The sequence below is a fragment of the Schistocerca nitens genome, chromosome 7, assembly GCF_023898315.1.
Source record: "Schistocerca nitens isolate TAMUIC-IGC-003100 chromosome 7, iqSchNite1.1, whole genome shotgun sequence".
Taxonomy (NCBI): domain Eukaryota; kingdom Metazoa; phylum Arthropoda; class Insecta; order Orthoptera; family Acrididae; genus Schistocerca; species Schistocerca nitens.
The window spans coordinates 454,590,037-454,662,125 of record NC_064620.1 but is presented as its reverse complement, the minus strand read 5'-3'; positions in this window follow the sequence as shown (position 1 = coordinate 454,662,125).

Sequence of the window (72,089 nt, the reverse complement as noted above, 5' to 3'; positions counted from 1 at the left end):
CCAGCTCTTACCAACTGAAATCGGGACTGGCCAGGCCACAGTTTTCCGCCAGTCTACAGTCGAACCGATATGGTTATGAATCCACGAGAGGCGCTGCAGGCTATGTCGTGTCGGTCGTCTGCTGTCACAGCCCGTTAACGCCAAATTTCGCCGCACTTTCCTAACGAATACCTTCGTCGTAGGTCCCACATTTATTTCTGCAGTTATTTCACACAGTGTTGCCTGTCTGTTACCACTACCCTATGCAAATACCGGTCGTTAAGTGAAGGCCTTCGGTCACTCCATTGTCCGTGACAGGAGGTAATGCTTGAAATTTCATATTCTCGGCACAGTCTTGACACTGTGAATCTTGGAATACTGAATTCCCTGACGAGGTTCGAAATGGAATGCCCCATGCGTCTAGCTGCAACTATTTTCGGCGTTCAAAGTCTTAATTCCCGTCTTGCGGCCGTAATCAGGTCTGAAACCTTTTCATGTGAATCACCTGAGTACAAATGACAGCTCCGCCATTGACTGCCCTTTTATATCTTGTGTGGCCATACTACCGCCGTCTGTAACGTGCATATCGCTATCCCATGACTTTCTCACCTCAGTGTATGGTCCTATCACTTCCACATCCATGCAAAGCTGTCAAGGATACACAGCAGCGAGAAGATGACTCATAGAGAACCTGCACTCGTTGTATGCAATTCCGCAGCTTCCACCTCGTTATCATAGACCATACACCCAGTGAAAAATGGCAGACACACAGCCTATTTTCGTTACCGGTGTTTGAGCTCCATCCGTATGGACGCCCCACTACATACACGGCGGTGAACAGATAACAGTCGCCCTGCCCCCATTGATAGTGGCTCAGCACTCCGACGTATATCAGCGAGCGCACCTCAGTGGATCCGTACACGGGCTGGTTGCTCCCCATCGTAGCCAAGCTGAGAATGTGTTGTCTTGAAGCCTACTGTGATTCAGACCCTACACTAGCCAACGCTGCTCCACTTCCGACTCGGCCGCAGGTAGTAGTCACCACCTAGCAGTCACAGCAAGTCCCTATGATGTCAATGGCAGAGGAGTTCCTGGAACGGCCCTCCGTCATTTACCGAAGATGTTTACTCAGTTTGTTATGAAGGAAAAGGAATACTTAAAGGAATAAAGAAAAAATATTATTTCAAGTAACATCGAAACTAAATACAGCAAAAAAGAGTCAGTTGATGTTGAATGTATGGAAAATACAATACGAAAAAGATAATCTCCAGAAAAACACACACTTATGAAGTCTACGTTCCTATTGATTTTTATGGGTGTGGTAACGAATCAGTAAAGTGTACCATGTGTCGAAGTTATTGTGATTTTAAGCAAATATCCCTCGGTGGAATTGGCTTAAGGTTTACGTAATACGTGGTGGTTGCTCAAAGCATTTACTGGTATGTTTCCAATGCGAAAGCCGAGCAAGTAACGAAAGTTCGTAACAGAATCCTATATTTCTGAATGAATTGAAAAAAATTCATGTTATTTTTCAATTTGTGCGGGCTATAGCCTGAATGCATTTCGAAGGTAGAAAAGCTGTGCATGTAGCTTATAGTTAAAGATGACATCGACATTGGGGGGAGAGAAATGTGGCATGTGGCTTGTAGAACAATTCATTTCCGCTTTTCGACTGCAACAACTGACATCAAACATTGAAATCCTCTTTGGTGATATGGTGATTTAAAGTCCCTTCATTCTTGTCATAATGTCTTTTCAGGTTTACAAACAATGTATAATTTGCTTAGGAAAATGACAATCAAAATGAATAATGGTAGAGATATGGCATTCTTGTTTCAGTCAATCGTTGCCTATGCTCCGTTCGAAACTTTTCAAGAACCCCTGTTTTCTTCAACTTATCCAGGTTCCTTCTCATTAGTTTCTGCAATTTTTTTAGTTTTAATTTGTACTTCATTGTCGTCGGAATCTAAGTCTACCCGGCAAATATTCTGCATTTTAAAAACTGTCTTCGAAATCTGTCTTATCATCATTTTGAAATACTTGAAATTTACCCATGTCTGAAGGTCTCTTCCACACACACAAACTTCTTTCATGAATTTCGAACCAAGTATTAAATAATGCAACGTGCAAAACTGTACCAGGTGGCTTCCTGTTACATTAATTTCTCCCAGTCCATCTTCTCCTTCTAGCTCTTCAATGCAGCTGGATATTCTTCTTAAATGCTTTAGATGACAATGCAGAAGTGATGGCAGCAAAAATGGCTCTGAGGACTATGGGACTCAATATCTAAGGTCATCAGTCCCCTAGAACTTAGAACTGCTTAAACCTAACTAACCTAAGGGCATCACACACATCCATGCCCGAGGCAGGATTCGAACCTGCGACCGTAGCGGTCGCGCGGTTCCAGACTGAAGTGCCTAAAACCGCTCGGCCACACCGGCCGGCTTAATGGCAGCAAACTCAAGTGATTAACACTCCTGTTTCACCTGTTTATCCAGCTTCAGGAAGAAAAGGAAAACAGTAAATGGAGACTCCTTACCATATAAATTAAAATAATATTTGATTACAAATTCTGCTTCTGCATCTAAAACTAGTAGCAGCTATTGCTGGTGAAATTTAATTTCAAAAAGTAATGATGATGATGATCGTATGGCATTGTTGGCCGGGAGGCCCCATGCGGGGAAGTTCGGCCGCCGTATTGCAAGTCCTTTTTAGTTGACGCCACTTCGGCGACTTGCGAGTCAATGATGATGAAATGATGATGAAGAACACACAATACCCAGTCATCACGAGGCAGAGAATTATTTTGTTGGACTATGGAGATTCCTGACCTACATTTTTCAGGAGATATGCATTAGAAACAGAAATGATAGAGACTGACGTATGCCACGGAGTCCGCCTGTAAATGTAGCGTTAAGGTCAAGATTCAGCATCTCCTGTGTATGGCTATTCGTATGTGGTATTTGAGTGCGGATGAGACATTTGAGTAATTGTCATTGACTCAGTTTTCTTTCAAACGAGACAGTAATTCAGGGTGCTATGACCACTGCTTCACCCTCTGCTTATGACGTCAGTACTCGTCATTATTGCAAGCGGGTGTCTTTGACACACAGCTTTTCTGACTGACGATGCCTACCTTCACACCTGGAGCCACCAATCCTCCTTGAAGTAGCTGCTTAATTGTCATTACGAAGTTAAATGTAATCTGTTTCAGTCTTTCAATAAAGTCCTGAAACTTCCTCACAGATTAAAATCGTGCACCATGGCTGGACTCGAACCCTAAACGTTGCCTTATGTGGGTACTGCTCTTACCAAATTGTCTAAGCAGACGACACCCACAATACGCCCTCAGAGTTTCAATATGTCAGTACCTCTCATTCTGGAAAGAAGTCGTTGGTGTTGCCCATTGGTGTATTTAGCTGTTTCTTTATGGCAAAGCTTATAAACGCCGGTAAGTAACGAAGGTAGACAACTCGATACTTTGGGTTAATTTGTCGATTTCGAAGACACTGCTTACTACTGTCTTGAAATAATCGTCCCAGAATGGTGAAAAAAAACACAATATGATTTCCGTTAAAAACATATTGTTGGTGAACTCGGAGACTCAACTCTGAACTTTACTCACTGCTTGTGGTAAACGGAGAAGAGAGAGAGAGAGAGAGAGAGAGAGAGAGAGAGAGAGAGAGAGACAAAATTATTGGGCTCAGTGCAGATGGAAGGGCTTTAGAAAGAGGCGACTGCAAAATTAGTATCATATTCTCCTAAAGAGCAGTTCGAGACAGGCTAAAAAAATTCCAAAATCGCGTAGAAAGTCTAACAAATACGATTATTTTCTTGCTTCGTGCTCCAAAGGTGTTAGGTATTGCGTAAGTGGCATAGTTATAGCCATCACAGCTATAGCTGAAATTTCCGCAACCATTTTCAATCTCTAATAGTCCTTATCACCTCGCGATACCTCTAGTTGGTACAAGCAGTGGAAAGACAGAACAGTTTCAGTAGCAAATGTAGTGGTTATAATGATGCCAGTCATGAAACGTATATGGTAGATAAAACTTATCACTCGAGAACGGGTGTGTGTGTATCAAAACACTTACTTTGAAGTGTTCCCAAATTAAACCAATAATATTTACATTCAGCGATTCTCAGTTACGCAAATGATTGATTAAATACTATGCAGATATAAGAAAATGACACCAGGAAAAAAATAATTGATTGAGAGTGCAACACTGTCAAAATACGAAGAGTAAACGGCGTATGTAGTGAATGTCGTTGCCGACTGAGCAGAAGCAGCCAGAGTTCTGTTTTCCTCTGGGCGGGACGTGGGTTGTTTTTGCGCCTGTGACGGAGAGCTCCGAGCACCCTAATTTCACACTGCGTCGGTTTTGTCCCTTCTCGACAAACGATCCAATGAATTACAAATGCAAAAGCAGGATGCAGTTGTCTGCAAGCGTCGTGAATTTCCCGAGCGCATTCGAGTCTGCAGTTCCATACAACAGAATGTGAAACAAAGGATTCATCACACTTGCTAAGCTGACAGGTCTCCTGATTCTCATATACTTGTAATTGCGCAGCAGCGAAATAATTCGTGTTATTTCAATTGTATTTTGAAATGTACTCCTTTTTTGGATGATCAGTCTTCGGAGTGGTTGGATGCGGTCCACCACGAATTGCTCCTCTGCGCCAAACTTCTCATCTCATAATAGGACTCGCTCCCAACGTCCTCAGTTATTTTGTGTTTATATTCAAATAGCTGTCTTGCCCTTCACTTTTTACCCTCTACAGCTCAAGTACAATAGAAGTCATTACGTGATGACTTAACACACACCCTATCACCTTGTCCCTTCTTCTTGTCATTGTTTTCCACATGTTTCACTCATCGCCGATTCTGCTGAGAATCTCCTCTTTTTTATCATTCTAGTATCGTGGAAGGTATTTTTGTTGATTTATTTAATATGGTCTGATTAGGGTCATAATGCCCTCTCTTACATCGGGCCCGAATTTCACACTTACGATTACAGTACCTCTTTTACACCATAGTTTTTTAAGAAATAACAATTTTAATACGACAAATGGTAATAAAATGGTATTGAGTACCCGACGTGACAATGAGCAAGTTGACACTGGCAATACCTGTGCCGTTGCAGCTGCTGCTACTAATAATAATAACAGTAATAATAATAATAATAACGACAGTAATAACTACAACGACAGTGGCAGATATAAAAAGAATTTATAGGTGCACAAGATAGATGTTTTCTGAGTCGCGAGTTCTGAGGAAAGGAAGTTTAACTACACTTCACCATCTAAGAATAACGGCAAAAGACGGAGATCTGCTTGGAAAGAAGGCTGTGCAAGGACAACGAGTACGTACAGGGACAATGGGAATCCTCAGCATGCTTTAATGGATATGTGATCAACTGTTTTCTGAAGTTGGAGATGTTATCGAGTCCTCTAATATAATGCGGGAGGTTATTCCAGAGTCGATTTCCTGCCATTGAGGAGAAGGAAGTGGCTGAACGATGGAATGGGACAAAAAGGATTTTTATCTCATGGGAACGAGTGTTTCTGCCATGTTGTTCAGACAAGAACGTTAAGGTCGAGGAGAGATATGAGGGACAGTGTTTGTTGAGAAGACAGTTCAGGGGAGATAGAGGGTACGGAAATCTCTGCGCTTGTCTGCACACAGCTAGGATAGCTTAGTATACGACGGTGCAATATGATGAGAGAGTAGAACATGACATTGGTAACGAACACAGGCATTCATAACTAGTTCCAGGTGCGTCAGCTTTCGTGAGAAAGGCCTTGCAGGATGACATCGCTGTAATAAATAAGTATAAGAGTTTGTACAAGCTTCTGTCTCAGATCAAGAGGGAAGAGCTTTTTATTTGTTTTTGGGGGATGAAGAGATGCTGATGCCTTCTTGCACATTGCAGTTACATTCTCAATCCAGACTTTCATCAATTAATACTTCTAGACTCTTTGCTGATGGAGATAAGTTGACATTTCCTGGCAAGTATATCCTATCTTGCTGTCTCGTCTCCTTGTCAGTGTTTTCCATACGTTCCTTTCTTTGCCGACTCTGCAAAGAATGTGATCATTCCTTATCAGCCCACCTAATTTTCCAATCTCAAACACTTCGATTCTTCTTTTCAGGTTTCTCCGCAGTCCACACAATGCTTTGTTCCTAACATACACTCTAAGAAACGTCTATCTCAAACTAAGGTCAATGTTTGATATTAGTAGATCTATTTTGATCGGGAAGGCCGTCTTTGCCTACGCCGGTCTGCTTTTTGTGTCATCCTTGACTTGCCTGTAATCTGTTATTTTGATCCCCAGGTAGCAGAATTTCTTAACGTCTTGATTTCCAGTACTACTGTTTCTTGCTATTCTCATCCCTACTACATTTTATTACCTTTGTTTTTTTTCCAGATCAGTCTTAATCCCAATTCTGTACTCATTAGACTGTTCATTCCTTCCGGTAGATCCGGTTTTTCTTCATAGTTTTCAATGATGATTGCAATGTTATCAGCGAATCTTATCATTTATATCCTCTCACCCTGAATTTTAGTCCCGCTCTTGAACCTTTCTTGTATTTCCGACAGTGCTTCCTCGGCGTAGAGACTGAACAGGTTGGAGCGGAAGAATAAACACTTTCTAAGCCGACCACTTCTTTCTGATTCTCTCCTTATAGCGGCTAAAAGAGCAGTACTTTCATTATTCTCTTATATTAGACAGTACAAATCACTCAAATATTTAAATGGGATGCAAGTATTAGTATGCAACGTTCACATTTGTTCCCCTTCTAGGAACAGCAAATTATAGAGTGTAGAGCTACGAAACGTTCCAAGCGTATAGAGAAAGGCGCAAGTAATTCACGTTTTCCCTCCGAAGGGTCATTGCAGAGCGTAGCTGTAGGGCTGTATATCTGTCAATATGTTGCATACTTATGAAACTCTTTTAATGTTAGCGTATTACGACATTTCTGGAGACCAAGAGTGTTTCTCTGATGCAACATTACTCTCGTTGTTCGCCTGTGAGATCCAAAAGGCAATAAATGACCACGACCAATTTGGTGCCATGCTCTTTGACCTTCGGAAGGTATCCGACATTTTTTAACATTGTCTCATACTGAAAAAATGTAAGCATACGGAATATAGCACAGATTTTTATTTGGTTTCAGGAGTTCGTACTCTATAAAACTTAAAGAGACGCTCCATTAAAATCTGAGCTTCCTTGAGGTTGTTTGCAGAGGATGATGCTGTACACAGAGAAGCCACAACGCTGGAAAACTGTAGTGAAATGCGGGAAGTGCTGCGATGGAGCAACACTTGGTGCAATGCTTGTCCGTTGAACTTCGACGGATGAACAGGCTCTAAATAACTCATTTTCCAAGCAAAAGTCTATAGCAAGGAAGTAACCGATTAGCAATTGAGTCCTCTTTGTTACAACCAATGCACTGCGAAAACATTGTTGAAGTTGTTACGATTCTGTAGGCTCTGCAGGCTGAGCATCCAGGAAGCCCGCAAGGTCTGTTATCTGTAGTCATATGCTGTATGGATCTAACCAGCATTTTTAGGTACAGCACTAGGACTAGTCACTACCAGTTTGAAAAACAATAGTTGAAATCAACAACTATAAAGATGATGTTTGTCGTTATTTAAATCCGCGTGGGAAACAGTGCAGATTCTTCCTCATAACACTGGTAAAAAATTCATGCATATTCTGGGACAGCTTCACCTCAGAGCCTAAGGATAGTGTCTGCTACAAAGTTTAATTCACATTATAGAAACAGTGCCGTGCGCATGCGACTAATGTCGATAGTATCTACGCTAGGTATGCCTCTGGCGCGTTGCAGGGAGACCAGCGGACGCTTCGTCGCATGAGTGCGCGTGTATATAACGGCGGTCGGGATATAAGCACGTCCTTGGCGAGCTATAGAGATGACTAGTTTGCAGCAGTGGCAGTTGGAGGTCGGTACTGATTAAGGACATGTGAGTTCTACCCGACCGCTTCGGGAAGGGAGCCTGCTTGGGGAACTGTCGCCTGCCCATATTGTTGCACTGCGGTGACATAATTTGGTATTAGGATCTAAATTTGCCCTCTTTTCCAGAATCCTGGTTCTCTCCGCAACTACCTGATATTTGAGTCATTGCTCCAGTTTGGTGTTCTGAGCTACTTGGTGCTTTGATACTGGTTGTGGCGAAAGTGCATTGAGTTAAAGTTTTGTTATCCATTCACCACGTTATTGAGTAATGTTGCTGTTTTGGGGTGTGCAAGATGTACTTTCTATTATCTTATTTTGAAGACTGCTTGCCCAGTTCTTTCGTCTCATGTTTGCGGTTGGTTTGTGGGGGATGAAGGGACCAGACTGCAAAGGCCATCGGTCTTCTCATGTTTGCCAGTGTCTTAAGGAGTTTGGTACTTTCTAAGGCATCTGCAGTTTACATTACCTGTAATTTGCTTGCCTCACATTTTATCCACAATCTTGAATTTTATGAAAATAAAGATTATTTGACTTATTTTGCTAGTGCTTTCAATGCTTGGTACACTTACTTCATACGTTGGTTTTAAAACTAAATAGTGTCTAATTCTGTCTATACGTGTACTTAATGTTTTTTACTATCAGGGACGTCACTGTAAAGTCACGAAACAGATTTTTTAATGGGTCCGTCAAAACAATTGTACTCTGACAAGACAGCTGGCCAGCTAAGTATATTAAATGAATTTCATTTTCCATTTGTGTTTTCTTTAACTAGTCCTCTGTCTCCTTATTACTTCTCAGTTGTTCACTTTGTCATGCTTCCTGCTGGGTCTTGCCCACTCTTTGTATTCGATGCCTACTGCTGTTGTCTGCTACCCCTGAGATTCAGCGCAGGTCTCGCTAAGAATTTTATCACCTGTTCAATTGATATGTGGCTTGTTTTAAAAGGTATCCTTGAAACTTCAGGAAAATCAAGGAGCACCTCCTAAAGACTTCCTTTAATATAAGTTCAGGCTACTGTTTTGCTTCGCTGTTGTCCTGCAGAGACCTCTTATATAGTTACTTATCGACTTCTCGTATTTTCAGCCAAATTTGAGAGGATATCTTACGGGATCTTCGCCAGTTGTAAAGTTTGCTTCCTTGACAACCGGCAATAAAATGAGTACATGCCTTTCTCTTAAAATATTGTTAAAGGTCTTGTAAGAGAAGCTTTTAACTTTCAGTTCGGGCTATAATTTTAGTTTTCGTATGTTCATTCACAATCTGTAACTGTTCTCTGTATTCTCACTGCAACCACTCACTCATCTGTGATAATCCGTTGTTGCAGTTGCTAAGAATAATTTTGGATTATCTTTGCATCGTTACCTTTTTATCTATACTGTAGTGTATTGCACTGTACCTACTTATATTTTGGCTTCCCGATGAAATATCCCTTTAATTGGACCTTAAATCAGTTTAGCAGTTTCTTAGTTTCTCAAACTATTTAACAAGAGCTGTTGTTGAGTAATTTCGATTTGATTGGTCTTGATTGTATCTCATTTGTACGGTGACGGTGAAAGACACTTGTCATTCGCCCTTGAGCCGTTTTATTATTATTTATTTTTCTTGACTTGTTACGCTTTGACCATTAGGCCTACTTGTGCATCAAGTTTTATGAACCTTAAAATTTTTGATTCCTGTCTTGTGAATTTTTCTAATTGTAAAGATTTTGAGTGTTTTTGATAAACTATTTTGAAAATATACTTCACTTTGTGGTGTCATTACCTTTCCACAGCCAACCTCTTCTGCAAATTGGTTTCTGTTAGCTGTTACGACTGATGTTAATGTCAGAACATAGTGAGTAATTGATCTAATTTCTGCATTAAAAGCCGCCCGCCATCTTGTTATATTATTCAGTAATGACCAGTTGTAAAATTATAAATCATTAGTACAGGAGAATTGAAGAGAAAACTGATAACGTGTTAGATGACTATCAGTTTAGCTTCAGGAGAAGTAAAGGTACCACAGAGACAATTCTGACGTTGTGGTTGACAATGGAACCAAGACAAGAAAAATCAACACACGTTCATAGGAAAAAGCGTTCCCCAGTGTCAAATTGTGCAAGACGTTAGAAATTCAGAGAAAAATAGGGGTAAGCTAAAGGGAAAGATGTGTGACATACAATTTGTACAATAGCCAAGAGGCAACAGTAAGAGTGGAAGACCAAGAACGAAGTGCTCGGATTATAAATGGTGTAAGAAAGAGGTGTAGTCTTTCGCTCTACTGTTCAGTCTACACATTGAACAAGCAATGGCGGAAATAAAAGAAAGTTTCAAGATTGGGATTCAAATTAGAGGTAAAAGGATATCAATAATTACATTCGCTGATGACATTGCTACTCTCAGTGATAGTGAAAAAAATTACAGGATCCGTTGAATGGAGTGCATAGTCTAATGAGTATGGATTGAGAATAAATCGAAGAAAGACAAAGGTAATGAGAAGTAGCGGAAATAAGAACAGCGAGAAACTTAACATCAGCCTTGAGGATCACGAAGTAGATGTAGTTAAGGAATTCTTCTACCTAGGCAGCAAAATAACCCATGACGCTCAGAGCAAGGGGGAATAAAAAACAGACTATCACTGGAAAAAACGGCGCTCCTGGCCAAGAGAAGTCTATTAGTGTCAAACATAGATCGTAATTTGAGGAAGAAATCTCTGAGAATGTACGTTTGGAGCACAGCTTTCTATGGCAGTGAGACATGGACTGTGGGACACCCGGAAAAAATAAGTATCGAAGCATTTGAAATGTTGAAATTGAATCAGACTAATAAGGTAGAGAAACAGGAGGTTCCCCGTAGAAACGGCGAGGAATGGAATACACGGAAAACACTGACGAGACTAAGAGACAGTATGGCAGGAATCTGTTAAGACATCAGTCGATAACTTCCATGGTACTAGAAGGTGCTTTACGGGGCTACGCTAGCAATCACTTTATTTATGGAAATATACAACACAGTCTCCCACAAACTTTATATATTCACAACATCCTTTACCTTTAATCCAAATATATACAGATTCATTAACAGAAACCTTACGTCTACTTCTAGTGTACAGGGATAGTGAGGAAGGTGAGGTATATACAGATTTTCCAAAGTCTTTATTAGCCAATTCTCCAATATGATAGGTGCGGAAGGCGATGATATCACGATCGACGAAACTCTCCAGGCCACCAACTGCAGGAACACCAGATCCACCTCTTACGATGGCTACTGTAGAAGGAGACAGGGATTGGAAAACAGACAGCAAATAATTGAGGAGACAGGTTGCAACCGCTACACTGAGGTTAAGAGGTTGGCACAGGAGAGGAATTCGTGATGGGTCGTATCAAATCAGTCAGACGACTGGTGATTTTTTTTTAAGGCCATACATCGCTAAAAAAACGACTGAATGAATGGTGGTTGAGTTCAAATGCACCATAGCGTATTTGACATCTTATTTAATGAACAAAATGTATGCTTTACCAACCTATGAAATTCCCTTCAATACTCCACCGTCGTCAATGAACCGCTTCAGTACACAGCAAATGAATGAAGTTAGCATAAAACTTATAGTATCTAGTCGATGCTCCCACAGTAGAAAGTTATGTTCGCTTGCATCTGAGTCATCAAAAGATCTGCAATTTAGCTAACCGTTTCATTATCAACGGTTCCTTGGGAGATTCATAGGGGTGCTGGTATTGTGGACTGAAATTCAAAGGATGAAGTGCAGAGCCAAAAAACATTAAAAAACTGCATTTGAATCGTAAGAAAAAACTCGCCAGCTCAGAAATGCTCCTGTCGAAGTCCAAAAAATGGCTAATATGTTCCCCTTTATAAGTCTCTGAGTGAAAACTGATAACTGAATGCTTCTATCCTCATTCCGCCTCCTCACCAAATATTTTGGCATGCTAATATGTTAGCGCTCTTTCAACACAGAAATTTCTAGATTATTATTTTACGTCGGCAGCTCAATATTTCTTGGTGTGGGGGTGGTGGGGGTCGAACTTACTTTTTCAACTGTATTGTACATTCGTGGTCAAAATTTGTGTTGAAAATGCTCTCTCCCTTATACCTATCTATTAAAGTTGGTTGGTCTGGGGTGGTCCAGAACCCATAAGCCTACATAATGCCTCCAGTCATCTATATTTTTCATTTGCACTGCCTCCTCTCTCTTTTGCTTCAACGGCACCGATCTCCATCTGTCTCTCCCTTTTAGTACCGCTGTCCTTCACTGACCATCAATATTTCGTCTCTCTTTGGCTCCCACTGCAACTGTCTTCTTCCATACCTCTTTCTCTTTCATTGGCACTTTCTCTCTCGTGCTATCACTGTCTCCTCTTCCATCGTCACTGCCCCTCTGCTACTCTCTATCAGCACAAAAATGATCGAATATACTCGCTTACCAAAATCTTTTGGTGAGGAAGGCGGAATGAGGACTGAAACAGTTGATTCTCCAGTTTCCTGTCAGAGTCTTTTAAAGAGGGATATTTTCGTCTTTTTTGTGTTCTGACAGGAGTATTTTTCAGCTGATTCCGTTCGTATCCCTCCTAGAGCAAGGTATGTTGCTTAAAGTTTTTGGTGAGGAACGGCGATGAAAAACACAGCTTGGAGATCTCAGAACCCTTGCGGTGATTCCAAAAATCTCAGTCAAAAGAGAAATTACATCTCAGACCAGATATTATGTGCGTAACTGTGGTAACTTTTAACCTCTGAATGTTGGTAATGGGTAGCGGTATCGAAAAAGTTTCAAGGTTCCCTGAGAACATCATCTGAAGAGCACATCGCACTCCGGCTAGAAAAGTGACACAAGTCATCAAGCGGCAAATTTTACGTTATGTCACTGAAAAACAACGTGTGAAGTGCCCCAATGTGCACAAAAATGTGGTTTTTAAGTATGTTTTCCCACATACTTCATTTCTAAGTTATGTAACTGGTCTTGCTGTGGTGCGATATAGTAAAAATTTCGACGATTTGCTGTAAACGTGAATTGTAGTCTTGGCGATCCTCAGAACTGATACTTTTGGTATCCAAAAAATCATGGTTTCGAGGGTGTAAAGATTTTAGAAAACAGGAAAATGACGTTCCTAGATGAATGTCTAAGGAATCTATAGTTAAAATTTGAACTATTTGTTATGATAAGTTATTTAGATAATTACGCCCCAAGTTGAAAAAAGGCTAAAAACCGGTTTTTGTTTTTCTAAGTACGGTAACTTTGAACCTCTGTGTCTCCGTAATAGAAGATGGTGGTATCGAAAAAAGTTCAAACTTCACAGACAATAACATCAGGGTGAGTCACTAACTATTTCCACCAAGGATAACTCCGAAAGTATGGATTGGACGCGGAGGAGATGTGTCGTGGCCGGCTCGTTCGCCAGACTTGACAGCACTGGGTTTTTTCTTGTGGGGATCCGTAAAAAGCATTGAAGATATGTGCGAGAGAAGTGTCAGAGAATGTGCTTCGATAAGTGCCGATGTGATAAGGAATACCACTCAATCCATTGCAGTACTGCATTGATACAACTGGTCATCACTTCGAATACCTTCTGAAAACTGACGTTCGTGCCACCTTTGTGACTTTCGTTGACCTTCAAAGACCTTAATGTTACAGATCATCGGATTCGTCTCGATAGCCGCTATCAGAAATAAGTACTACCCCTCCTAGCTACAAATAACCAACGTCATATTATGGCCCCCGTTGTCCCATGCAACTTCTGTCCCACAAACTTTTCAGCTCCTATCGTACTTTCGGAGTTATTTTAGGTGGCAACAGTTAGTGACTCACTATATATATATAGCTGACAATCCCCAAAATTTGTATCTGTTGTACCCAAGAAGCATGGTTTTTCGGGTTTTTAAGGAACCGTTCATGAGCAACTGCTGCATTTATAAGCTGCCTAAGATCCACATGCAATAACACCTAATGCAAAAATCCAAACGAATTCCTCAATTTGCATGATCTGGAGGTGATGCGTATTGATCGGCTCAGCTGCACCAGGGAACCCAATCTATTCCACGTAAACACAGCTCACACCATTATAGAGCCACCACCATCTTGCACAATGCCTTGTTGACAACTTGGGACCATGGCTTCGTGGGGTGTGTGCCACACTCGAACCATACCACCAGCTGTTGTCAACTGAAATTAGTACTCGTCTCTTCAGGCCAGTCCTATAGGGTCCATCCGGTAAGACGACGAGGCCAGGGGAGCCGCTACAGGCTGTTTCAAAAGGCATTCGTGCCGGTCGCCTGCTGCCATAGCCCACCAAATTTCGCCTCACTGTCCTAACGGATATGTTCGTCGTGGGTCCCGTATTGATTTCTGCGGTTATTTCAAGCAATTTTGCTTGTCTGTTCTCTACTTCTACATCTACATCCATACTTCGCAATCCACTTGACGGTGTGTGGAGGAGGGTACCCTGAGTACCCCTATCGGTTCTCCCTTCTATTCCAGTCTCGTATTGTTCGTGGAAAGAAGGATTGTCGGTATGCTTCTGTGTGGGCTCTAATCTCTCAGATTTTATCCTCATGGTCTCTTCGCGAGATATGCGTAGGAGGGAGCAATATACTGCTTGACTCTTCGGTGAAGGTATGTTCTCGAAACTTTAACAAAAGTCCGTACCGAGCTACTGAGCGTCTCTCCTGCAGGGTCTTCCACTGGAGTTTATCTATCATCTCCGTAACGCTTTAGCGATTACTAAATGATCCTGTAACGAAGCGTGCTGTTCTCCGTTGGATATTCTCTATCTCTTCTATCAACCCTATCTGGTACGGATCCCACACTGCTGAGCAGTATTCAAGCAGTGGGCGAACAAGCGTACTGTAACCTACTTCCTTTGTTTTCGGATTGCATTTCCTTAGGATTCTTCCAATGAATCTCAGTCTGGCATCTGCTTTACCGACGATCAACTTTATATGATCATTCCATTTTAAATCACCCTTAATCTGTACTCCCAGATAATTTATAGAATTAACTGCTTCCAGTTGCTGACCTGCTGTTTTGTAGCTAAATGATAAGGCATCTATCTTTCTATGTATTCGCAGCACCTTACACTTGTCTACATTGAGATTCAATTGCCATTCCCTGCCCCATGCATCAATTCGCTGCAGATCCTCCTGCATTTCAGTACAATTTTCCATTGTTACAACCTCTCGATATACCACAGCATCATCTGCAAAAAGCCTCAGTGAACTTCCGATGTCATCCACAAGGTCATTTATGTATATTGTGAATAGCAACGGTCCTATGACACTCCCTTGCGGCACACCTGAAATCACTCTCACTTCGGAAGACTTCTCTCCATTGAGAATGACATGCTGCGTTCTGTTATCTAGGAACTCTTCAATCCAATCACACAATTGGTCTAATAGTCCATATGCTCTTACTTTGTTCATTAAACGACTGTGGGGAACTGTATCGAACGCCTTGCGGAAGTCAAGAAACACGGCATCTACCAGTGAACCCGTTTCTATGGCCCTCTGAGTCTCGTGGACGAATAGCGCGAGCTGGGTTTCAAATGACCGTCTTTTTCGAAACCAATGCTGATTCCTACAGAGTAGATTTCTAGTCTCCAGAAAAGTAATTATACTCGAACATAATACGTGATCCTAAATTCTGCAAGTGATTGACGTTAGAGATATAGGTGTATAGTAGTGTTAGCATTGACAGCTCTACGCAAACGCCTCTACTTTCGGTCGGCAACTGCGTTATCCATGGTGAGAAGTAACGCCTGAAATGTGATATTCTCGGCACCCTCTTGACACTATGACTAACGATTTCCGAAGTGAAATATCCCTTGCGTCCGGCTCCAATTACCATTCGGCGTTCAAAGTCTCTTAATACCCACTTTGCAACCATAATCACGCCGGAAAACATTTCACATTATTCACTTGAGTACATATGTCAGCTCCGCCAATGCACTGCCCTTTTGTATATTGTGTACGCGATACTACCGCCATATGTATATGTGCATATCGCTATCCCATGAGTTTTGTCACCTCAGTTTATCTCAGGTAGCGAACGTGAGAATAACAACAAGGTGCGAACTGATATAGTTATGTGGCTTGGCTATTGGTGACGGATGCTCGGTATTAGATTCGTCTTGAGCATCGTACAATTAGACTGCAGCCCTATGACAGAAAGTTTCTCTGAAAGCCTCTTACATGTGCTGTAATTCTACTGCGAGAGATGAGCGAGAGAAGATCAAAAGCAGCGACAGTCTCTGTAATTATACTAGTATTAATCTACAAGAAGATTACCGTGAAGAAAATAGCAAAATGACTAAACTAAACACATGTTAATTTAATGATAACTAGTGCTTGATCGTGTAATAGTAGTTTTAATGACTACGCAAACCATCCGCTAGTTGCCACTGATTCTATTCTACTCTTCATTTGGAGGAGAGTGTGGATTTACTGATTTTTTGAAATTCTTTAATTTTTACATTATGTCTACTTCATGCTGTTGTAGAACACCACCAAGACTGAATGGAAATTCTTTTCCGTTACAAGATCTTATTTACCGTTTCCACAAACTGTGCGCAGTTGGTGCATATCTGAATAGCATCAATGGAAACTATCGGCTGGTTTGCTTTGTCATTGAAACTACTATTACACGATCAAGCACTAGTTCTCATTAAATTAACAGGTGTTGAGTTTAGCCATTTTGGTATTTTCTTCACGATAATCTTCTTATAGATTAATACTACCATACTTACAGAGGCTGTCGCTGAAAGATATTTTAATCAAAATATCAAATAGAACATTGTAGCGTTGAGTGTTAGTGTTAGTGTACAGCTGCACTGTATCCTAAGCGCATGTATCAATCAGAACACACACACACCGAGGCAGCTTCCCCACGGAAGCCAGTGCAGGGCCACTGGAAATTTACGCTAACAATCTGGTCTGTTAATCACACTTAGAGCCGGCCATTTGTGGTCTCACAGACTGATGAGTCGACTGCTCACTGACACATCGGCGGCATCCCGCTGCCCGGCCGTGTAAATCTCTTCCACGTCGCCTGCGAACACTGCAGCTGGTTTGCTTGAGAGCTCCTCTGTCAGGATACCACTTTACCTCGCAGCGTGAAGTACGTATTAATATTATCAATTTGAGCCGGCCGCGGTGGTCTCGCGGTTCTAGGCGCGCAGTCAGGAACCGTGCGACTGCTACGGTCGCAGGTTCGAATCCTGCCTCGGGCATGGATGTGTGTGATGTCCTTAGGTTCGTTAGGTTTAAGTAGTTCTAAGTTCTAGGGGACTGATGACCACAGCAGTTGAGTCCCATAGTGCTCAGAGCCATTTATTATCAATTTGATTTTAGTCCTTCCGATTTTTCAGCTGGATGGTCGTGTCTGAATGGCACAATATTTCCTCGACGTATCTCACCAACTTCATCAGCATCTTCTGACGTTCATCAGAAGCCAGCGCCGGAAGAACTTGAGAAGCTACATTACAAATTCACATTTGTGTTCACAAATCTGAAGACTGGTTAGTTTGATTCCTACATCTAAATCTATCTATATCTCATAGGGTACTTTCGGTAGTAACGTCACTTGCCTCCTTTCCAGTGGTCTGCCGGAAGAATAAATGTTAGTAAGCTTCCGTGTCAAATTGAACCCCTGGAATGTTCCCTTCATGGTCTTTTCTTGAGATACACGTACAAGGACGCAATATCGGTCGACTCTTCTAAGGACCTACGCTTGTGGATGCAGAGTGTCTCTCATGTAGCTTAGTTAGCTGAGCATTTGCGTGACGCTTTCGCACATATTAAATGAATCTGTAAACAAATGTGCCGTTCCTCTTTGAATCTTTCGTATTACCTGTATCGGACCTACCTGGTATGTATCCCAGATTGACGAACAATATTCAATTGTAGGTCGAACGAGTGTTTTCTAAGCTCTTTGCAGGTGCAATGTACATCTTGAGGATTCTTCCAATGAATGTCAGTCTGGCATCGGGCTCACCTGCGACTGGTTTGTTGTGGTCGCTCTGTTTTAAATCTCTCCGGAGACATATGGATGTGATGTTTCCATTGATGTTCTGCATCTGCCGAAAGGTAAGTGATATGACATCTGCACGAATAGAAACGTCATATCCTCATCTACCACCAATTACTGATCTATTTCTAAAATTAGATTCCACAGTCGTCATTATATTGGATGGCGGAGGATACTTCTGATTGTCGTGTTCTGGTGACTTACGGTCTTGTACATTGTCAAGCTTAAAGTTGTTGGAAGCCAGCTAGGAAACTCCAAGTTAGGAAATCAGAGACATAATGCAGAAAGGAGGCAAAAGTGTTAGCGTTTACGTTATCAGAGGTAAAAGTAACGGTAGAAGTCTGCGGACTTGCACACGCTCCAGAGAGTTGCTCCAGGACAAATTTCACTTCAAACATTTAATTGGTAACTTCATACACCACCTACTCGTTGCTGTGAGGTGCCAAGTAGAGGATGATCCCAAACAGGGACGTCTTAGCACCGTCAGCAAGCCTGATACTTGCTCTTCAGGACAGCAAAGTCAGTAGATTTACACAGTTTATAGTCAGAAGGGACATGAGTTATATTGCTGGAACAGAGACCTGCCCCCCCCCCCCCCATCAGGGTGGTTACAAGTGACGTAAAACACTATCGTATCTAGGCAGAACAGGAAGCGCAGTGACTAGCGACTTTTACTTTTCGGTTGAACACTGTTCCTACCAAACGGAGTTTGTTAATGTAAAGGCCAGAAACATCCCTACCTACAGAGTAGGAAACCACCAGTTCGTAAATGAGATCCTCACGTCAAATGGCTCTGAGCACTATGGGACTTAACTTCTGAGGTCATCAGTCCTCTAGAACTTAGAACGACTTAAACCTAACTAACCTAAGGACATGACACACATCCACGCCCGAGGCAGGATTCGAACCTGCGACCGTAGCGGTCACGCGGTTCCAGACTGAAGCGCCTAGAAGCGCCTAGAAGCGCTCGGCCACTCAGGTCGGCGAGATCCCCACATCACAGAGGCCAATGTCTGTAAAGTGCCAGTGGAATGGTGGGTCGATTATAAATAGGGCGAAATAGTGTGCCCCCACAATCCCTTAAAAACCTAAATTCTTTGTATTCAGAAGTGTTCTCAGGCAGACCGTTGGGACGTCAGCCCCGTTTTCAATATCGTTTTGCTCGTTGCTCGCTTCGGGTAATCTCCTACATATCTATTTTTCTTCCCTGTAGTGCTGCTCACAATATTTCCATTTTGCAATGGTGATAATGGTTTTTACTTGATAAGCTCTCACCCCAGGGAATCACTGACTTCTGTCGTGTAACTAGTTGCATCCATTGCTTTTCTATTGCTTCGAATTAGCCTGCAAGGTAGTAGGTAGTCTTAAGGAAATAAATGAGCTTATTCATACCATTGAAATAGAAATAAGCGTTTGGCGTCATTGTCCTGGAGGCCCCTTACGGGGCAGGTCCGGGCACCTTGGTGCAGGTCTTATTACATTCGACGCTACATTGGGCGACCTGCACGCCGGATGGGGATGAAATGATGATGAAGACAACACAACACCCATTCCCTGAGCGGAGAAAATCCCCACCGGGAATCGAACCCGGGTCTCTTATGACGGCAGTCCGTCACGCTGACCACTCAGCTATCGGGGCGGACATTCAGATCATGAAACCCACTAAGTCTCCTGCGAGTACCCTTTTTTTCCTTTCCTTTTCTTTTGAGTCATCAGTCTAGTGACTGGTTTGATGCGACCCGCCACGAATTTCTCTCTTGTGCCAAACTCTTGATCTCAGAGTAGCACTTGCAACTTACGTCCTCAATTATCTGCTGGATGTATTTCACTCTCTGTCTTCCTCTACAGTTTTTGCCCTGTACAGCTCCATTTAGTACTATGGAAGTCAGTCCCTGATGTCTTAACGGATGTCCTATCATCCTGTTACTTCTCTTTGTCGCCGGCCGAAGTGGCCGAGCGGTTCTAGGCGCTACAGTCTGGAATCGCGCGACCGCTACGGTCGCAGGTTAGAATCCTGCCTCGGGCATGGATTGGATGTATGTGATGTCCTTAGGTTAGTTAGGCTTAAGTAGTTCTAAGTTCTATGGGACTGATGACCTCAGATGTTAAGTCCCATAGTGCTCAGGGCCATTTGAACCATTCTCTTTGTCAGTGTTTTCCACAAATTCCTTTCCTCTCCGATTTGATTCAGAACCTCCTCCTTACTTACCTTATCACTCCACCTAGTTTTCAACAATCGTTTGTAGCACCACATCAAAAATGCTTCGATTCTCTTCTGTTCCAGTTTTCCCACAGTCCATTTTTTACTGCTATAGAATGCTGCGCTCCAAACGTATATTTTCATAAATTTCTTCCTCAAATTAAGGGCATGTTTGATACTGGAAGACTTTTATTGGCCAGGAACGCCCTTTTTGCCAGAGCTAGTCTGCTTTTGCTGTCCTCCTTGCTCCGTCCGTCATTGGTTATTTTGTTGGCTAGGTAACAGAATTCCTTAACTTCATCTACTTCGTGACCCTCAATCTTGACGTTACGTTTCTCACCGTTCTCATTTCTGCTACTTCTCATTACTTTTGTCGTCCTTCGATTTACTCTCAATCCGTATTCTTTACTCATTAGACTGTCCACTATATTCAGCAGCTCATGTAATTGTTCTTCATTTTCATTCTGGATAGCAATGTCATCAGCGCATCGTATCATTCATATCCCTTTACCGTGAATTTAACAAAAGTAACTTCATCTATGAGAACCACAATACGCTGCAGGTAGAACCTTGAAAAGGCATAAACTTCCAGGACATATAACGTACCATATAAAGTATATTGGATGAGAATTACAAGACGATGATGTGAAAGCACCTGAAAAGTGCTCTCTGAACAGAGGTGTCACGCCATATTACAGCAGCGTTGAATTGTTATAGAAAGGTCGTTACGTCACACTGAGGCGAGATAGTCGATCATTGGGTTTTAAGTGAGATGAGTGATGGACTTAATGAACCTGATGTTAAAGCAATTACAGCTCTCGGTCACTATGCAGCCAAGTTTAAAACTGTAATGAACGTAGATTGTCGTAGTATTGCAACCAGTTTGTAATGCTACTAACTACGTATACAGATGACTGGGAGAAAGGAAAACACAGAGAAACACATGGGCACAAATATACAAAGCCACCTAACCACCCACCCCCTCACCCACACGCGCACAGACACACACACAATAACCATTGAACCTAATAGTGATAAATTCCTCTTTCGTCACAGTTTTTTAAAGCAGTTTTTAAACGAATACAATTTCCTAGCAGCCAGGTACCCTCAGTTTTATTGATGTTTCAAATATCTTGGTATCCACACATCACACATTTTAGTGTTACATTTCACTGTAACAATATATGTATTTGAGCATCTCACATCCGAATAAATTCTTGCCTTTCATTTGATTGTGCAGAGAACATACTCTATATATTCAAAATTCACATCTATGCCCGATTTGGGGCTGGAACCTACGATCTTGACATTACGGAGCAGCTACTGGTCTCTAGACAATTTGGCTGACTGACTCGGGGATCATTACCGTAATTTTTGTACACATACGGCGTCAGCATGGAAGACGCGGCACGGAACCGTATATCCTTCTGCCACAAGTGGGTCATCACTACTGCTAGTAACAAGCAGGATGGTAACAAATCCCTTCGTTGGATGAAGATATTTTCACTATAGATTATAGTAACGAGTGGACACATATGATGATGACGGAACTGAAAAATGTTTACTAAAAACCACAAGCACGACAACTCCAAAAGTCTAGAGTATTATAATGTATTATGAAGTAAGAGAAGTCTCATAGACTCAAATATAGTGGAATGCTGTATCCGACGCAGAGCTATATACCAAGGGCTCAATCACTATTCTCATGCGGCGTTTGTTGAAGAGTCGTTTTTTGTACTGCAGGTCTCCTGATTTACATAGTGTGTCACATCGCGACTTTCCAACTCTTATAGCCGGTGTTCGTAGAAGCAATACAATCTAACTATGGTCCGTTTCCTAAGCAACTTTTTCAAAAGCCTTCAGTTTCTTCACACAACAACAAAATGGTTGAAATGGCTCTAAGCACTATGTGACTTAACATCTGAGGTCATCAGTCCCCTAGACTTAGAACTACTTAAACCTAACTAACCTAAGAACATCACACACATCCATGCCCGAGGCAGGATTCGAACCTGCGACCGTAGCAGCAGCGCAGTTCCGGACTGAAGCGCCTAGAACCGCTCGGACACAGCGGCTGGCTACGAACTCCACATTTTCGTATCTCATTGCTTCGTGACATCGCTAAATATGGGTAATGGGCTTGTAATTTTTATTGCTTGTCACAATTCGTCATTCCTGTACGTATCAGCCGTACATTCTACACCTTACTTCTGACATTTAAGCCAACATAACGAGCTGTAATTTCAGGAAAACTAGCACATAAGATGCGACTTAAGAAGCTTTTCCTACAGAATGGTTTATGATGCTCTTATAGAGTTTGCAGCCAGATCTTCAAGTAGCCACAACATTTCAGCAGTGCATCTGGCCTTGATACTTTGGCGAGATGCTGCTTTTGCTGAGCGTCGTCAAATGCATATCATATGTTGTGTAAGTGCTGCTCATACCGCAGAAGTTCCTTGGGGCGCCGCCAGTATAAGGTAAACAAAACTGATGTATCGCTCTTCGCCACTTTAGTATTCCGTTGTGTGGGCGATGCACCAACTTGATGGATATGCTCAGGTAGCAAAGGACAATAGTGGTTTATCACTGATGCAGAATATACACACTGACGTTGGAGTTTGAATAGCAAAAGAACAATTTGTGAATGAATGCAACAGAAACATTTTCCTGATCTGATGAGAATTTGTTTAACACAGTATACTTCTTTAAATTACCCACTGAGTATACAGTCTGTCACAGCGGGGAAACACTGCCGTAGACGAACTCCATATACGGTGCACTAACGCGGTGTTAGATTTCGACTACGCTGTGCTGCGTTATGACGAAAGACACGCGAAACTTCCGGTTTCCCGTGATGACGTCGAGACGTCGAGATTGAAACTGGACCTCGCACTGGCTGTCAAGCTGCTGGGTGGCGTAATTTAACGAATACTGATTATGTGGGCCTCACATGAGCGAGCTAGTGCCGGCTACAGTGGCATTGTATCATGCGGCTATGGCGCCACCGCATACCGCAGCACTGACAGGCAGGATGAGCTGCAATTGAGTTGTAGGCGCATGAAATAGGGGCGGCTTGTGGCTGGAATGTAATAAGTCAGATAGGAAGCCATATGCCTCTTTCCTAAGGAGGAGATGGCAGAGCCATTTCATGGAGTAATTGGTGACTGTAACCCTTTCTCTTGTAGACAATCGGCTGCGCCGTAGAAGACGGCAGCGAATGTGGCACCTCATCGATGGAAACAAGGGCCTGTCACAAGAATGAGACTCCCTATGTGGTAAAGAGTTGAGGAGGTGATGCCGGTACAGGAGCTGCTGCAGACGTCCAATGCAGGGTCCGTAAGGCATGTGGCGTCGACGCAGGCTGACTGGGAGGACGGCGGTAGGGCAGCAGCAGTTGATGGGAGATGGCTACCAGGATGCGAGGTTGTCGATGGGGCTGGCCAGGCAACATTGGTGGAAGAGGATACAGTAGCAGCCAGTTCCAGATACTAATGTGTCAGTGGAATGCTCCAGGTGGTCATCGGACTAGGAGGCAGAAGAAGGTTGTGAGACTTGGTTCAGCCAGGCCTTGCAGCAAGACTTACACTGTGGCGAATTGGAGCGCCAGGGAAGTCCAACTGAAGACTCGCAGCAGGTGCCTCGAGCGGAAAAAGCCAGACACTGCACAGAGACAAGAAGGCTGTGGAGGATGCAGGAGGTGACCATGAGTGGAGACGTCTAAGGCCAGCAATTAGGGTGGAGTAACATGGAGGCCTGGAGCTGGAGCTTTGTGTATTAGACTTGTGGCTGTTGGGAAACCAAATGCATGAGATGAGCATGACCAATATACGTAACACAAAGAGGCGCTGGAGGTACCGACGAGGGTACCGGCAGTGCTGGAATCAGGAGAGGTGCCTGGGGCAGTGACTAGGACACTGGCAAAGCGGAAGTAGGCTGGAGAGGAGCGTTCAAATGGTTCAAATGGCTCTGAGCACTATGGAACTTAACATCTGAGGTCATCAGTCCCCTAGAACTTAGAACTACTTAAACCTAACTAACCTAAGGACATCACACACATCCATGCCCGAGGTAGGATTCGAACCTGCGACAGCAGCAGTCACGCGGTTCCGGACTGCAGCGCCTAGAACCGCGTGGCCACAGAGGTCGGCGGAGAGGAGCGTCAGGCATCGCAGGCAGTAGGTACCACTGGAGCCAGTGGCGCTTGAGCTGCTGGCGCTGGAGCTGCTGGCGCTGGAGCAGATGGTGTGTGGTAGGTCCGTTGTTGTTTTCTATCTACATAAATGATATTTTGGATAGGGTGGATAGCAATATGCGGCTGTTTGCTGATCATGCTGTTGTGTACGAGAAGGTGTCGTCGTTGAGTGACTGTAGGAGGATACAAGATGACTTGGACAGGATTTGTGATTGGTGTAAAGAATATCAGCTAACTCTAAATATAGATAAATGTAAATTAATGCAGACGAATAGGAAGAAGAATCCTGTAATGTTTGAATACTCCATTAGCAGTGTAGCGCTTGACACAGTCACGTCGATTAAATATTTGGGCGTAACATTGCAGAGCGATATGAAGTGGGACAAGCAATTAATGGCAGTTGTGGGGAAGGCGGATAGTCGTCTTCGGTTCATTGGTAGAATTTTGGGAAGACGTGGTTCATCTGTAAAGGAGACCGCTTATAAAACACTAATACGACCTATTCTTGAGTACTGCTCGAGCGTTTGGGATCCCTATCAGGTCGGATTGAGGGAGGACATAGAAGCAATTCAGAGGCGGGCTGCTAGATTTGTTACTGGTAGGTTTGATCATCACGCTTCAGGAACTCGGGTGGGAGTCTCTGGAGGAAAGAAGGCGTTCTTTTCGCGAATCGCTACTGAGGAAATTTAGAGAACCAGCATTTGAGGCTGACTGCAGTACAATTTTACTGCTGCCAACTTACATTTCGCGGAAAGACCACAAAGATAAGATAAGAGAGATTAGGGCTCGTACAGAGTCATATAGGCAGTCATTTTTCCCTCGTTCTGTTTGGAACAGGGGGAGAAGATGCTAGTTGTGGTACGAGGTACCCTCCGCCACGCACCGTATGGTGGATTGCGGAGTATGTATGTAGATGTAGATGGTGCAGGAATCATCAGGGTCCGGGGTTCAGGGTCCACCGGCTCTTTCTTGGGGGGTTCCGGGACGCCAACAGCAGTCCTGTATCTGGCAGATAGGGTGCCTCCACATACTGCAGTAGCTGTTACAGGCTAAGCTGCAGTTGAGATGCATATGCCTTAACAGGGTGGCAATCTGTAGCATTCTGTTGTGTGACTTGTGGCTGGAGCATAAGGAGGCAGTCATAAACGCCTCATCCCTCTCCTGCTGGTGAGATGGTGGTGCCATATCGCTGCGTAGTCGGAAGTTGTGACATACGTGACAGCTGAGGATGCAGCAGTCAAAATTTAATGATTGTGAGCATCATGTTATAATACCATTAGCGCAGAATTCCATGACTAGAACACAAGGCAAGTACTGAGAAGTGTCAGAAGCTATATTCGAATTTCACTACGGCAGCTATATTCGTATTTCACTGTGTGTGTCTCTGCTAAGCACTACATCATCGCAGAATTTTCCGTTTGCTGTAAGATTGTGTTGTGGCGAGAATCCAAACATCTCTCCTTAACGGTACGGTAAGTTTGGCAAATGTATGGTTCACCACAGTGGGCAGACTACCTAGTCCCAGATCAACATTAACAAAGCCCTAAAGAGCATTAATTTGGCAGACGAAACAGGGGCCATGTTTGTCCTCTGAGCAAGTCCGGCCGGCCGTTGGTGGCCGAGCGGTTCTGGCGCTACAGTCTGGAACCGCGCGACCGCTACGGTCGCAGGTTCGAATCCTGCCTCGGCATGGGTGTGTGTGTTGTCCTTAGGTTAATTAGGGGGACTTATGACCTCAGCAGTTGAGTCCCATAGTGCTCAGAGCCATTTGAACCATTTTTGGAGCAAGTCCTGGAGCCCTTCGACCACCTATTTATATCCCGACGCTCTAAATCGACAGAAGATATCGATGTATTTTTCGATCTGAGGATGATTTTTGCTGCCTGATACTGGTAATTTCTTTTGAAATTAGTTTGAATATTTTGGACAATAAGCTGTGTTCAAATATCAACAATAATGTCACGACGTTGAACACTGGCAGTGAATTGCGTGTATGTGCTTTTTATTGTGCACGACATTTACAGAACAGTAAGGAGAGGTAAGTTACAGTTTGATGAGGCAACTGATAACGTAGGAAAGCTGGACATCAGCGGAAATGATTAGTTAACGAGTTACACAACAAACAGAAGATTTACTTAACTTGTGTTTTTCCAAGCAAATGAAGATTCATTAGAATTAATGCAGCAAGAATTAGTATCCAGCTCTCAATGTCAACAAGGAGGAGACTGTCTGAACTAAAGCATGAACGATAGTGTCGCAGCCGCGACTGGGAGGCGTCTGCTTAGCGTGTCATAGCGAAGAGAACCCGGGCCCGAATGAGGTGAGTGGCTGCCGTCGATTATGCTATGTGGCGGCAGCAGTGGGCGCTCATAGTCCACAGCCGCTGGAAATGTGGATGAGCGGGTGTGCTCCATTGGATCGATCGGATCCCACACGACTTCTGTCGACGTCTGATGGAAAACTGCAGTCCGTCGCCAACTTAAAGACGTCAGTAACAGAAAACGTGCTGCCACCGATCAGGCGACGCGTTTCGTTGATCCACGGTCTAATCTCTGTAATGAGTGTTCTTTACAATCGTAACTGACGACGTCGTTGGATCAGCTGGAAATATGTAAGTGTCGTCTGCTGCGATGTTCCAAAACTGTGCGGTAAACTGTTTGCACTGAAACACTTGTACCTGCGCAGGCATTGTTCTCAGTCATCAGAGTACCCAGAGAGCGTCCCTTATCCCACTTTACAGAGCAGACTAGCCTTCGGCTCCATGTTCTATGATGAGGCGACTTATAACACTTGTCATTTGCTCGTGGTTTCACTATCGTTAAACCACTTTCCATAGATGCTCATGACTGCAGCGCATGAACAGCCGACACGATCGTCATTTCTGTGTAAGTTGTTTCCAGATGGCAAGGACCGAGCGAGGTGGCGCAGTGGTAAGACACTGGACTCGCATTCGGGAGGACGACGGTTCAATCCCACGTCCGGCCATTCTGATTTAGGTTTTCCGTGATTTCCCTAAATCACTCCAGGCAAATGCCGGGATGGTTCCTCTGAAAGGGCACGGCCGACTTCCTTCCCCATCCTTCCCTAATCCGATGAGACCGATGACCACGCTGTCTGGTCTCCTTCCCCAAAACCAACCAACCAGATGGCAAGGCTTAATAGTTTACACTTTGTCAAAATCACTTTTCTCTGTTTGAGACATGGGTCTTCTGTCTGTTTTTACCCTCTACAGCTCCCTCCTGTAACGTGGAGGTCATTCCCTGACGTCTTAACAAATGTACTATCATCGTGTACCATCTTCTTGATACTATTTTCCATATGTTCCATTCTTCGTCGACTCTGTGGAGTATCTCCTCATTTGTTAGCTGACTAGTCCACCTAGTTTTCAACATTCTTCTGTAGCAAAACATTTCAAAAGCTTCATTCTTCTCTATTCCGGTTTACCCCACTGTTCACGACACACTACCATACAATGCATTCATCGAAATTACTTCCTCAAATTAAGGACTACATCCGACGTCAGTAACTTCTCTTTGCCAGAAAAGCCCCCTTTTTCTGTGATAGTCTGCGCTATATGTCAACCTTGCACTGTCCGTCATGGATTACTTTGCTTCCCAGATAGCAGAATTATTTACGTTTTGTCTACTTGATGATCAACAATTTTGATGTTAAACTTCTCAAATTGTCATTTCTGCTGCTTCTTCCGGTTTATTCTCAATCCATAATCTATACTCCTTAGACTCTTTATAGCGTTCAGCAAATCATGTAATTCTACTTCATTGTCACTGAGGGTAGCAGTACCATTAGTTAATCTAGTCATTGATAGGTTTACACCCTCAGTTTTAATCCCGCTCTCGAAGTTTTCGTTTATTTCCATCATTGCTTTTTCGATATATACATTTAACAGTAGAGGTGAATGACTGAGTCCCTGTATTACACCCCTTTTAAACCGCTCACTTTCTTTTTGGTCTCCTAACTTTATCGTATTCTCTTATTTCTTGTATATATTCTAAATTACTTCTCTTTTCCTATTAGTTTAGTGCTATTTTTCCCACAATTCAACAATGTCTAAACGCTTTTTCTCGGTCAAAATATCCAATAAAAGTCTCTCTTTGTCTTCGGTCTTGCTTCTATTACCAACCGCATCAGTACTGCCTCTCTGGTGCCTGTACGTTCCCTAAAGCCAAACTGACCGGCATCTAACATATCCTCTACTTCCTTTTCCATTCTTCTTATATTATTCCTGCTAGCAGCTTAGACGCATGAGCTGTTGAACTGATTGTGCAATAGTTCTCGCACTTATCTGCTCTAGCCATCTTTGGAATTGGTTGCATTATATTCTTCAGAAGGTGCAATGGTACGTCGCCAGCCCCATATATTCTACACAATAACTTGGGGTTGTTTGGTTGCTACTTGCACACATTACGTTACAAATTCAGATGGAATATTGTATGTCCCTTCTGTTTTATTTGAACTCGACATCCAGAGCCCTTTGAAATTGTAGCTAGTACTGTAACCCTGTGTCTTTCACATGGACTCAAATTTCTTTGTCTGTCAATCACACGACAAGTCCTCCCCCTTATACAGGCCTTCAAAGCTCTATTTGCAATGTCCCCTCCCTTTTAAGCGTTTAATGGAATACCTATTGCACTCTTAATGTTACTAACGTTGCTTTTAATTTGACCGAAGGGCTATATGCTGAGTGAGCCTTCCCTAGCGTCATTTATTTCTTCATATCATTCCTGCCGCCATTTCGCCTAAGAGATTTATGTTGCTGTATTTCTGTCTCCCCTGGAACATTTTAATACTTCCTGTTTTCGTCAATCAACTGAAGTATTTCTTACGTTACCCACGGTTTCTTGGCATTTACCTTCCCTCTACCTAGGTCTGATTCTCCAACACCCGTGATTGCCCTTGGAGGGATATACACTCCTCTCCATCTGAGGTACCTAGTCTGGTATTCCTTATTGCAGTATTTCAAATGTATTCGCAGTTGCGAATACGGACAACCATTGTCTGCATATGGGAATGACGACAATGAAAATTTGTGCCAGACACGGGTTCGAACTTGGATTTCCCACTTTCCGAGAGCGTTCGTCTTATCAGTACACGACTCACGGCCGAACTTAAAACTTCCTTATGTCGTTGTTTATGCGGCACTACCTATACCCCTACACATTACGTAATTCCCGTACAAGGAAGGGTCATTTGAAGTGAAAGTCTTTGCACGATATCGGTGGATAAGTACTATATTACAGTGCCTGTCTTGTTAAGAACTACGATGCAATGTTCTTTCAGACATGCTTCAGGGGACGGATTTCAATCAAATATCCAATTTCGGAAGCTCTGTCTGTTCACGATGTGACCCATCTGGAATTCCAGATCTTTTCCAAGTATAACTTCGCCTCTTGCGAATGGAGTACTCGCCACTGCCAAATAATCTTTACTGAGAACTCTATCTACTCTCTCATTCCTACTGCCAAACCCATATTCCCCCGTAATCGTTTTTCTATTCCATCCCCTACAACCGCATTCCAGCCTCCCATGATTATTAACTTTTAACCTCCCTCTAAATACTAAATTACTCTTTGAATATCCTCATATACTTTCACTGTCTGTCCATCTTTTGCTTGCAACGTAGGCGTATGTACCTCAACTACGGTTCTCGGCATTCGTATTCAGTGTCTGTCACTCAACCATTCGTGACAGCCCTCTCTCTGCCGTACTTTCCTATTCGTAATGAATTGTACTACCGTTATACCATTTCCTGCTGCTCTTGATATCACAATATATTCATGTGACCATCTTTCCTTTTCAGATTTTCCGCTTTCCCTACTACCTTCATCCTTCTTCCATTCCAAGTTCCGGCTCGTAGAATGTTACCTCGTCGTTGGTTCTTTCATCTTTTTCTCATTATGGTCACCTCCCCATTGCCAGGCCCCGACCGAAGATCGGAATGGGGAACTACACTCCTGGAAATTGAAATAAGAACACCGTGAATTCATTGTCCCAGGAAGGGGAAACTTTATTGACACATTCCTGGGGTCAGATACATCACATGATCACACTGACAGAACCACAGGCACATAGACACAGGCAACAGAGCATGCACAATGTCGGCACTAGTACAGTGTATATCCACCTTTCGCAGCAATGCAGGCTGCTATTCTCCCATGGAGACGATCGTAGAGATGCTGGATGTAGTCCTGTGGAACGGCTTGCCATGCCATTTCCACCTGGCGCCTCAGTTGGACCAGCGTTCGTGCTGGACGTGCAGACCGCGTGAGACGACGCTTCATCCAGTCCCAAACATGCTCAATGGGGAACAGATCCGGAGATCTTGCTGGCCAGGGTAGTTGACTTACACCTTCTAGAGCACGTTGGGTGGCACGGGATACATGCGCACGTGCATTGTCCTGTTGGAACAGCAAGTTCCCTTGCCGGTCTAGGAATGGTAGGACGATGGGTTCGATGACGGTTTGGATGTACCGTGCACTATTCAGTGTCCCCTCGACGATCACCAGTGGTGTACGGACAGTGTAGGAGATCGCTCCCCACACCATGATGCCGGGTGTTGGCCCTGTGTGCCTCGGTCGTATGCAGTCCTGATTGTGGCGCTCACCTGCACGGCGCCAAACACGCATACGACCATCATTGGCACCAAGGCAGAAGCGACTCTCATCGCTGACGACGACACGTCTCCATTCGTCCCTCCATTCACGCCTGTCGCGACACCACTGGAGGCGGGCTGCACGATGTTGGGGCGTGAGCGGAAGACGGCCTAACGGTGTGCGGGACCGTAGCCCAGCTTCATGGAGACGGTTGCGAATGGTCCTCGCCGATACCCCAGGAGCAACAGTGTCCCTAATTTGCTGGGAAGTGGCGGTGCGGTCCCCTACGGCACTGCGTAGGATCCTACGGTCTTGGCGTGCATCCGTGCGTCGCTGCGGTCCGGTCCCAGGTCGACGGGCACGTGCACCTTCCGCCGACCACTGGCGACAACATCGATGTACTGTGGAGACCTCACGCCCCACGTGTTGAGCAATTCGGCGGTACGTCCACCCGGCCTCCCGCATGCTCACTATACGCCCTCGCTCAAAGTCCGTCAACTGCACATACGGTTCACGTCCACGCTGTCGCGGCATGCTACCAGTGTTAAAGACTGCGATGGAGCTCCGTATGCCACGGCAAACTGGCTGACACTGACGGCGGCGGTGCACAAATGCTGCGCAGCTAGCGCCATTCGACGGCCAACACCGCGGTTCCTGGTGTGTCCGCTGTGCCGTGCGTGTGATCATTGCTTGTACAGCCCTCTCGCAGTGTCCGGAGCAAGTATGGTGGGTCTGACACACCGGTGTCAATGTGTTCTTTTTTCCATTTCCAGGAGTGTAATATGGAATCTTTTGCCAACGGATAGATCATCATGACACTTTTTTCAATCCACAGAATGCACATTATGCGTCTTTATGCATCAGCTTCCATTGTCCTCTGCATTATCATGACGTTGATCATTGCTGATTCTTCCGTTTTGTTGTGGGGGGGGGGGGGGGCAGTTTCCCACCTTACAGGCAAAGGGAGTGCTGCGAAGCTCCGTACGCTTCTCCACCCTCTTTGACAAGACCGCTGGTAGAACGAGGGTGACTTATTATGCCGGAAGTCTTCGGCCGCCATTGATGATGATTAATCAAAGCTTCAGCTGTGGCTTGGTTCAAACGCTGGACCCAGGACGTTTTGATTACTAGTTGAAGTAATTTATCTCGGATGATTTCAAAATTCGCGCCCCATATCGTTGTCAGAAAGATTCCTCCTTCATCTGTGCACCAGTTACATATTTTTCTTATAGTGTCACCTGCCCGCATCACCACCAGGCAAAACAGACTCGCAATGGGCAATGGTCATAATCTTTTGGCTGATCAGTGTAGGTGCCAGAGAGAAAAAGCGCCTTGTTTGGTATGGAACCCTAGTCTAGGCTTTGACCAATGGTGCCTCCGATCTTAACATATATCACCATCAACAACGTCGCATGCTGCCTCTTTGTACGAGTCTGTAGTAATGTTTGGAATTTATTCCTAACGAATGGCACGCTACCTAGAGATCAATTACACTGGCATGTTCGTCGTCCTGCCCCTAAGTCTACGAGGAGTCTGGCTGCTTACCTTAGAACTGTCAATCTGTCATTAGAGATTACCGCTTGACAGCCAGATAGTAAGGGGTTAATGGTAAACACTAAGCAGGTCACTATGTTTGCAACGGTACAAACTTTTCTGTGTTACTTCGACGTTGTATTGAGAGCAAAGCGATTAAAATAGACCTGCTTAGTCAGTCATACTCAGCCGTGACTGGCTCACGTTGATACCGTTTGTTCTTTGTCATTTTGTCGCAATTGGGTGGCGTCTTATTTCTCCCTGAGTTACTACCATAACGAGTTTCTGACTTGCTTCCATCAGTGACCGCAGCAGCGCTTATCGATACTAGTACTGCTGTACCATATTTGGTGTGACAGCCATATTTCCGTGTGGTAGTGTGTGTGTGGCAGTTGGTCAGTTGGGAGAGAGCAGCGAGGAAGTCTCTGCGGCGCATCGTTAGGCCGGGACTGCTGGCGGCGTGCACACTTGGTCTGATTGTGAGGCGCTATCTGCGAGAGCTACAAAGTTCGTTGCCCACCGAACCTGCACACTGAAGTTGAGTAATCAGGTAACCTGTCATGAAACCTCAACTGCTGTGAAATCTCTTCGTTCATTGCTGGTGGTTGTTTCCTGGGCTGTTCCAGCTAGCAGCCATCCGATTATTTAACCTTACTCTTGGCTGCCTGTCTCACCTCACCTTACGTTAGAGCTACCTCTCAGGCCGAACCGTCAAACACTTCTGAGCACCATTGTCCTGTTTGTTTGAGATTGTGATTTTCATTTTAGTCTGAAATACTATGTGAGGTCTTCAGCCGTCTATTAATTTAGTTTGTTTTAATTTTAAAATAAGGCCTTCAGCCGACTTAAACTACAATTTGAATATTGATTTGTTTAAAAACTAAATTTGAAAGTTAGTTCTTTCTGAGATTTTTGTTATCCAGCCTTTAAACCCTGAGTTGTTCTATGTCTTGTGTGTGGCCTTCAGCCGAGTATTTATGTGTGTTATTTAAAGCAATTTTTTATAACTTGTGTTCAGGCCTTCAGCCATGTGTGTTATTTAAAGCAATTTTTTATAACTTGTGTTCAGGCCTTCAGCCGTTTTTGTTTTTGGTGTGGTTTCGGGGCTTCAGCCCAGGAGGTGTCTCAAGTTTTCTTAACTAGGCCTTCAGTCATTTTGTTTTTATTTTGACCCTTTTAAGGGGATGTGTAATTAAGTGGTTCTTAGGAAAATAAAAGTTTGTGTGTTTTGGGCAACTGATAGTAACTGTTACGGCCCCCTCCGCAACCGTAACCTGATCTGCTCTATTCTGCGAAACCAGATTTCACATACTAGATCTTAGAAGTATAAATTTTCTTGTGTCGCAGTTTACCCTTTTTGACTGTTCGCTTGATACGTGATATGCAACCATGAAACGGAGTCTAAATGCTAACGTGTGTTTACGTCCGCACGCAGGTGTGGAGCAATAAGTGCTGACATTCCAGAACATGTACATTTAAATCATACTTCTCAAGGCACTTAACAGTGTGTGGCGGAGGGTACTTCTCGTACCACTACCTGACACCCCCCTTCCTTTTCTACTCGCAAATGGCGTGTGGGAATAATGATCGTCGGTACGTCTCTGTATTAGTTTTAATTTCTCATATTTTCTCGTCGTGATCATGTATGTATGTTATCCGATTATTCAAGGAAAGTTCTCACTCGAAATTTCAATAGCAAATCCCTCCTTGATGTAGGATACCTCTCTCGTAGCGTCTGCCAATGGAGTTTGTTGCGCATTTTTGTAACGCTCTTGCGCCAACTAAACGGACCTGTGACGAAACGTGTCGCTCTTCGTCGGATTTTTTCTCTCTCTACTCTATCAGTATTACCTAGTAAGGTAGAACAAGTGCCTTGTGAACCACTTCCTCTGTGGATGATTTACATTTCCTTAAGCTTCTCCCTATGAATCTGTCTGGTATCTTCTTTTCCTACTATTGGTTTTCTGCGGTAATTCCACTTAAGGTCTCCTCTAGATAGCTATTCCTATGTTTTTACAGTTCATACTGTTCCCAGCAATTTGTCGTCAATAGTGTAGTTAGACAATGATGGATGTATTTTCGTATGTATCTACAATATATTACACTAACTTACATTCAGAATCAACTACCAGAGCCTACATCATTTATCAATCCTCAGCAGGTCATTCAGCAAATCGATTCTGTCTTTGGGCATTGCTAATTTCTTGTAGACACTGCATCAAACTAGATCATTTAGATACATTGTAAACAATAAGAATTCTATCACACTTCCTTGGGGTACTACGGAAATACCTTTAAAGTGCTTGAGAGAATGCACATGGACACATAGACGGTACAAGTTGTGCGACTGAAGTATCCGAAATGGCTTCGTGCGTCTAGACGACGTATAACCAATGAATCAGCAAGACGCTGAGAAGCCCGGTAAAAAATAGAAATTTCGAATGACATTCTTATCGGTAAAGCAACAGAAAACGAAACTTCCTCACAGATTAAAATTGTATGCCGGCACGCGACTGACCCGAACATTGCCTGTGAATGCATACCAGTCCCCTCTGGATAGTTCGGCGGGTAAAACCACATCCTGCGACAGCTGGAAGTTCCGAGTTCGATTCCGGCGCTCACTCACAGTTTAAGTTTCAAACGAACGAACACTCCGCTGCAGAGTGACACATTGATTCTCACAAGTAAAACATATAAGATGGATGAAAATATTTCTTTACGGTGTTGGTACTATCGTAAAAACTTTTGTACCGAAGGATTTGGTCCATATTTGTTTTCGAAAGAAGTGTGGTTCAAAACCCTGACTAACATTTCTCTAAATGGCATTACTTGACACGAAATAGTTACTTCACGAGATCAAGTTCATCTCATACAGAACTGCGGTTGCAATCGCCTTTCTGTCGAAGGGACATGAAATTCTACTTTTCATTCCTTTGAACCTGTCGTGAGAGGTGACAATACTGTATTCTTCTGTAGGGTTTGGACAATGAAACTCTGGGGAGAAGTAGGGGAGATGAAAGTACTCGCTCCCGATTTGCGTGTTAGGCAGTGACGCACAGCGAGGTTGGGCAGGCGGTGGGGAGATGCGACGAGGTGGGGCAGCTGGCTGTGTCAGAGATGGATGTGATGTGGCCGCTGCCGCTGTAGTGGCAGCCAGCTACACGCGCCATCTTCTTCATTCCGGCGGCTACACGAGGGGTCAGCAGCTTAACAACAAATCCTGAAGTCTTCGACAGCACACACGTTTGCCGCAATAGGGGTTTTGAGCCGCTAGTGATAATTTCTAAGAACTGTATTAGCCCGCTAAACATCTGTACAACCTCAACATCAGAAATTAAATATTTTTCATTTGTCGAATGCGAGATAGCGTTGTTATACTTTATCAGTAACAGGAGGGGACTTTAAAAAAGGATGTTACACATTATTATGGCAGGCCGAGATCTTTTATTGAAAGCTGCACTAAACGTGAAAATGACAAAGGTACATCACACTATTGGAATTTACACTCCTGGAAATGGAAAAAAGAACACATTGACACCGGTGTCAGACCCACCATACTTGCTCCGGACACTGCGAGAGGGCTGTACAAGCAATGATCACACGCACGGCATAGCGGACACACCAGGAACCGCGGTGTTGGCCGTCGAATGGCGCTAGCTGCGCAGCATTTGTGCACCGCCGCCGTCAGTGTCAGCCAGTTTGCCGTGGCATACGGAGCTCCATCGCAGTCTTTAACACTGGTAGCATGCCGCGACAGCGTGGACGTGAACCGTATGTGCAGTTGACGGACTTTGAGCGAGGGCGTATAGTGGGCATGCGGGAGGCCGGGTGGACGTACCGCCGAATTGCTCAACACGTGGGGCGTGAGGTCTCCACAGTACATCGATGTTGTCGCCAGTGGTCGGCGGAAGGTGCACGTGCCCGTCGACCTGGGACCGGACCGCAGCGACGCACGGATGCACGCCAAGACCGTAGGATCCTACGCAGTGCCGTAGGGGACCGCACCGCCACTTCCCAGCAAATTAGGGACACTGTTGCTCCTGGGGTATCGGCGAGGACCATTCGCAACCGTCTCCATGAAGCTGGGCTACGGTCCCGCACACCGTTAGGCCGTCTTCCGCTCACGCCCCAACATCGTGCAGCCCGCCTCCAGTGGTGTCGCGACAGGCGTGAATGGAGGGACGAATGGAGACGTGTCGTCTTCAGCGATGAGAGTCGCTTCTGCCTTGGTGCCAATGATGGTCGTATGCGTGTTTGGCGCCGTGCAGGTGAGCGCCACAATCAGGACTGCATACGACCGAGGCACACAGGGCCAACACCCGGCATCATGGTGTGGGGAGCGATCTCCTACACTGGCCGTACACCACTGGTGATCGTCGAGGGGACACTGAATAGTGCACGGTACATCCAAACCGTCATCGAACCCATCGTCCTACCATTCCTAGACCGGCAAGGGAACTTGCTGTTCCAACAGGACAATGCACGTCCGCATGTATCCCGTGCCACCCAACGTGCTCTAGAAGGTGTAAGTCAACTACCCTGGCCAGCAAGATCTCCGGATCTGTCCCCCATTGAGCATGTTTGGGACTGGATGAAGCGTCGTCTCACGCGGTCTGCACGTCCAGCACGAACGCTGGTCCAACTGAGGCGCCAGGTGGAAATGGCATGGCAAGCCGTTCCACAGGACTACATCCAGCATCTCTACGATCGTCTCCATGGGAGAATAGCAGGCTGCATTGCTGCGAAAGGTGGATATACACTGTACTAGTGCCGACATTGTGCATGCTCTGTTGCCTGTGTCTACGTGCCTGTGGTTCTGTCAGTGTGATCATGTGATGTATCTGACCCCAGGAATGTGTCAATAAAGTTTCCCCTTCCTGGGACAATGAATTCACGGTGTTCTTATTTCAATTTCCAGGAGTGTATTACTGAAACTCAGCTGTGACAAGTATAGAGTACTAACTAAACAGAGATGTGAAAATTTGTGCCGGACCAGGACTGTAACCCGATAAGCTATCCGAGCACACTTCTCGGATTGACCCAAACGTTCGTATGTCAAAAATCTACATATTCCTCTTCACAGATTATTAATTCTTAAGAATTAGAATTAAGGAATAGATAGGTGTGTGACATATGTAGGTTTGAGTCGTTAGAAATGTGCTCAGATTGTCTAAGTGATAAGGCGAAGGTTCGAGATAAGCGGGAAATCTTGGTTTGAGTCTTGGTTATGAGTCGTTGTAGGTAGTACAACTATAGTTATTCCAGTTAAGTTGAATTTCAGGAATAAATTTCAATATATGAAACTGTAGTTTGTCAACAAAATATAAACATCGCGCTACGTCTCTGTGAACAACGATTGGAAGTCCGTTACTTGAACACCCAGTCATTCAAGATTCGCTGCGTGAATGTCCTCATAGTTGGAAAATCCCTTTCCCCCAAGATATTCTTGCGGTTTTCCGGTGAGATGAAACTTGCCTGGTGTGTAAGATCTGGACTTCTCGACCAGCATCAGCCATGTCTGTGCAGCTTCGGTCAAATTGCCTACAGCATTCCCCTACGGCTGGACACGACATTGCATTTGCTACACGTATCACGGTGAATCTGTGTGCAATTTAGACGTTATGCACACAAGAATCGTATCGTCACACATATTTCAAGTCTGGAGTATGTTTCCTACTGCCGTTCCGCTTCAATTGCAAACTGTGATGCTCCTTTCACTCGTACGTCAGCAGAACTGTCTCTGCAGGAAACCATGAACATAACTCTCTTCTGACGATGTATCGCACTTGTTGCGCAGTGGGACGAGATTTGTAACTTAATTTCTGAAGTCCCTACGTAACTGGCGCAATACAACAACGACTTTCGAGAGACAATGCTCTTATCGACAGGTTAACTACATTCAGCTTACGTAAACAAAGTACGAAAAACTGTAACAATGTATTTACGTCGTTCAAACTGCAAGAAAACCATGGTGGTCAATGGTTCTTCACGCTATATTAAAATCGTTCTGTGTTTGTCAGTGTCATGACAGACCGTAAGAGCGCATCAGACCAAGTAACCATCTCGCCGTTTAGTCGTCCATTACAAACATTAGTATAAAAACTCCCAGAACCATGATTCAAGAAGAAGGTTGGAAGGGAAACGCTGCAATTCAACCTGGAGTAGTGACGAGATGTCTTGTATTGTGTGTATGAAACCGGGGACCTAGAAACGACGGAGAGGCTTCGTCCCGCCGTAGCCCTCACCGGTTCACAGCCACGCAACAGGCCACAGCGGTCCACCTACCTCACCGCCGCTCCACACCGAACCCAGGGTTATTGTGCGGTTCGGCCCACACTGAACCCCCCCTCCCCCTTCTCCCGGTAACATCTCATACCAGACGGGTAGACGGGTGTAGACCCATACGTTTGGGGGCTAATTAAGGTGTACGCGTACGAAGAGACAGTGTTTGCGCAGCAATCGCCGACATAGTGTAACTGAGGCGGAATTAGGGGATCCAGCCCGCATTCACCGAAGTAGATGGGAAACCGGCCTAAAAAGCATTCACAGGCTGGCCGGCATACCGGACTTCAACACTATTCCACCGGGCGGATTCGTGCCGGGGACCATCACGCCTTCCCGCTCGGGAAGCAGCGCGTTAGACCGCGCGGCTAGCCGGGCGGATTAGTGGCGGGGTACTGAGGAACTTTCTGACACATGATGACCATCATAGAATCGATAGGAGGAGGCAAGGTACAAATGCACATCTGCCTTTTCATCTCTTGGGTTCAGTAGAGAGGTGAGCGGGTCATGTGTTTCGCGGGTACCAGGTATGGATGATGGACGTTTTCTTTGATAGAGAGGGCAATGTGGGAACATGATCCTTTAGTTTACTGTCCAAACCTACAGCCAAAATTTCAGCGTTAGTCATTCCCAACACACAAGTAAACAGCGTCCACCTCGGGAACAGCATCCTCCAGGCGTCCAGAATTAACCGAATGGGTTCGCCTGCGGTATCTGTTGACACGAGTCCTACTGAATATACTAGGAGCCAGTTGAAAAAGTTTCTGTACATCACTGCAGAAACTGTCCTCTCTTACTGGACAACCTCAGGAGCGTCGCCACTCAAGTATGGGACAAGCTTGAGCAGCTTGAGCATTTTGTGGTCATTATGTCGAGGGGGATCGGGGCGTTTTACAACACAGATGCCAGAGTAAAACAGTACTGAACTTTTAAAAACAACAGATGTTGGTTTCTGATATGTGCAACGTTGTGCACTGTCGAACAGACTGTCTGTTTTTTTTGTTGCGACAGCAGTATTGCTCGCCACGTAAATGTTTGTTTCTCTAAGGTGGCTACATAACTACAAGAGACAGTATTAATTAAAGTCACCACTTGTATGAAGACACAGTATATATAGTTTGAGATTTATAAAGAGACTGAATGAATTGCACAAATTCAGGAAAAATCACTGATGAGCAAAGTTCAAGCTGGATAATTTGTGTGTTCCTGATCTGAAGTCCACTCCAGACTAACCGGCTAGCTGGCGCAGTCCAGCCTGTAAATATTCGTCTATCACAATAAAAATGTGGTCGGCTACTCAAAGGATACTCGATGCCCACTACTAGTCAACTCGTTGATAACTGATCGTAGATCTCGGTGGAAACTTCTGACTGCTTCACTTCACTGGATCCATAATTATTTTCAGCCATAATGTCTATGTTTGTGAACCGTAATTGTGTTGGACAGTTATTTATTTCTAGTTTCTGCTACCAGTCACTTTTATTTTGTGTTTAATCTAACGTAACACAACGCGTTTCGAACATGTTATGTTCATCTTCAGGCGTTTATACATACATACATACATGCATAGAGAGAAATGTTACTTAAAAATGAACAGTCTTAAACTAGATTAATCTAGAACTCTTTGTCCATGGGTTTTTACTGTAGCGGCTGGTGTCGCATTGTATTTTCTCAATGTGCACTGTGTAATAGTGTAATGTCAATCAACAGCTCCGCCATTACAGCATTGATGCAAGTGAAGCAGCAAGATGATGAAATCGTAAGTGATCAACTGTCATATCAAAGCCTTTCACACTATTTTCGTAACACATAACTGATGCAAATCTATCTGCATCTTCTACAGGCTGTGATATCATACGTAGTCAACCACAAGGAAGAATACCAGCGGAAGACATCACTGATTTCGATTTCTAACCATACACTGCCCCCCCCCCCCCCAAATGCGACACCAACCGATACAGTAACAAACAATGGACAAAGAGTTCTGGATTAATCTAGTTTAAGGCTGTTTTTTTTTTAAAGTAATATTTCTCCGTATGTATGTATAAACGCCCGAAGATGAACAGAACATGTTCGAAACGCGTTGTATTATGTTAGATTAAATATAAAATAAAAAAGTGACTGGTATAAGAAACTAGAAATAAATAATCACTGGATCCAAATTCAACTATTTATCATGGGGCCAATCGACTCCCAAAATACCAGCCGAGAATCCCTTCTGTTTTCACACATGTGACAAGTGTAAGGAAATGTAAGGAACTGTAACGATGTTGGCTCTGCCACTTCGACTGGCGCCTTCCGCACGTTCGGCCGTAGACGTGTGATTGTTGCTGTGGTGTCGGCGTCTGCCAGTTAGGCAACCTGGCAGACCTGGCTGTAGCGTGGTAGCGCCAAGATCAGCACTCCGCTAGACGTGTCCAGATTACTGTACAATTCTGAATCATTGTACAGCTGGGCATTTGTCACATACAAATTGTTTCTATTCGTGAAAGGAACATAAGTGAGAGAAGAGTACCCTGCAATCGACCAAATACTGAACCTCGAGCCTTTCGGTGTTGTCTGACAATCACAGAGCGAAATCCAAATCACATATTATAGATTATAATTGCAAGCAAGCTGTATTTAAAATACTAGGAAAGGATTTTATAAGCTAAATTGCTTAAGATGCTCAGGATGTAAGATAAAGTGTATACGACAAATATGTAGATATTTATGCTCAGCGCAAAAAATCTTGATAATAATTTCCTTCTTTATAGTCAAAGCGCAAAATGGTGGGTCGTACATGTGCGAATAGCCTACTTCCGTTAATATGGCACCATCTTCAATTTTATGCAAGGACTCGGATATTTATCTTGCTGTTGTTTTCCATAGTGGTTGTTTCAGTATTGATGCTTTTCATTTTTTAATGCTTCAGCCATTCGTTCTTTACATGCATAAACTTTATGACGGATAGGGTGAGCAGTAGAGTTGTTAAACTATCGTAGGGCATCGTAAGTAAGCGTAGACTACGATATAGAGGCCTTGATCAGTTAAGAGCGTAATCGCCGTATCTCTACGTTAGGTGTATTGCATACCTACGGGGCGTTACCTAATTTCGAAAGCTTTGTTTGCATATGCGATCAGTGTCTTACGAGTTTCCTCTACGAATCGATTTGTATGAGGTTTACTCCTCTAGGGAAGCTGGCTTCACTACGCCTCTAGAGCCCTCCCTGCCCTATGTTGTGGGACACACTTTGTCTGGCTCCTCTGTCGAGACCAGTCCGGCTTGGGAGACCCTGCCAGTAGCCATGTTATCGCCGGCATAGCTCTCGACTTCACCGAAGCTCGCAAACCCTCCCACCCGGCACTGAAGGTGCCTACTATAAGGCGGTGTCCCCTGGGAGGGTCTAGCAATTAACTGAGGTTATATAAAGTACTGTATAACCTACCAAACATTTCTGTGCACATAGTTCGCCTTCTGTCTGTTACTTAAAAATAAACAGTATTTATAGTAAAACTGAAAATTCAGGTGTTTAGTTCAGATTATATTCGAAAATTGTTAATTTATAACGAGGAACAGTGGACTTTTTTAGCAAAAATAAAAAAAAACAGTACAGATTGATCACATAGCCTTAGAAACCGCATTTACCCAAAAAAGTGCAACTGAAAAGCCGTAGATCAAAAACATACCAAATATCTCTTCAATACAGCATAGATCTTGTACCAAACATAGTCCTGTTATTCATAAACAACTTTCGCAATTGTGAATAATAAGAAGAAACTTTTGTGTTTGATCCTGATGAACGTTCCACTGAGTATAAAATAACAACAATAATTATACAGATTTGTTATGTTTGTACATGTAAACTGTACTTGCATCAAAAGTAATTGATTCGGTTACAGAAAGGTGCAGAAGTTGCGCGTTAAAATAAATTTCGTTACTTATGAATTGGAGTATTAAATACACAGTGGACTAACACCGAACGATATGCGGTTCTAATTTTGTGCCAAACAAACAAACAATACGAACAGAAGTCGTCGGATTCCAGCTTCTCTCACACATTCGCTTATGTTTCTTTCCCTCCCAATGCTACATATACTACCGGTAATCCTATAGTTTACTACGCCATTTATATACCGTACCGAAACGACTCAACCACAGTTTTGGTAGAATTCATCTCAAGTGAGCAGTAATCTGCGACTGTTTGTAGAAATTGACTCGAGCAGGGTACAGGGTGACTTGGGCAATATTTTTATTTGGTGTGATGAATAGTAACCAGCTCTAAATGTAGGAAAATGGGAATTAATCAATAACAGTAGGAAAAAAATCCATTAATGTTCGAATACAGATAAGAAAAATCAAGGTTTGCACGGAAGCATATAGACAATCGTTTCCCCGTCACTCCGTTTGCGGATAGAACATGAAACGGAATGACTATCAGCTGCACAAGGTGCCCTCCACCGTCCACCGTCTAGTAGCTGGCGAAATAGGTATGCAGATTTAGGAGAGTGAGAGAGCAGGCTATGCTAATGGCATTATATGGCTAGCATTATCTGGCAGCACAATACTACTTGCAATTATCCTTGACATAAGACAGTGAGACAGTGTAATGGTTAATTAAAATTCGTAACTGATTGACAGCAAATTTTTTCAACTACATTTACCACTTTTATATAAAATAATTTGAATTAGAAAACTGTTTCCATGAATTTAGAAAAAAACTTGACACAATACTTATATAATTTTATAGTGGAATATTTAACGAGCCCTGATCTAATGCCACGTATCATTTATGGCTGATTGCACCAACCTCGTTTAGAAGCTAACCACAGCAAAGTCAGCAGTTAAACTTGTTCAACACAAAATTCTATTGCACCCACTCGACCAAACTTGAACGAGGAAACTGATCGCTGTTAAATTTGAGCGTGGCTCACGCCTAGTTTCCGCGTGGCGGAGACTGCCCTGTACCACTGTTAGTCATTTACTTTCCTGTTCCACTCGCAAGTAGATCGTAGAAGAACTACTGTCTATATGCCTTCGTATGAGCCCTAATTTCTCATATCTTATCTTCGTGGTCCTTAAGCGCAATGTACACTCCTGGAAATTGAAATAAGAACACCGTGAATTCATTGTCCCAGGAAGGGGAAACTTTATTGACACATTCCTGGGGTCAGATACATCACATGATCACACTGACAGAACCACAGGCACATAGACACAGGCAACAGAGCATGCACAATGTCGGCACTAGTACAGTGTATATCCACCTTTCGCAGCAATGCAGCCTGCTATTCTACCATGGAGACGATCGTAGAGATGCTGGATGTAGTCCTGTGGAACGGCTTGCCATGCCATTTCCACCTTGCGCCTCAGTTGGACCAGCGTTCGTGCTGGACGTGCAGACCGCGTGAGACGACGCTTCATCCAGTCCCAAACATGCTCAATGGGGGACAGATCCGGAGATCTTGCTGGCCAGGGTAGTTGACTTACACTTTCTAGAGCACGTTGGGTGGCACGGGATACATGCGGACGTGCATTGTCCTGTTGGAACAGCAAGTTCCCTTGCCGGTCTAGGAATGGTAGAACGATGGGTTCGATGACGGTTTGGATGTACCGTGCACTATTCAGTGTCCCCTCGACGATCACCAGTGGTGTACGGCCAGTGTAGGAGATCGCTCCCCACACCATGATGCCGGGTGTTGGCCCAGTGTGCCTCGGTCGTATGCAGTCCTGATTGTGGCGCTCACCTGCACGGCGCCAAACACGCATACGACCATCATTGGCACCAAGGCAGAAGCGACTCTCATCGCTGAAGACGACACGTCTCAATTCGTCCCTCCATTCACGCCTGTCGCGACACCACTGGAGGCGGGCTGCACGATGTTGGGGCGTGAGCGGAAGACGGCCTAACGGTGTGCGGGACCGTAGCCCAGCTTCATGGAGACGGTTGCGAATGGTCCTCGCCGATACCCCAGGAGCAACGGTGTCCCTAATTTGCTGGGAAGTGGCGGTGCGGTCCCCTACGGCACTGCGTAGGATCCTACGGTCTTGGCGTGCATCCGTGCGTCGCTGCGGTCCGGTCCCAGGTCGACGGGCACGTGCACCTTCCGCCGACCACTGGCGACAACATCGATGTACTGTAGAGACCTCACGCCCCACGTGTTGAGCAATTCGGCGGTACGTCCACCCGGCCTCCCGCATGCCCACTATACGCCCTCGCTCAAAGTCCGTCAACTGCACATACGGTTCACGTCCACGCTGTCGCGGCATGCTACCAGTGTTAAAGACTGCGATGGAGCTCCGTATGCCACGGCAAACTGGCTGACACTGACGGCGGCGGTGCACAAATGCTGCGCAGCTAGCGCCATCCGACGGCCAACACCGCGGTTCCTGGTGTGTCCGCTGTGCCGCGCGTGTGATCATTGCTTGTACAGCCCTCTCGCAGTGTCCGGAGCAAGTATGGTGGGTCTGACACACCGGTGTCAATGTGTTCTTTTTTCCATTTCCAGGAGTGTATGTTGGCGGCAGTAGAATCGTTCTGCAGCCAGCTTCAAATGCAGGTTCTCTAAATTTTCTCACCAGAGTTCCTCGAAAAGAACGTCGCCTTCCGTCCAGTGATTTCCATTTGAGTTCCCAAAGCATCACCATAACACTTGACGTGTTGTGTTGAAACCGCCTATGAATTAACTCGATGTCTTCCTTTAATCCGGCCTGGTTCAGATCCCAAACACTTGGGCACTACTCAAGAATAGGTCGCACTGGAGTCCTATATGCTGTCTCCTTTGCAGATGAACCACACTTTCCTAAAATTCACCCAATGAACCGAAGTCGACCATCCGCCTTCCCTATCACAAACTTCACACGCTCGTTCCATTTCATAGCGCTTTGCAACGTTACGTCCAGATACAGGGTGATCAAAAAGTCAGTATAAATTTGAAAACTTAATAAACCATGGAATAATGTAGATAGAGAGGTAACAATTGACACACATGCTTGGAATTAAATGGGGTTTTATTAGAACAAAAAAAAACAACAAAGTTCACAAAATGTCTGACAGATGGCGCTGGACAGCTAAACGTCAGTAAGTGCTACCGTGACGGATGAGAGGTACGCCGATATGTTACAGAATCGCATCATCCCCAGCCTGGCTGATAACACCTCCTGGAACGTACGATGTTTATGCAGGATGGCGCTCCACCCCATATTGTTAGACGCGTGAAAGATCTCTTGCGCTCGTCGTTTGGTGATGATCGTGTGCTCAGCCGCCACTTTCGTCATGCTTGTCCTCCCAGGTCCCCAGACCTCTGTCCGCGCGATTATTGGCTTTGGGGTTACCTGAAGTCGCAAGTGTATCGTGATCGACCGACATCTCTAGGGATGCTGAAAGACAACATCCGACGCCAATGCCTCACCATAACTCCGGACGTGCCTTACAGTGCTGTTCACTACATTATTCCTCGACTACAGCTATTGTTGAGGAATGATGGTGGACATATTGAGCATTTCCTGTAAAGAACATCATCTTTGCTTCGTCTTACTTTGTTATTCTAATTACTGATAGTCTGATCAGATGAAGCGCCATCTGTCGGACATTTTTTGAACTTTTCTATTTTTTTGGTTCTAGTAAAACCCCATGTCATTCCAAGCATGTGCGTCAATTTGTACCTCTATCTACATTATTCCGTGATTTATTCAGTTTTCAAATTTATACTGACTTTTTGATCACCCGGTATTTAAACGACGTGAATGTGTCAAGTAGGAAACTACTAACGTTGCATCCGAACATTACTGGTTTATTTGTCCTACTTATCCACATTAACTTAAATCTTTGTTCATTTAGAGCTAGCTGCCATCCATTACACCAATAGGAAATTTTATCTAAATCATCTTGTATCATTCTAAAGTCGCTCAGTTTCAACAGCTTACTGTACACAACAGCATCATCGGCAAACAACCACAGATTGTTGCTTTCACTGTCCGCCAAATCATTTACGTATATAGCGAATAAAGCGGTCCTATCGCACTTCCCTGGGGCACTCCTGACAATACCCTTTGTCTATGATTAGCACTCGCTGTCGAGGACAACGTACTGGGTCTGTAACTTAAGAAGCCTTCGGGCCTCTCACGTATCTGAGGCACTACTCCATATGCTCGTACCTTCGTTAACGGCCTGCAATGAAGAACTGTGGCAAATGCTTTCCGGAAATCTTGAAATATAGAACATGCTTGTTGCCCTTAATCCATTGTTCGCAGTATATCATGTGAGAAAAGGACCAGCTGAGTTTCGCACGAGCGATGATTTCAAGAACCATGCTGTTTCGCGGACATAAGCTTCTCGGTCTCAAGAAAATTCATTACATAAGCATACGGTAGTGAGATTGCAGCGCGTTTCGATGTACTGAGACACGGCCAAGGTATTGTATACTGTAGTCTATATTTAAGATGAACCCAAAACTTTTATTAATTTATAAATCAAACTTACAAGGAGTAGCATTTCTATGTGCCTCCACATGTAAGCACGTTGTCTGGTTTTCCCTAGCAGGAGGCCTAAGCAGCAATCGGATTTTGTAATTTTTTATATTTAAGGTACCTAAAGTTCAAAAATCCAAAAACAGTTCGATGTAATCCTCAGAAATTCTCAGGAAAATTGCTGAGAAAGTTTTGCGACCATTTTAATATGCTAAAATGGGTTAACGTTTCGACAGGTAGTGTAGTACTGTGGTAAAGGGCTCGCTCGGAGCGTGGGGGGCCGTGGTTCGGTTCCTGGTGCATATTCTACGAGCATTTAAGTGAAGCGTAAAATACAAAAAGATAGAAAAAAATTTCATTTGTAGTTTTGTTAATCATATAAATTTGGTTAACATCTTTTACAAAAGATCGGTAATTAAAAGCTTTTGTTTGCAATGAAAACTGGATTTTTGTGTGTGTTAGAAACAACAGAATGTGCATTACTAATAAAAATGATAAATGTGTTAATTAGCATATATTTCATGAATTTTATATTTAAATGACGTAGGTATTCGAATTGAAAGGAAAAAAACAAAGAAAATAATAACCGAAACGAGTTTGAGTACATTTCTTTTTTTATATTGCAGCCATTAGTTTTTCTATTTTCAAGAATTTATGCATTAGTACCGAAAATCTGGAGATTCCATCTCATGCTTTGAAAAAAATTGATGTTCTTCTTTTGTTTGCTTTTTGTCGCACATAAACAAACAGAATAATTGCGAGTTATACACATATTTCGCACGTGACAGTGACGTCATTCTCCACTAAAATGTAGACTTATGTATATGGACAGCCGTGTTCGAATCCATATCTCTATTAACATCTTTCCGTCTCCAGGGCATCCTCAATTCCAATACACCGAGTTAACCGCGGCCAAATGCACGATTGGCTTACGACGGTTTTCAGACTGGCGATAAACGTTTGTGAACCCCAGATACATTTTAAAAGTGGTTTACTTGTAACCGTGACCTCGGGACCTTTATTATCTTGCTTTTTGACCGAGGATGGTGAACTCCGTCATTAGCTGACCAGGTAAAAATTCTGGCGCACAAGTTGTGTGGAGGTAGCTGCATCATACGGTTCTCAGACAATGAGTGTTGTCTTTGTGGCTACAGCTTTGACCAGCCCATTACCCCTTGTTTGCCTGCCTCTCAGTGACGCAACAACGAAGTCCTCTTCAATTAGGGCCTTTGTGCGAGTTCTTTGTCGCGGAACAGAAGCCCTTTTAATTTCTCGCGCATTCGATCTGGAGTCAGCACCTGTGCCGGGTTGACTTCCTTTTTGTGTGGTCAGTGATTGTCTCCTCTTTCAGAAATAAAGACAACTTCTCCGTCAGCACATACATCTACAGTAAACTACCGCACTGAGTGTGGCAGAAGCACATATTGTAACAGAACCAGCTTTCGCCATCCAACCTTACGCATGCTGTTTCAGGTGATTTACAGAAGAAAGATTTTCGCCCTGCTTTATTAGTCCAAATGTTTTCAGTTGTACTCTCTTTATCATCACGCGAAACGTATGTCGATGGGCGTAGTATGTTTTGGAACATACGCTCTCGTAATTCTTAGGGTAAAGCTCTATTTGTGAGGCACACCTCCTTTCGTGTGACGTCTCTACTACAGTTTGTTCAAATGTAGAGCACTATTTTCTGAAAGATATCTATGTAATTAAAAAATATCTAAAAATCAAGAGCAAATAAATAGTAGCTATTTACTATAACTGAGCAGGCAGCAGCGGTATTTCCAATTTACCTGGTTACGCATGTATTGCATTACGCATTATAATAATAATTTATTGTCAATTCTGTACAGAGACTACATTTCTAAGATTTGTTTATCTTTTGTTAATGTGCTCCTTGTTTCGTTCGATGTCTCTAAAGGATCCCCTTCTTGATGACTGTGGAACGAGAGGAATGAACGAATGAATGAATGAATCAATCAATCAATTAATCTATCAATCCATATCCATATATAGAGTTATAAAACTGTGTGGCTGCATGACTGTTTCACATCTCCTCCTAAACCGATTTCAACTGAACTTGCGGCACTTATCACTTATTGTGTGGCAGGAATCACTGTGGGGGTAAGAACCACCCGCCTATGATACGAGTAGGGCGTTGGGGTGAAAACGAAGTGTAGCCCATAACGCGCGAATACAAGACTTCATTCATCTAGTATTTTACAACGAGAAAACTTACTGACTTGCTACACCTTTATACGTACCCGTAATTTCAAGTGTTAACGAAAATTTTTCTCGCTGACGACCCCCACAAAATGATGGAAGGAAAAAATTTCATCGCTTAACAAATTTTATCTGTTCGTGCAGTAAAACTGCAGCATGAAGCACGACGTTTTAATTTATTACGTCTTTGCTATTAACTGTATTCGCGACGCTTTTTGTAGACAGTATTCAAATATTCGATGGAACGTTGCAGCGAAATTATATCATTGTACGACACACAGTTCAGGACATATGATGTCACGAACATTGAGCTTCCTGAAAATGCAACAGTATGGGTGAAATTCGTTAGAGTTGTGTACAAATACGAGGGTCACTCCAAAAGAAATGCACACTACTTTTTTAAATACATTGTTTATTCTACGTGTTTGAAAGTTTTACAGTGTGTAGATACATCTTTTAAGAACAATATTTTCATTTCTCCACATAATTTCCATCCCTCTCAACTGCCTTACGCCGTCTTGGAACCAGCATCTGTATACCCGCATGGTAAAATTCTGGACCAACCTGTTGGAGCCACTGTTTGGCAGCGTGCACAACGGAGTCATCATCTTCAAACCTTGTTCCACGAAGAGAGTTTTTCACTTTCCCAAAGAGACGATAGTCACATGGAGCCAGGTCAGAACTGTAAGGTGGGTCGGGTGTTCCAGTGTTGTCCATCCGAGTTTTGTGATCGCTTCCATGGTTTCTTGACTGAAATTTGGCCGTGCATTGTCGTGCAATAGCAAAACATTCTGCTTTTGCCGATGTGGTCGAACACGACTCAGTCGAGCTTGAAGTTTCTTCAGTGTCGTCACATGTGCATCAGAATTTATTGTGGTTCCACTTGGCATGATGTCCACAAGCAAGAACCCTTCGGAATCGAAAAACACCGTAGCCATAACTTTTCCAGCAGAAGTATGGTTTTGAATTTTTTTTCTTGGGTGAATTTGCATGATGCCACTCCTCTGATTGCCTCTTCGTCTCTGGTGAAAAATGATGGAGCCATGTTTCATCATCTGCCACAATTCTTCCAAGAAATTCATCTCCACCATTCTCGTACTGTTCCAAAAGTTCGCTGCATACCGTTTTTCTTATTTCTTTGTGAGCCACTGTCAACATCCTGGGAACCCACCTGGCACAAACCTTTTTTAACGCCAACACTTTCAGTATTCTGCAAACACTTCCTTCCCCTACCCCAACGTAGCCTGACAATTCGTTCACTGTGATGCGTCTGTCAGCAGTCACCAATTCGTTCTCTGCACATTCTCTGGAGTGTGTGCAGTACGATGCCTGCCGCTGCGAGGACAATCCTCAATATTGCGGTGCCCGCTTTCATCACGTAACCTGCTTGCCCACCGACTAAGTGTACTGCGATCGACAGCAGCATCTCCATACACCTTTTTCAACCTCTTGTGGATGTTTCCAACTGTCCTATGACAGCACGTTGCTTCTGACGAACGTCAATTGTAGCACCTATCTTGAAGACATGCTGTGACGGCGCCACTTACGGGAACAGGTTGAATTAAGTTTGAAAACAAGCGGGAAGGATGTATCTATACACTGTAAAACTTTCACACATGCAGAATGAAAACTGTATTTTTACAAAAATAGTATGCATTTCTTTTGGAGTGACTCTCGTACATTTGGTATATACTAAATATGTATGAAATATATTTGACGTGCATATACTCTTGTTCTCCAAATACGATTGGGTTTTTGGCTTCTAAGGCGGACTTCGGGTGACAATGGAATGTTGCAAACAGAGATATACTTAATATGCGACGTACACAGATATTATTTTTACAGAAGACACAAAAATGACAAAGTTTACGTAGGAAAAAATGACTTCTTTGGTCAGATAGAAATAATCACATTAACTAAAAAAATGGGGGCAAACGAAATTTTTATGTGGAGATACGTTTAACAACTGACGATAATTACGATGGATTTACAGTATTTGTAACGAATATTGATCTAACAAAGGGAAGGTAGAAACTGAGTCTGATCACTTAGCACTAAGCTGGCATTATGTGTCATGTGTTCTTTGATTTCCAGCATTTTCAGTTGGATCATATTTCTGCTTTCCTCAACAGAACGTAAGGCTTCACATACTCCATCGTAAGTGTGGTTTTCTGTTTAAAGACGATCGGGAGAGGTTGAATCTTTATTCGTTAGTGTGCATCTTCTCTTTGTTCAGATAACCTAATTGCCACAGCTCCGCCTGACTGACTAATATAATCTTTTTAACACTTCTTGCATGTGCCAAGGGTTGCAGTTCGTCTTCACTCGTGAATGAGAACTTTTATATGCTCTTGGTGTTATAAAATGCAGGTCTTTAGTTGCGAGACTTTTACTTTTGCTTAATGATGATTGAACTTTAAAAAATTAGGAAATGTTGTTGAAAAATCAGTAAATAATGTGGAAAAGATTTATGTTGATTGCTTCAACAGTCCTTCCAAAACAAAAGGTACTTAGCTTATTTTACAGGCTGACTGAGGAGAATGGACCCTTCAGTAGATGGGTGACTCCCTCCAACTAATAATCCTTAATGAATTTGCAAGGACCCACGACTCATTTACGAGAGCCAAATTTTTCTCATTATTCAATCCATCGCGCGACAGATCAATTTACGTACCTGGGTCCTGTCTCTCCAATGGTCCGGTTGTGACAGATCATTAAAACGACTGAAAGGTTGGTTAATGTAAGTCCGTGTCTTTCAAGTGAGCCACCTCCCAGTTGACGCAAATCCTTGACTGCCAGACTAATAGCGAATGATGCAGCCTTTTCTTCAAGCATATAGTCTCTGACAAGGATAGTTCGTCCTCTACATTGATGAAGCCGACAGCACGCACGAACACTCGCACTGCTGCCCTAACAATGCACCACAGCACAGCGCCGCTTAGCCGTGGACTCAAAGAGCAACGCCGTGGGACTCGTCACCCTTGGGGCATGGATGCCTCTGGGGCGTAACCAGACAGCGCTGCCGAGGTGGAGTGCGGCTGTAAGTGGTGTAGCTTGTGCGAGAAACAATGCACGTCTTCTTTCTTGCTGCAGTGAACTTGTGCAGATTCCAATAGCCCTTGCAACTCTTCGAACAGACGATCCCCAGATGGGAGAGCCATCATTGTCCTGACCGCTAGAAGAATGGCTCTTCCACCCCTCCAAAGCAGTCACTGCACCCCAGATACATTACATTATGGTGCCCAATGTTGGAACCGCTACGTTATGATTAACAACGGATACATGCGATAATAGGCGCCACACTTGCGACCGTAGAACTTGCTGGATGGCCAGAGGTTCTACGATTATCGACAATGCAAGTAAGTAGCTCCATGTGTTGCAATAACCGCTCGTGGGGTCCTGGTTTCTTTTGTGCCTAGTTTTGCCTGCATCCACTTTTTTTTCTTTTTGTGTTTAGTATATTTCGGGAATGAAAGCAAATGAATGTTGAGGAGACACGGGCGAGTCTAGTACAACACAACTGTGTAAATGGTAGACGAGTGTGTACGCGATTCATTGTTGTCACGTAGTTTATAAGGCTAAGTGTTCTCCAAAGGTTAGTAGTTATGTGGTTTTACATCGGCAGAATGCCTGAACTATGTGCGGAGCTCTTTGATTTTCAGTTCTTACATTGCACTGCTATTCCTTACTCCATTATTTTTAGGATAATGTGCAGCTGTGGCGTAGAAGTAGACTCTTTGATTAGTAATGAAAATGTTTTGGGTCCCAAGATCCTATCTCATCACTGCTTAAATTTTGAATAAAATTCATCATCAGTGGCGGCCGAAGACTTCCGGCATAAGAGGTCACCCTCGATCTGCCAACGCCTTTCTAAAAGAGGGTGGAGGAGCGGTCAGAGGGTCAGGGCTCTCTCTTGACCATTGGGTGAAAATCTGCTCCTAAAAGGTGGAAGAATCAACAACGATCAACGGCATGAGGATGCAGAAGGAAATGGAAACCACTAGATTAGACACATGAAGTGTATTCACACGACATGTGGTCTTTAGTTGAAAAGACACGGAAATTCTTCTTGCAGGGTTCGGTTGCTCTCCATGTACGACACATTTAAGCAATCTGACCTTTTTATCAGCATTGTCAACAGTGTTTACGGAATCCGTAATGTTTCAGTACATCCCGTTTTTCACTCCACCTTCCACGGCCTCAATAATATCCGTTTATCGACGTTTTTCTTCATGGGACCGGACAGCTATTTAGATTTGTGTAGAAATTAGATTAATCGAGGTTTTAATTAGCAAGAGCGGGTTTTTATGTGACAAATTCTTCTACTCATGACAGGAACTACATAGCAGCACCGAGCGAGGTGGCGCAGTGGTAAGACACTGGACTCGCATTCGGGAGGACGACGGTTCAATCCCGCGTCCGGCCATCCTGATTTAGGTTTTCCATGATTTCCCTAAATCACTCCAGGCAAATGCCGGGATGGTTCCTCTGAAAGGGCACGGCCGACTTCCTTCCCCATCCTTCCGTAATCCGATGAGACCGATGACCACGCTGTCTGGTCTCCTTCCCCAAAACCAACCAACCAACCAACCAACATAGCAGCACATAAAAGAACATAAAAATTATTCCGTTCCATCATGGCGTAATGATACACCAATCTTATTTTGGATAGCATAAAAAAACTGTAGGTTGCACTATATTCTTTATTAAATCAAGAACGACGCGTTTCACCTGGGTAGGACACATACAGGTTATCTCGAAATATAAGTGAAGGACGACATTACAATTAACACTATCCTGGACTTACTCACGTGATCAATATAACTGCGTAGGCTTCGGCGGGCAGAGTCAGTTGACATCGAAGTTTTCTTAATATCGTACAGAGTCATAATGTAGAAGAAAAATAAATAAATAAATAAAAATAAACTTTTTTGGAGAAACCAACGTTTCGCATACGTTTACAGTGGCCTTGTTGTGGTCTACTGATGAACTTCAGCTGTGTGGAATCGCTTATACTCGTATTTTGTCATTGATGCTCAGTGAGCAATATGTTACGTCATAATTTTAAAAGGACGTTGTTCATTGGTCACTTGAGGTGGAAGAAGCGGAAACTTTATTATAATCGGTTGTAGTGTGGTCGTGCCACTGTCTATTGCTTCTCGCATTATTTGCTATGACTGGTGCTCATCGGCGAATGAGGCCTGGTCTGCTGTTCTCCTCCTGCTGGACTCAAGCGGCGCACGGGAGTTACTCACTGGTACCGCTCGAGCTTCGGCCTGTTGGACTTTGGAGACTGGCAGCCAGGATGGGGAAGCCTGTATCCACCTTCCCTGTTCATGTCGTTAGTGTGTTTCATTATTTCAGTGGTTTCTCTGATCTTACATTTTGTCAAAGCCGGCTGCTTATCTAGTACGCGGGTTTCGTTAAATTAGACTTCCTTGCCGCGGTCTTGCCAGTGTATGGCTACTGCAGACTTGCCGTGCTGCCCCAGCACAATGTAGCGCTCATGGTCTCGTATGTTCGTTGCTATCAGCCTGTCGGTCTCACCTATGTCTGCAGTGGCAGAAAAAACAGTAAAATGATAATGAATAGATAGAAAAACAAATTTGTAACATACACTCCTGGAAATTGAAATAAGAACACCGTGAATTCATTGTCCCAGGAAGGGGAAACTTTATTGACACATTCCTGGGGTCAGATACATCACATGATCACACTGACAGAACCACAGGCACATAGACACAGGCAACAGAGCATGCACAATGTCGGCACTAGTACAGTGTATATCCACCTTTCGCAGCAATGCAGGCTGCTATTCTCCGATGGAGACGATCGTAGAGATGCTGGATGTAGTCCTGTGGAACGGCTTGCCATGCCATTTCCACCTGGCGCCTCAGTTGGACCAGCGTTCGTGCTGGACGTGCAGACCGCGTGAGACGACGCTTCATCCAGTCCCAAACATGCTCAATGGAGGACAGATCCGGAGATCTTGCTGGCCAGGGTAGTTGACTTACACCTTCTAGAGCACGTTGGGTGGCACGGGATACATGCGGACGTGCATTGTCCTGTTGGAACAGCAAGTTTCCTTGCCGGTCTAGGAATGGTAGAACGATGGGTTCGATGACGGTTTGGATGTACCGTGCACTATTCAGTGTCCCCTCGACGATCACCAGTGGTGTACGGCCAGTGTAGGAGATCGCTCCCCACACCATGATGCCGGGTGTTGGCCCTGTGTGCCTCGGTCGTATGCAGTCCTGATTGTGGCGCTCACCTGCACGGCGCCAAACACGCATACGACCATCATTGGCACCAAGGCAGAAGCGACTCTCATCGCTGAAGACGACACGTCTCCATTCGTCCCTCCATTCACGCCTGTCGCGACACCACTGGAGGCGGGCTGCACGATGTTGGGGCGTGATCGGAAGACGGCCTAACGGTGTGCGGGACCGTAGCCCAGCTTCATGGAGACGGTTGAGAATGGTCCTCGCCGATACCCCAGGAGCAACGGTGTCCCTAATTTGCTGGGAAGTGGCGGTGCGGTCCCCTACGGCACTGCGTAGGATCCTACGGTCTTGGCGTGCATCCGTGCGTCGCTGCGGTCCGGTCCCAGGTCGACGGGCACGTGCACCTTCCGCCGACCACTGGCGACAACATCGATGTACTGTGGAGACCTCACGCCCCACGTGTTGAGCAATTCGGCGGTACGTCCACCCGGCCTCCCGCATGCCCACTATACGCCCTCGCTCAAAGTCCGTCAACTGCACATACGGTTCACGTCCACGCTGTCGCGGCCTGCTACCAGTGTTAAAGACTGCGATGGAGCTCCGTATGCCACGGCAAACTGGCTGACACTGACGGCGGCGGTGCACAAATGCTGCGCAGCTAGCGCCATTCGACGGCCAACACCGCGGTTCCTGGTGTGTCCGCTGTGCCGTGCGTGTGATCATTGCTTGTACAGCCCTCTCGCAGTGTCCGGAGCAAGTATGGTGGGTCTGACACACCGGTGTCAATGTGTTCTTTTTTCCATTTCCAGGAGTGTATTAGAACAGAAATGTAAATTTGCGCTGTTAAGAACGTATAAAATCGAAAACTAAGTCTGGAGGGATGAACAGAAAGGCCCACAGGTGGAAGCGCAGTCGAATAATATAAAAGCATAGCTGGTGAAAACCGTAATAAGCGAAAAGATTGACAACAAATACAAAGTTCGAATGAAACAATGAAAATATAAAGTTCGATAAAATAAATACCCAACGTCCTTGCTGTTTAAGAGCAACACAAGCAAATTTTTTTTTTTTAATCGAAGATATGTAATAGTAGATGACTTGATTTTTACAGGTTAACTCGTCACTACGCACCATATCCTTCTTAGCGTACAAATGTTTAAAAATTTCAGGTCTTCAACAATGTTGAGTTTCTTCCCTTTGTGAGCTTCTTGTGAAACTATTAGGTTCCCCGAATGCGGGCAGTTGGTGGCCACTGGATTTGAGGTATTCTCCAAAGGCGGAATTATGTTTGACCTGCTCCTTCATTGTGAGTAGATGTTCCTGAAACCTGGTTTTAAAAGCCCACCGAGACGGGTCAATGTTCGCCATTATAGTAATCTAGGATAAGACCACGTTGAGTTAACCGTTATGTCGTCCTCCCCTCGTATTTCCAGATAACGTGAAGATGCACAAATGCGTCGTTGTTGAGTTAATAAAAATCATTCTGCAGCCTATCAACGATTTTTATATTAACCACAAAAGAACAGTTGTTTTTGATAAATAGTACACTACTGGCCATTAAACTTGCTACACCAAGAAAAAATGCAGATGATAAACAGGTATTCATTGGACAAATATATTATACTAGAACTGACATCTGATTACATTTGCACGCAATTTGGGTGCATAGGTCCTGAGAAATCAGTACCCAGAACAACCACCACTGGCCGTAATAAAGGCCTAGATACGCCTGGACATTGAGTCAAACAGAGCTTGGATGACGTGTACAGGTACAGCTGCCCATGCAGCTTCAACATGATACCACAGTTCATCAAGAGTAGTGACTGGCGTATTGTGGCGAGCCAGTTGCTCGGCCACCATTGACCAGACGTTTCCAGTTGGTGAGAGATCTGGAGAATGTGCTGGCCAGGGCAGCAGTCGAACATTTTCTCTGTCCAGAAAGTCCCATACAGGGCCTGCGACATGCGGTCGTGCATTATCCTGCTGAAATGTAGGGTTTCACAGGGATCGAATGAAGGGTAGAAGTGAAATGTAACGTCCACTGTTCAAAGTGCCGTCAATGCGAACAAGAGTGACCGAGACGTGTGACCAATGGCACTCCATACCATCACACCGGGTCATACGCCAGTATGGCGATGACGAATACACGTTTCCAATGTGCGTTCACCGCGTTGTCGCCAAACACGGATGCGACCATCATGATGCTGTAAACAGAACCTGGATTCATCCGAAAAATGACGTTTTGCCATTCATGCACCCAGGATCATCGTTGAGTACACCATCGCACGCGCTCCTGTCTGTGATGCAGCGTCAAGGGTAACCGCAGCCATGGTCTCCGAGCTGATAGTGTATGCTGCTGCAAACGTCGTCGAACTGTTCGTGCAGATTGTTGTTGTCTTGCAAACGTCCCCATCTGTTGATTCAAGGATCGATCCGTTACAGCCATGCGGATAAGATGCCCGCCATCTCGACTGCTAGTGATACGAGGCCGTTGGGATCCAGTACGGCGTTCCGTATTACCCTCCTGAACCCACCGATTCCATATCTTGCTAACAGTCATTGGATCTCGACCAACGCGAGCAGCAATGTCGCGGTACGATAAACCGCAATCGCGATAGGCTACAATCCGACCTTTATCAAAGTCGGAAACGTGATGGTCGAAGTTCTAGGCGACTGATGACCTCAGAAGTTAAGTCGCATAGTGCTCAGAGCCATTTGAACCATTTTTGAACAACGTCTCACCAGGCAACGCCGGTAAACTTCTGTTTGTGTATGAGACATCGGTTGGAAACTTTCCTCATGTCAGCACGTTGTAGGTGTCGCCACCGGCGCCAACCTTGTGTGAATGCTCTGAAAGGCTAATAATTCGTATATTACAGCATCGTCTTCCTGTCGGTTGAATTTCGCGTCTGTAGCTCGTCATCTTCGTGGTGTAGCAATTTTAATGGCCAGTGGTGTAAATCTTTTGTCAAAGCTCTGCTAACGGAGTGGCCGAGGATAAGAAGAATTCAAGGAGAAGGGCAGTGCCCCCATTGTTTGACCCAAAGCCGTTCACAGAGGGGCGACGCCTCACAGCAGCTCTGTAGAAGTCGGCTGTGTCTACGGCCTGGCGTCGTTTATCAGAGAGCCGGCCGGCTGCTGTTGTGTCGGACGCCTCAGCGAGCCCGCAGCTGCCTCTGTGTGCGCAGCCCGGCCAGACGGCTTTGCACTCGCAGAAAAAGAACTCGCAGCATTTGGCGGTGGCAGCAGGCAGCGAGAATCGAGACCAGCAGAGAAAAGTGGTAACAGTCGACGACGTCCGGTATTACAGGTGTTTTCCTCACAATGCATTTTATACCCTTTAGCCGATAATAAGCTGCAACGGACGCATCTGACGGATTAAAATTGTATACTGGAACAGAAGTCTACTCGAATGCCTGCCTTCCGGGAGTAACTCACTACCAACTGCGCTATCGTTCTGTTTTTGTATCCATAAATAAATGTGTCTTAAACAACGTACGAGGTGTGACAATAAAGTAATGAGACTGATTTTCTTTGCAAGATATCCCAACCCTGCAGGCTTGCATAGGCACAATATCTTTGACCTTGGTCTATAAGCTGCTTCTAGTCCAAGCGGCAGATCGATGTGAGTTGTGCTGTAATAAGTTAACACCTGTTTGGGTCTCTCGTCACGGAAATGGAACCGCATAATTTTTGCGCAACGATATGCCATTTCTTTTTGCATTAAATTTGGTGAAAACGCGACGACAACTTACGGTTAGCTTCAGAAGGCTTTTGGAGAGGAGGTTATGTCAAGAGTTCAAGTTTTTCGTTGGCATAAAATGTTCAGTGAAGGCAGAACGAATACTGAAGATAAAGACCGCAGTGGACGGCCACCAACCTCACAGGCACATGTCAACTTGGCCAGGGTGCGTGAACTCGTACGATCTGATCGAAGATTATCCGTGAAAATGATTGCAGAAGAACTGAACATCAATCGAGAAACGGTTCGTCTAATAATAACTGAAGATCTTGGTATGAGAAAGATTTGTGCAAAAATTGTTCCCAAAAGTCTCACACCACAACAGCGAGAAACACGGAAAAATGTGGCAGCCGATCTGTTAGAGCAAACGGAAATCAATCCAGAATGATTGAGCCGCGTTATCACTGGTGATGGAAGTTGTTTGTTTCCGTACGATTCAGAGACAAAACGCCAAAGTTAGCAATGGTGCTCAAAGGGATCACCCAGACCAAAAGAAGCTCGCATGTCAAAGTCAAAAGTGAAATGCCTGCTTGTGTGCTTCTTTGATTCCAATGGAATTGTTCATAAAGAGTGGGTGCCTCCTGGACAAACAGTTAAGCGCCATTACTACAAAGAAATTTTAGGAAGACTTCGTAAAAGAGTTCTTTGTGCCCGTGCCAACATTGCTGATAATTGAATTCTGCATCACGATAATGCGCCATCCCATACTGCTCCGTCAGTACAGCAATTTCAAACCTCAAAACAAATTTCAGTACTACCACAGCCACCTTATGCACCAGATATTGCTCCGTGCGACTTTTTCATATTTCCAAGAGTCAAAACGGCGGTCAAGGGACAGTAGTTTCAAACAACACAAATGTCCAAAAAGTTGTGACCAGGGTCTTGGAGGATATTACAGAAGATGAGTTCCACAAATGTTACCATCAATGGCAGAAGCGCTGGAAAAAGTGTGTGCAATCAGAAGGGAACTACTTTGAAGGAGACAACACTAAACTTGACTAGAACGGTAAGCAACATTTTTTTTCACATCAGTTTCATTACTTCATTGTCGCACCTCTTAGAAATAATGTTTATTCTTCTTTCATTTAACATGAAGTCATTTTTAGATATAAGTTAGAGAAACTAAAAGTAAGTTTGCAACAACTGCCACGACATATATGTTATCATCAACCCCCTCCCCTCCCCGAGTTTTCAAAGAATGGACCTCCCATGTGTCAAGTAGCTTCAAACTTCTGATTACTTCACAAATGAGTTAATGCCTTAAATATTTGATGTGACGCATTTAAGCCAGAGAAAATTTAGAAAACGTTGAAATTATGTTTGTAGCTATTCGGAAATCGTCAGATACTGGAAGCGTATAGCTGGTTAGTTTGCATTCCATTTTAAACAAGAACTAGATTTTCACGCTTCCCAAAGTTTATGACGCCATATTTCGTAAACCGAGCCCCACGACAAAGACAGGCCGCGGCGCGTACGTCAGAGCACGGGATACTTCAGTTCTTACGAGTGCCAGAAACCATCTCCGGCGGGGAGCAAGTACTATTTGACACGAGTTCAATAATTCTTGACTGCGTGTTCTTGACTGCAAGTTCTCGACAGCATACGAGAAAATTAAGACCTTCGTAGGGTACCTTTATAATTAACTACTGATTCCCAGCAGGTCCTGCACGGAGCCGAACCTTCACGAAGTGTGGGGGACAAGCCGACTAGTGTGAAGGAACACGTTTGTTGCAGGGTCCGTATATCTCGCTGGCCCCGTCCTAAGCTGTGAGTCGTACAATGATCTAATAGTGCACATACATCCGTGATATATGTGGATACTGACTAGAAAATGTATTGCTAATACAATTAGTAGTAAAGAAGTAATGAACTGAAAAGTCATAGCCGTGATGAAGTTTTACTGCATGAACAGCGAAAATGTAGTAAGCGATAACCGTTTTTCCTTTCATCATTTTCTGGGGGACGTCAGCGAGAGAACGTTTCGTAAAAGTTGAAAACTACCTGTCAAGTTTGTGGGAAGTTGCTTTTACTGGATGTAATAATCTGTAATAAGATGAAACACCTGCAACCGTCATTTTGATGTCATTTTATTATATTGCAAACAGTTTAGGTGACTCAATACACCTTCTTCAGGCCTTAACTGCGCTAAGGGGGTGAACTACAATCGTATACACCATCCCATCAGTGGCCATCACCTGTGGACTGGCTTCCGTAGAGTACTGTAAAAGCAATGTTACGTCTGCTGTCGTCAACTGCTGGAAGTCTGTATGCAACAATCAACTGTTGGTAGGACTGAAGTCCAGCAGATCGACAGTCACACGGATGGACATACAAAAACTGACTATAAACTGGGTGCGCTATGCTGCTCAAGACGTACGAACAGTTCCTAACTTCAGTATTTGACTTATACTGTAGAATAATTAATGTACACTATGTGATCAAAAGTATCCGGACACCAGGCCGAAAATGACTTACATGTTAGTGGCGCCCTCCATCGGTAATGCTCGAATTCAATATGGTGTTGGCCCACCCTTAGGCTTGATGATAGTTTCCACTCTCGCAGGCATACGTCCAATCAGGTGCTGGAAGGCTTCCGGGGAATGGCGGCCCATTCTTCACGGAGTGCTGCACTGAGGAGAGGTATAGATATCGGTCGGTGAGGCCGGGCACGAAGTCGGCGTTCCAAAACATCCCAAAAGTGTTATAGAGGATTCAGGTCAGGTGTCTGAGCAGGCCAGTCCATTAAAGTGATGTTATTGTCGTGTAACCACAGGCCGTGCATTTTCAGCAGCTGCTCGATCGTGTTGAAAGATGTAATCGCCACCGAATTGCTCTTCAACTGTGGGATGCATGGTAGTGTTTAAAACATCAATATAGGCCTGTGCTGTGATAGTGCCACGCAAAACAACAGGAGGTGTAAGCCCTTCCATGAAAAACACGATCACACCATAACATCACCACCTCTGAATTTTACTGTTAGCACTATACACACTGGCAGATGACGTTCACCGAACGTTCGCCATACCTACAACCTACCATCGGATTGCCACATTGTGTACCGTAATTCGTCGCTCCACACAACGTTTTTCCACTGTTCAATCGTCCAGATTTTACGCTCCTTAAACCAGGCGAGGCGTCGTTTGGCATTTACCGGGGTGATGTGTGGCTTATGAGGAGCCGCTCGACCATGAAATCCACGTTTTGTCACCTCCCGCCTAACTGTCACTACTTGCAGTGGATTCTGATGCAGTTTGGAATTCCTGTCTAATGGTCTGGATAGATGTCTGCGTATTACACATTACGACCCTCTTCGACTGTCGGCGGTCTCTGTCAGTCAACAGACGGATTCGGCCTGTACGCTTTTGCGCTGTACATGACCAGGCACGTTTCCACTTCACTATCACGTCGGAAACAGTGGACATAGAGTTGTTTAGGAGTGTGAAAATCTATCGTTCAGACCTATGACGGAAGTGACACCAAATCAACTGATCACGTTTGAAGTCCATGAGTTCCTCGGGGCGCCCCATTCTGCTCTTTCATGATGTTTAATGAATACTGAGGTCGCTGATATGGAATACCTGGCAGTAGATGGCAGCACAATGCATCTAATATGAAAAAAAGTATGTTTTTTGGGGTGTCCGGATACTTTTGTTCACATGGTGTATCTTGAGAATAAAATGTCCTTCGGAGATGCCTGACCATTAATGAGTAAATTAAGACAGCGTTGAACGTATATTTTTAACGCTATCAGTAATTAGATGGTGTATAGAAAATAACGTTTTTGTTGTCAATGGAAGCCGTCAAATACGCAACCTGCAACTGGAACCCTGCACCACGAGACGGGTTAACCATGTCGTAATATTTCAGAAGGGCGCTACGGTAGCATAGATACTGCCCTGCAAAGGACCCCGGTGGGATTCTCAGTGCTGCCAAGGATTTTTCTTCGGTGACTGGAGCGATGAGTAGGAGTTCGTTTAAAAACAAAGGAAAAAGTGTACTTCAAGAAAGGGAACACTGTTATTATGTTGATGATTTAAATGATTCGTTAAGAAATCAGTACAACGCACACAATTTTTCTGCTTTTTAAAAGAGAATGTCAAAATGACACGGTATAATACTCTTGCCTCCACTGCATTATGTTATGAGTCTCATAATAGTCTACATCTACATCTACATGACTACTCTGCAATTCACATTTAAGTGCTTGGCAGAGGGTTCATCGAACCACAATCATACTATCTCTCTACCATTCCACTCCCGAACAGAACGAACACCTAAACCTTTCTGTGCGAGCTCTGATTTCTCTTATTTTATTTTGGTGATCATTCCTACCTATGTAGGTTGGGCTCAAAAAAATATTTTCGCATTCGGAAGAGAAAGTTGGTGACTGAAATTTCGCAAATAGATCTCGCCGCGACGAAAAACGTCTTTGCTTTAATGACTTCGATCCCAATTCGCGTGTCATATCTGCCACACTCTCTCCCTATTACGTGATAATACATAACGAGCTGCCCTTTTTTGCACCCTTTCGATGTCCTCCATCAATCCCACCTGGTAAGGATCCCACACCGCGCAGCAATATTCTAACAGAGGACGAACGAGTGTAGTGTAAGCTGTCTCTTTAGTGGACTTGTTGCATCTTCTAAGTTTCCTGCCAATGAAACGCAACCTTTGGCTCGCCTTCCCCACAATATTATCTGTTTGGTCTTTCCAACTGAAGTTGTTCGTAATTTTTACACCCAGGTACTTAGTTGAATTGACTGCCTTGAGAATTGTACTATTTATCGAGTAATCGAATTCCAACGGATTTCTTTTGGAACTCATTGGATCACCTCACACTTTTCGTTATTTAGCGTCAACTGCCACCTGCCACACGATACAGCAATCTTTTATAAATCGCTTTGCAACTGATACTGATCTTCGGATGACCTTACTAGAGCTAAATTACAGCATCATCTGCGAACAACCTAAGAGAACTGCTCAGATTGTCACCCAGGTCATTTATATAGATCAGCAACAGCAGAGGTCCCAGGAAGCTTCCCTGGGGAACACCTGACATCACTTCAGTTTTACTCGATGATTTGCCGTCTATTACTACGAACTGCGACCTTCCTGACAGGAAATCACGAATCCAGTCGCACAACTGAGATGATACCCCATAGGCCCGCAGCTTGATTGGAAGTCGCTTGTGAGGAACGGTGTCAAAAGCTTTCCGGAAATCAGTAGTCAACATTTTAATTCTTTTTTTTCTTGGTCTTTTCCCGAGAGGATTTCAGTACTGTTTTGTACAACGGCTGACGGTGTTACTGAAAAGGTGACCAGCGTTATTTACAGTTTTTAACCTCCCTAGATGGTCACACGTTAATAATAGTGTATTGATTGTCCATCACAGGCCGGTGTCTTACAAGAACTCAATGACCTGCTGTATAACAATGGCCTTAACTTAAGAGACAAAACAGTTAAAAATCACCGACAAGTCAGATAAAGGAATTCTGTGTTACGTCCAGGAAGAGTTTCCGACCTGGCCGTAAAATGTGCTCTGCCCATAAACGTCTCACGACCAGAAGTTTAGTTTCAACTTGTCGCTGTAAACATCCTGGGTTCAAAGAGGTCTTAGTCAACCGACTTGATAGGAATGCGACTCTGGAACTTGGACGGTATGAAGAGGGAAAGAGATGAGAAATTAGAAATTTGGAAATCAGAGCCAGTAGTCAGTCTCGGATAGCACCAGTACATACACTTCTTCCATTTACAAGTCAGTCATACCGTCCATGTCGTTTTAGGGCTAACAATGGGGTGGACTTATAAGACCGACCAGCATAGCTGTGCGGTGTAAAGCGCCGCTTCCGGGACGCGGAAGTGCGTCGGACCTAGATCGAGTCCACCCGGTGGATTAACGACGAAGAACGTTGTGCCTGTCAGCCGGGATATCATTTTTCACATCCCACTAACTGAATGCCGGGATGATACGCAATTCCCGCCTCGGTTACACGATTCGCAAACATTTAGAAAACGTTCGTTCACATTCACATGAATAACACTGAACACATACAGTTGGCGTACAAATATTTCGCCTCATAGTGGCCTGTAGTATCATAACACACATGTATATATGGCTCATGCAAAGAATATTTTACTGAAATATGTAACATATAGGACTATATTAATATTCCTGTACACACTTATTATTTTTCAGTATGTGAATTTAAGTATTCTGTCATAATTGTAAGAATTACATAATATTCAAGAAAACTTCTTATACGTCACAGTTTTTCAACTAAAGTGGTTCTTAATTATCAGAGTAGGTCTATTTCTAAAATCTTCGGTTACAGTTTAAATAAGAAGAATATCGTCTCAGAAGCGTCATGTTTCATTTGTTCTCAGGATGAATGTTTTTTTTTTACGTTTGTAATCATTAGCCACGTAACGACCGACACTTCACTGTTACAGAGATTCAGGAGTTACAAGAGAGGCGTTATTGGTTACGTAGGGGATTAAAGTTGACGTTTCGAGAGCGTACGTTCCAAGAACAGTCAGATAAAATGCTGACACTTTCTGGCAGATTAAAACTGTTTGTCGGACAGCGAACTGAACCCAAGACATCTTTCGTGGAAAAGAGCTCTACTGAATTAGCTATAAGAGCAAGACCTACGATCCGTCCTCAAAGTTCTTCTTTCGCCCGTATATCTCCTTCCTTCCAAACTTCACAGAAATTCTCCTGCATACTTTTCGGGACAAGCATTCCCGGAAAAAGTAACAGCCTGAATGAATGTTTCCAGAATTCATTTCTGTTTCAGGGGGTTACTGCAAGTATTGCAACGTAGTGCGACTCCGATGTGAGCATATAAGCACCGACTTGTAGGCAATGAATTAATGTACCATTCGTATGTTTCCGACGTGCTAGCGATAAATGTGGAAACGTGAACTATAGCAACGTAGTTACGAAATCGGTGCAAACACAACCAATGTGCTGTTTTTCTTGTCTTGGATGGTTCAAATGGCTCTGAGCACTATGGGACTTAACTTCTAAGGTCATCAGTCCCCTAGAACTTAGAACTACTTAAACCTAACTAACCTAAGGACATCACACACATCCATGCCCGAGGCAGGATTCGAACCTGCGACCGTAGCGGCCACGCTGTCTTGGATGGTGAAGGACAAACAGCAGTTGACACCCATCGCAAAATAAAGAATGTGTTTAGGACAACATATCTCCGAAAAACAACTGTGACAAGGGGTGCTGCTGTTTCACGATGAAACACGTCGCCATGTCGCAAATGTTGTAACGCGTAAGTTGCGCCAACTCAAATGGGAGACACTCTAGCACCCGGCATATAGTCCTGATCTCTCTACATGCGATTATCACGCCTCCGATCCCATAAAGCATTGAAGATGTGCAGCAGGCAGTTACCGATTTCTTTTCGCAGCAGGATACAGCGTTTTAACAGCTCGATATCTTCAACCTGGAGCATCGATATCATGATTTCTCCAATGTTCATGGTGATGTTACCTGATTATCATATGTGTGTGAAGAGAGCAAGATGGGGAAACAAAAACAGAAAAAAAACAGAAGGTGTAAAGATATGACAAGTAGTGTCACAAAGAGGTACTCGAGTGAAAGAAAATGTAATGAAGAAATACTAAAATAAATTAAAGAGAAACGGACATTAACGTGATGCAGAGACGAATTGAATCCGACACGAGAGCTTCATGTAAGACCATCTTAAAAAGAAAAATCTGGGAAAATTATCAGAAGGCAGACTCAGAACATAAATTCAAAGAAATGGTATCGGTAGCAAATGAGAGATTTGTACCAAATAAATTAAGAAACGACGGAGCTGATCCTCCTTGGTACACAAAACGGGTTAGAACACTGTTGCAGAAACAACGAAACAAACATGCCAAATTTAAACAGACGCAAAATCGCCAAGATTGGCAATCTTTTACAGAAGTTCGAAATTTAGCACGGACTTCAATTTGAGACGCCTATAACAGTTTCCACAACGTAACTTTGTCTCGAAACCTGGCAGATAATCCAAAGAGATTCTGGTCGTATGTGAAGTATGTTAGCGGCAAGAAACAATCAGTCTACTCTGCGCCATAGCAGTGGAGATACTGTCGAAGTCAGTGCTGCCAAAGCAGAGTTACTAAACACAGCCTTCCGAAATGCCTTCACAAAAGAAGACGAAGTAAATATTCCAGAATTAGAATCGATAACAGCTGCCAACATGACTATCGTAGAAGTAAATATCCTCGGAGTAGTGAGCAACTCAAATCACTTAATAAAGGCAAGTCTTCTGGTCCAAACTGTATACCAATTAGGTTCCTTTCGGAGTATGCTGATGCATTAACTCCATACTTAACAATCATATACAACCGTTCGCTCGACGAAAGATCTGTACTCAAGGACTGGAAAGTTTCACACGTCACACCAATATTCAAGAAAGGTAGTAGGAGTAATCCACTAAATTACAGGCCCATATCGTTAACGTCAAATATGCAGCAGGATTTTAGCACATATATTGTGTTCGAACATAATGAATTATCTCGAAGTAAACGGTCTATTGACACAGTCAATATGGGTTTACAAAGCATCGCTCCTGTGAAACACAACTAGCTCTTTATTCACATGAAGTGCTGAGTGCTATTAACAAGGGATTTCAGATCGATTCCGTATTCCTGGATTTCCGGAAGGCTTTTGACAGTGTACCGCACAAGCGACTCGTAGTGAAATTGCGTGCTTATGTAATATCGTCTCAGTTATGTGACTGGATTTGCGATTTCCTGTCAGAGAGGTCACAGTTCGTTGTAACTGACGGAAAGTCATCGACTAAAACAGAAGTGATTTCTGGCATTCCCCAAGGTAGTGTTATAGGCCCTTTGCTGTTCCTTATCTATACAATCGATTTGGGAGACAATCTGAGCAGCCGTCTTCGGTTGTTTGCAGATGATGCTTTCGTTTATCGACTAATAAAGTCATCAGAAGATCAAAACAAACTGCAAAACGATTTAGAAAAAATATCTGAATGGTGCGAAAAGTAGCAGTTGACCCTAAATAACGAAAAGTGTGAGGTCATCCACATGAGTGCTAAAAGGAACTCGTTAAACTTCGGTTACACGATAAATCAGTCTAATCTAAAAGCTGTAAATTCAACTAAGTACCTGGGTATTACAATTAGGAACAACTTAAATTGGAAAGAACACATAGAAAATGTTGTGGGGAAGGCTAACCAAAGACTGCTGTTTACTGGCGGGACACTTAGAAAATGTAACAGACCTACTAAGGTGATTGCATACACTACGCTTGCCCGTCCTCTTTTAGAATACTGCTGCGCGGTGTGGGATCCTTACCGGTTAGAACTGACGGAGTACAAGGAAAAAGTTCAAAGAAAGGCAGCAAGTTTTGTATTATCGTGAAATATGTGACAGAGTATCACAGAAATGATACAGGATTTGGACTGGAAATCATTAAAAGAAAGGCGTTTTCCGTTGCGTCGGAATCTTCTCACGAAATTCCAATTACCAAATTTCTCCTCCGAATGCGAAAATATTTTTTTGACACCGATCTACATAGGGAGAAACAGTCACCACCATAAAATAAGGGAAATCAGAGCTCGTACGGAAAGATATAGGTGTTCATTCCATACGAGTTGGAATAATAGAGAAATGTGAAGGTGGTTCAATGAACCCTCTGCCAGGCACTTAAATGTGATTTGCAGAGTATCGATGCAGATGTAGATGTAGAACATTTGTATTATTACAAAGCTTTGTCAGTGAGGTGCTCTGATGCAAAAGCAAATGGTAAAGATGGTGAGGAACACAAAAGAATAAATACATCAGCAAGGCGTTACCTTTAGTGTTTGATGACGATCAGTAGTGTGTGACGTAAAAGCGAAAAATTGTAGGGTAGCTTGTCAGGAAAAAGAGGGAAAGGACAGTAATTGGAGAGCTGGAAGTATTAGGGGAGTAACGATAACAAAATCTCAGCTGCCTCCAGCCAAGCGTAAACTCCCGGAGACGATTGCTAAAAGTGTCTCCGGTATTACATCTGATAAATCGGCAACAGTGGTTGCCAATAGACCAATATTTCGGGTACGTACGAGCACACGCCCCCCGGCTGCTGCAGTCTGTGTCTGTCTAATGGCGGGGGCGGAGGGGCGGGGAGTGTGGGGGGGATGGAGCCGCCCACGCAACTCAGCTCAACGCCCGCAGCTAATGCGTCACACACACACACACACACACACACACACACATACACACACACTGACGTGCCGATCAGCAGCACACCTAAAAGAGCTTGAAAGCCAAAAACTGAGTGGAAAAGGCTGTTTTTGTATAACAAGCTTCTTCACCTGTTACACCTGCAGACGTGCCAATTGAAATCGACCACTACCAATTCCTGTACTGTACACACAATCGATAGCACTCGTAAGCCGGACCACAGTCCCTAGAACGCTGATTCCCAACCTGAGGGATGAAAACAAAGGTTCAGTTGTGTTCCAGTCATGAAACTAAATTATTTTCAAAATATCAGTTTTTCGTAATATTGCAATACTGATTACGTAAGTCAACAAAAATTACATTTTTAATTTCAAATACTAGCATTAATGTGTTAGGCAACGTGGTGGAGGTTATAGCTTGTGAAATGAATATATGAACATCTTCCTCACATAGTCCACCCACAACGTAAGTACTTCGTACTTTCGGCATGCTCCTATGACATGTTCAGACATATATCTCGTGAAAATACCTTGTCCGAGTTGTAAGTATTTCTAACAACACACAGAATGTGCTTCTTTATTCTCCTCGCAACTATAAAGGAAATAGGTATCAGCACAACAGTAACTAAGTAATGGCTACTATACTTCTGTAGAATCTACACAGTATTATTATTATTGTGGTATCATCCAAAGATCGCGACACCACACCAAATTCTGGAATACACATTGATTCCACAGGCATTAGCGCTGTCTCGTTGCAATCTGCAGTCACGAATGGTAGAGTCTGAAGGAGACATGCCCTCTCTGTGAGTGCAGCAGCACCTTCACACAGAAGTCAATACAGACCCGAGCACGGAAGCACTCCACGCAGTTCATGGTCTCAGCTGCAACAGTCATCACCACAGAGCAGGAAAAGTGTTAGTTCTCACAAGAACATGCACTTTTGTAAATGTTCACCATTGTACTTCAAGAGAACAGATTGTTAATTAGTGCATCAAGTGGTGCTTTAATACTCAGTGACAGTTGTAAACTATCAAGCATTTCTGTGGCATAGAATTGTATGAAGTGAAGTAAATCTTTTTTATTCATTCATCTAATAATGTCAACTAATATTTCATATATATGTTTACAAATATGACAGTATACATGTGATGTGTTACGACAGCGAAAGGAACTATGACCACTGGAGACAGTGCCACAAGTTCCTCCAAAAAATCGTAACACAACACACACACAAATGTCATACTAACTAATGTAAATCCACCCGATAATGGAGGTTTAAACTCTCAAAACGCGTCGTGGAAATAAATAAAACGGTGACTGGTAACAGTAAACTTGTTGTTTCATTTAATGTCAATATCAGTAACGGTAAAGCCTAACCTAAAATGGTCACATTTAAAGTACATGCTGTTAGTTGTAGGAAAAGAAAAAAAAATGTCGAAGAGATTTATGCCCATAATGTGTAATGTAGGTGGAAGTACTGTAATTCCGTCACTTACACTGTTTTACACTGGGGACTGGAATGAGCGTAGTCTAGCATAATTTCGCAATGGCATTGTACAGTTATCGTGGACACGCTGTCATGGAATTCATGTTACGCTTTTAGCGTGAAAGTGACCAGGCGTTGGAACATAGTGGTCAGGTATCGATCCCGCAGATAAGCTGAGTGGTATCGATAGCTACGATGCCACGGCGTAGGTGCAAGTTCGTAGGTTAGCACTACAAAACCGACACAGATGACAGCGCCCTCTAGAGGGCGCTGTGCAGCTCTACGAGCGCTGCTCCACATTCAGCCCACTTGATTCCGAGCAGAGGACCAAGCAACATTGTTTCTATTTCATAGTAGGCGAGCTACTACAGATTTTGCCTTTGTATCTTCTGTGAGCTTCAGTCATCCGGCTTCCCACCTACGTGCTCCTCAGTGCAAAGTTATGTATTCATCTTCTTGGTAAAGTAAAGGTGATTTAAATTCACACTGCAGTACCGAGAGTTCTACCTCACCTGCTCCTCCTAGCTTCCTACATTCGGCCTACCCTTCAGTTTACAGGAGCAGACCCACGCGTTGCCTGCCAGGCGGGATACAAAAAGCTGAGATGGTACCCGCTTGCGAGAAAGAGGATGGACGGAAGGCCGCAGATGTTTATCAGAAACAGAAAGGAAGTAAAATCTTGACAGCAGATCTGGTTAAATATCTTAAGACCTTTTGGTCTTACGGATAGTCAGTAAGACAATCGAAATCATTTATTCAATCACTCAGCGACCATAATGGCACCTAAACGGAAGATGACAAGAGACACGGCCGAAATAATGAATCGAATATTCCGAAACTGTTTCACCGCGGAATATCGTGATAAGGGTCCTCCTTTAAAACAGCGTACGAACGACGAAATGGCAGATATTGAGATAAGTGATCGCAGGACGAATCAACTAAAATCGCTCAATAGT